The sequence below is a fragment of the Portunus trituberculatus genome, unplaced genomic scaffold, assembly GCF_017591435.1.
Source record: "Portunus trituberculatus isolate SZX2019 unplaced genomic scaffold, ASM1759143v1 PGA_scaffold_523__9_contigs__length_663829, whole genome shotgun sequence".
NCBI classification, from domain to species: domain Eukaryota; kingdom Metazoa; phylum Arthropoda; class Malacostraca; order Decapoda; family Portunidae; genus Portunus; species Portunus trituberculatus.
The window spans coordinates 338,068-410,156 of NW_025541692.1; the positions used below are offsets into that span (position 1 = coordinate 338,068).

General features: G+C 40.8%; 3 protein-coding genes and 3 long non-coding RNA genes across 9 annotated transcripts; 5 read left to right on the plus strand and 1 right to left on the minus strand.

Moving 5' to 3' along the window:
- Positions 1 to 10,476: 10,476 nt before the first annotated feature.
- On the plus strand, positions 10,477 to 11,650 carry LOC123500978. Its single transcript, XR_006673525.1, has 3 exons — positions 10,477 to 10,925; positions 11,213 to 11,300; positions 11,633 to 11,650. It is a non-coding gene; the product is annotated as an uncharacterized LOC123500978 (long non-coding RNA).
- A 216-nt stretch (positions 11,651 to 11,866) lies between these two features.
- LOC123500973 (putative nuclease HARBI1) lies at positions 11,867 to 14,791 on the minus strand. 3 transcript variants are annotated; one of them, XM_045249526.1, is made up of 4 exons: positions 14,523 to 14,791; positions 13,672 to 13,817; positions 13,277 to 13,405; positions 11,867 to 13,077 (listed from the first exon to the last, which is right to left on the minus strand). In XM_045249526.1, exons 2-4 carry the CDS (start codon positions 13,778 to 13,780, stop codon positions 12,233 to 12,235), a joined length of 1,083 nt encoding a protein of 360 aa, XP_045105461.1. In that variant the 5' UTR covers positions 13,781 to 13,817; positions 14,523 to 14,791; the 3' UTR covers positions 11,867 to 12,232. The 3 variants fall into 3 exon arrangements, with proteins under 3 accessions (XP_045105461.1, XP_045105460.1, XP_045105462.1); XM_045249525.1 differs by having other exon boundaries at positions 13,672 to 13,792; positions 14,523 to 14,790; XM_045249527.1 differs by lacking the exon at positions 14,523 to 14,791 and having other exon boundaries at positions 13,277 to 13,401; positions 13,672 to 13,792.
- A 1,448-nt stretch (positions 14,792 to 16,239) lies between these two features.
- LOC123500972 lies at positions 16,240 to 17,711 on the plus strand. Its single transcript, XM_045249524.1, has 3 exons — positions 16,240 to 16,626; positions 17,314 to 17,522; positions 17,641 to 17,711. The coding sequence occupies exons 1-3, from the start codon at positions 16,355 to 16,357 to the stop codon at positions 17,709 to 17,711; spliced, it is 552 nt and encodes a 183-aa protein (XP_045105459.1). The 5' UTR covers positions 16,240 to 16,354.
- Positions 17,712 to 17,898: 187 nt separating this feature from the next.
- Positions 17,899 to 19,111, plus strand: LOC123500976. The gene is made up of 2 exons (XR_006673524.1): positions 17,899 to 17,991; positions 18,715 to 19,111. It is a non-coding gene; the product is annotated as an uncharacterized LOC123500976 (long non-coding RNA).
- Positions 19,112 to 47,690: 28,579 nt separating this feature from the next.
- Positions 47,691 to 51,549, plus strand: LOC123500977. 2 transcript variants are annotated; one of them, XM_045249531.1, is made up of 3 exons: positions 47,691 to 48,252; positions 49,676 to 49,854; positions 51,238 to 51,549. In XM_045249531.1, coding segments are annotated over exons 1-3 (411 nt in total). In that variant the 5' UTR covers positions 47,691 to 48,250; the 3' UTR covers positions 51,468 to 51,549. The 2 variants fall into 2 exon arrangements, with proteins under 2 accessions (XP_045105466.1, XP_045105465.1); XM_045249530.1 differs by lacking the exon at positions 47,691 to 48,252 and adding an exon at positions 48,291 to 49,335.
- A 2,825-nt stretch (positions 51,550 to 54,374) lies between these two features.
- LOC123500975 lies at positions 54,375 to 55,960 on the plus strand. The gene is made up of 3 exons (XR_006673523.1): positions 54,375 to 55,020; positions 55,365 to 55,457; positions 55,825 to 55,960. It is a non-coding gene; the product is annotated as an uncharacterized LOC123500975 (long non-coding RNA).
- The last annotated feature ends 16,129 nt before the right edge of the window (positions 55,961 to 72,089 follow it).

A 72,089-nucleotide genomic window follows, 5' to 3' on the forward strand; every position in this document is an offset into this window, starting at 1 on the left:
AAAAAAACACTGCAGGTTCAACTGGTGAGGAAATGCAAAAGGGGTCACTTTAAAAAGCTACTTTAATAACCCATAGTGAAATTGACACATATATAACAAGAAACATGAAACACAGATATATAACATGAAACATAGGAAAATGACATACACATATACATATAACACAGTAATAAATACAACAATAAAGAACCCAACTTAATACCTAACAATAATCCTAATCCTATATAGAGGCAATGTGGAAAACACGGACGAGGGGAAGTGATACTTATGCGGTGTCGCAGTGGTGAAATGCTGAGTGATGGTTGATCCCACGGCAGAACCAAGAGGCGTTGTGTTCACTGGTTGAGGCTTGGATCTCAACTCCCAATCCAGAAAACCAAGAGCTGGCTCAACACTTTCGGTTGAGTCGAAAGGGCCGCGTGAATCCAACTTCGGGACAGTAGCCGGGCTTCATGAAACGGTGACGTGGAAGGTTCACGAGACGGTGGCGTGGAAGGTTCACGAGACGGTGACGTGGAAGGGGAGGCGGAGAGGTGGCGAACGAGGTAACAAGCGGAGGAGGTGATGGTAGTAATGCATGTTACGGGCGGGCCGTAACATTTCCTCCCCCCTAAGACCTCCGTAATGGGCTCATGAAGGAGGTGAGACGGAGATCTTGATAAGGCGTCGGCGATGATGTTGTCCACCCCCTACCACCAGACACAGCACCTCGCAAAGGAAGAACCTGCAGAAGCTTGAAGCGCACATCGGAGGAGACGATGACGAGGAGGCGATACACGAGCCAGACAGCGGTGATGGTGGTGAGAGAGACCAGCCAGAACCAGATGAAAATGTAGATCTTCTCGTTGATGTTAACCGCCAGCACACACATGGTGTCGTGGGTCTCGATGGTTCCCGAAGGGCCGAACTTCCTGAAGGTGCACTTGGTGACTCTGGGGAAGATGCTTGTCATGGGATCGATGCGCTTCTCGGGGTCCATGTCAGGGAAGTTGATGACCTCCGTGCCGTAGGTGAGGAAGGTGCCGCCCAGGAACAGGTCGGTGAAGTAGATGTTGCCCTCCAAGTCCTGAGTTATGTAATTTATAGGCCTCTGGAAGGTGGCGGGAGCATTAGACACGCAAAAGGGCATCACATGGTATTGGTATAGTCCGAAGGGAGTGATGAAGGCGGATATTATTTGGGCCTCGTCCGAGAGGGAATCTGGTAGTAACCTTTAAGCAAGTCTATAGTGGTTACAAATTTGGCTACTCCTATACTATCTATAAGGTCCTCTATCAAGGGCAATGGGTAGGAGTCTGGCAATAACTTTTTAAGATCAGACTGTTGTGAAGGTGTTAAGGAAGGAAACACCTCATCAAGGTTGGACATGATTTGGCTGTTTGAGGGGCGTCCTTTAGGTGACAAGAAGAGGAATTCGATGTCGGACTCTTCCTCGGGGGGCACAGGACCAGACTCCTTTCCTATCAGACATACAGGTACAGCGCGAGACAAGTCGTCCTCTGGTTCTCTGGAGTGGTAAGGTTTCATTAGATTAATATGAACAAGTTGGGAATCCTTACGACGGTCAGGAGTGTGGACCACATAATTTAATGGACTTAGTTTTTGAGCCACAACATAAGGTCCCATGAACTTACTGTGAAGAGCATTGCCTGGAGTGGGAGAAAAAGTAAAACCTTGTCTCCTGGTTTGAAACTTCTCATGACAGATTTGGGAAGAGAATTCTGTTGCATTTTAGTTTGAGATTTGAGGAAGTTTGATTTAGCAAAAGATCTGACTTCACTGATTTTATTCTTAAGGTTACTGATGTAGTCAGACACACTGGGGCTTGAAGGAGTATTTTGAGTAAACCATTGATCCTTTAATATTTTGAGAGGCCCCTGATCTGTCTACCATAGAGTAATTCAAAAGGGAGTAACCTAAAGAATCTTGAGGAGATTCTCTTAAAGCGAAGAGAAGGAAAGAAATACTTTCATCCCAGTCTCCTTGATGCTCCAAGCAATACTTCTTCATCATGGATTTTAATGTTTGGTGAAACCGCTCCAGACAGCCTTGGGATTGGGGTGGTAAGCCGAGGAGGTAACATGGTCGATGTTTAGCTCATTCACTATCTGTTGGAAAAAATGGCTAGTGAAATTGCTACCCTTGTCAGACTGAATTTGTTTTGGAATTCCTACCGAGGTGAAAAAATGTATTAGATGTTTTACAATGGTCTTTGATGTGATGTTCTTAAGAGGGAATGCTTCAGGGTACCTGGTAGTGGGATCCATGAGGGTTAACAAATACTGATTCCCTCGTTTGGTTTTGGGTAAGGGCCCTACGCAGTCTAGTATGATCTTTTCGAAGGGCTCCGTCTGAACTGGAATAGGCGTCAGAGGAGCTGGCACAAGGCGTTCGTTAGGCTTACCCACAACTTGACATATATGACATGTTTTTACATAGTGTGACACATCCTTTTTCATTCCTGGCCAAAAAAATGTTGAAGAGCCTTCTTGTAGGTTTTTGGATGCCTAGATGACCTGACAATCCATCATGAGCTAGTTCTATAATGGCTGGTCTTACAGACAAGGGATGACAACTTGATGTGTTTCTGACCAGGTGTCTAGTTGTTTCAGTTCAGGAGGTCTGTAGGCACGCATCAGGACTCCTTCCTGATAATAAAAACAAGGCAATTTAGACATATCCTTTGTCTCACTGGCCACATGTCTGATCTTAGCCAAAGTGAGATCCTGTTCCTGAGCATTAATCAAATTCTCCTTTGAAATGATGTTATTATACAAGTTGTCAGTAGAGGCAATCATTGGTGGAGGAGGTGATGAAAGGGCAGGGGACTTGGACTGAGACCTGGTGACTGCACACACTGGGAAGAAGTGAGGGATGTTTCGTCCAGGGTCTTAGTGGGACTTTCTGTTAAGGGAGAATCAAGAACAATTAAGTTTGGAACAGCCAAGTTACCCGCAAGATCATTACCCAGTACAAGATGTACCCCGGTACTGGCAGTTCACCAGGTTTAATGGCTACCTCAACCTCTCCTGAAATGAACGGGCACTGTAAGCTAATATTAGCCAAAGGATAGGAGAGCTGTGATTCGAGACCTGTAAGGATCACCTTCTCCCCAGTGAAAGCCTGTTTGATGTTAGGGATGACATCTTCCCTTAAGATGGATTGGGCAGCACCTGTATCACGCAGAACCTTGATATTTATTGCCTTGTCTTTACCATCAGTCAGGACACTTTACCTTGATACATGTACGAGTCATAAAGTTCTAGAGGAGAGTTGACAGGGTTAGCTAGGGCCACTGGTTTCTTGTTCTCAAATGTGTTAGGTCTAGGGGCCACAAAAGAAAATTGACGTTGAGAACCCTTGCAATTTGGGTGTCTACATTTCTGGATCGTGTGACCTGGCTTCTTACAGTATGTACACCAGGGGGAATTATATGCATTTGGCGAGAATCCGGTTGGCTTACCACCCGCGCCCCAAAACCTTCCCCAAAGGAGGACCTAACATTAGACAGTGAACCACGACCTCTACTACCCAGGGATCCCATCAACAAAGCAAACGCATCAGCCACTTTAGCGGCAGACATAAGCTCACTCTCTCCCCGTTCTTCCACATGCCTCAGAATATTAAATGGTAACTTGTTCTTCCATTCTTCCAGGACCATTAGATTGAGCAACTCCGAAAAGGTGGTAATGTTAAGAGCGGCTAACCATTTCTTAAATTGTCTTAGTTTCTCACTAGCGAATTCAACATAGGTGTGAGACTCTGGTTTCACATACTTTCGAAACTGTTGTCTGTATCCATCAGAAGTGATAGAGTAGGCGTCTAGAATGTTACCTTTGATCTCTTCATATTCTACCTCATCACTAAGGCCGTTGTATACCCTATAAGCTTTTCCTACTAGCTTAGGGACAAGGAGAGACACCCACTGATCCTTGGGCCATTTATTCCTATGAGCAATGCTCTCAAAAGCGCGAAATGACCCGTCAACATCAGATTCATCAAAAGGGGAACTAGCGGAGCAGCTGTAGCAGGATTAGGGCTAACTCCTGAATTTCTTTATATCTCTTTCTCCTGCCTTCTAAGTTGTAACTGAAATTTCTCTCTTTTCTTCTGCCTGTAGTTGCATTTCTTTTCTTCTTTTTCTGCCTGTAGTTGCATTTGTCTTTCCCGTAATTCTCTCTCTTTATCTTTATCTTCTTTTCCTGCCTGTAGTTGCATTTGTTTTTCCTGTAGTTGCATTTGTCTTTCATGCATCCGGTATTCTAGTTTAAGCTTCTCAATTTCCCATTGACTTATCCTACTCTTATCCTGTTCTTCCTGGGGACTGTGTATTATAGTCCTCGTAGAGGCTGACATGGGAGTTAACTCTTCTATGGCATTTCCTAGCAACTGACCTTCTTGCACTAGATGTTCAACAACTACATTCTTAATGACCTCTTTAGTCATCTGAGACGTGATGGGAACATCAAAATGTTTAGCGATGGCTTTCCATTGGTCCTTCTTTATATTAGCATATTTAAGTTGTTCCAGAGAAGGGTCGGCACAAAAATCTTCAACGTTAAACTGAGCGGAAGCCATATTAAATAGATGTTAAACCACAACAAAAAAATGATAAGCGAATTACTTAAGTGAGGAACTTGGCAGAGTGATAATAAAGGCAACCTTGGAAATTACCTAGATTATACTTAAGTAAACACTTATGAGTACAATCACTAATGAGGGGTAAACTAGAGAGTTACGGCATTAAGAGGGATCCGGATTACTCTAGTTACGAGACTTGAGAGTGAGGAGCGAATTGTACTGAGACTTGTTATTGATAAGGAGGCGGATTAGTCTGAGAGACTAGTTAAAATGGCCGATTCTAACTAGCGAGAAAAATGATCCGCGAAGTGAGGGCATTGAGGGTTCGCATGAACATATGATGATCCCAACACTTGGATAACACTTATTACACACCTGCCTATGTGCAAAAATAGAGATAAGTGCTATCGGTGAACACGCCTTTCTACCTGGTTTCCTGCTCTACCACTGCTATGCGATACCAATGAAAGTCACGAAGCACGTTTAACCCAAAAGGAGCCACTTGATCGCACAAAGGTAAATTTAAACCACACGCAGAGTAAGTCACAGAAAAAAACACATCAGAGTCACAACACCACAGAAACACAAGCAATCACAGAAAAAAGTCACTGGAAAAATGGAACACTGAACATGGGTTATAATGGTCCTGTCACGGTCGCCAATTGTTACGTTCACCGGTTAAACTGGTAAGATTGGCATCGGAGAGCCGGTGAACAATAACAATAAAAAAAACACTGCAGGTTCAACTGGTGAGGAAATGCAAAGGGGTCACTTTAAAAGCTACTTTAATAACCCATAATGAAATTGACACATATATAACAAGAAACATGAAACACAGATATATAACATGAAACACAGGAAAATGACATACACATATACATATAACACAGTAATAAATACAACAATAAAGAACCCAACTTAATACCTAACAATAATCCTAATCCTATATAGAGGCAATGTGGAAAACACGGACGAGGGAAGTGATACTTATGCGGTGTCGCAGTGGTGAAATGCTGGGTGATGGTTGATCCCACGGCAGAACCAAGAGGCGTTGTGTTCACTGGTTGAGGCTTGGATCTCAACTCCCAATCCAGAAAACCAAGAGCTGGCTCAACACTTTCGGTTGAGTCGAAAGGGGCCGCGTGAATCCAACTTCGGGACAGTAGCCGGGCTTCATGAAACGGTGACGTGGAAGGTTCACGAGACGGTGGCGTGGAAGGTTCACGAGACGGTGACGTGGAAGGGAGGCGGAGAGGTGGCGAACGAGGTAACAAGCGGAGGAGGTGATGGTAGTAATGCATGTTACGGGCGGGCCGTAACACTCCAAATCAAAGAATCTTTATTAAAAAAAATGAAGAGTAAAACCGTATCATAAACGGATCACTTTTCTAAGGAAGCTTCAGTTGAATTGAGTTGTATTGACGAAAATGCAGTGAGTTAGACCAGTTTGTGGGTTGCAAATGCAACAAGGGAAGAATAATTGAGACGGAAGGAGGTAGAGAAGGAATTATGAGGCAAACATGTGGTGCCTGAAACGAGAGGTGAGGGTATTCAAAGTGTGATTGATGATTAGATAGCTAACCCTTTCAGTACCGTGACACATTACCATATCTATGTTCTACGCTTACTACTCGGTGATTTTATACAGCTTCACAAACTTACGTGGGGATTAAGATGGTGAAAACTGTGGCCATTAACGAGAGGGGTAATAGAGTTGGTGCAATTGTTAGCCAGTCAGGCAGTTAGGCAGGAGCGAGGAGGCATTAAGCTACCTCTCTTAATGAACACCTTCAGTACTGGGACACATTTCTACCTTGAGATTTTTTTTTTATACCATGTGAGCTTTTCACGGGAATTTATGGGCTAAAGGGGATACGTATTAAGGGTATCTCCTATTTCAAAGCCCACCCGCTAGGAAACCGTTGCCCGGAGTGAGGAAGCCCAACCTACACTCAGACCGTAGACAGGATTCGAACCCGTGCGCTTGGAGACCCATCAGATCCCAAAGCACGCACGGATCCACTGTACCACGGCGGCCCCCCATTTGTGCACAGTTAGACCATTTTGTTGACATTACCAATCGTCTTTGAAGGTCACCAGGTTAATGACCTGCAGGGCTGGAGTTGGTGAACTCTGCTTCTTTGAATTATTACACCGCCAATAATGGTGATTGTAATGATGATGATAATGATATGATGATGGTGATGATGATGGTGGTAATATAGTAGTAGTAGTAGTAGTAGTAGTAGTAGTAGTAGTAGTAATAGTAGTAGTACTAAAATAATAATATTAAATAAGTAAATAAATAAATGAATAAAATATGATAGTAGCAGCAATAGTAATAGTAGCAGTATACTAAAACCTACCTACCCACAAGATGTGGCTCCTCTTGGGTGCGACGTTGCCACTGCTATACCAGTACCTTCTTCAAAGAAAACGGAGTGATGATCGTTCTCTACTTCACTAAAAGAAGTCAGAAGAGACCCAAATACCTATGCAGCTATATAGTACATTAAATGCAATAAAGATTCTGGTTATATACATGAAAATGAGACAAGTTATTTACATGTTTGTCAAATAAGTGCACATACGAGTAGAAACACAGTAATATATTGAGTGGTTCCTTGCTTGAGTTAAAGGTAAGTGTTGCCCGATTTGCTTTCTCTTGCAAGAAATATCTATTAAGGTGGAATATGAATTCCTTGGTCTGGCTGCGCAAGACAGTGTATGACGGGGAAGCGTCAGGGGGTCCTTCCATGGTAGTGACCAGAGGAGAAGTGAAGCGACACGTGCGTGGCGACCTGACTCACCCCCCAACCTCCCCGGGAAATTCCACCTGGGTCGTAAGTGGCAACGTCGCCTGACCTAATATGACACATTACCGTCCATGTATATGAACTAGCTTAATTTATTTTCGTATATGACAATTATTTATATCATCTACCACTTAAATAAGGTTTCTGAATGTTCTGAGGACGTATTTTTGTTTATATAATGCTATGACAACAGGACAGTGAGTAGTTTGTTTTTATTGGAGATTTGGCATAGTCTCACGGCAGACATGGCCAATGCCCTATGGGTAGGTACGGATGGGTTTTAGTATAGTAGTAGTAGTAGTAGTAGTAGTAGTAGTAGTAGTAGTAGTAGTAGTAGTAGTAGTAATAGTAGTAGTAGTAGTACAACAAAATAATAATAATAATAATAATAATAATAATAATAATAATTATTATAATAATAACAACAATAACTAATGACATAACAATCAGGCGATGAGCATAAAGGTGAGGGCAGTCAGTTGGAAAAGAGAAATTGGTAAAAGGAACAGCCAGCTTATCAAAGACAATACTATATGTATGTGAAGCTTGCCTATACTGCTCACTTAGAGGGAGTTACCAGCAGAGGGTGGGAGAGAAATAAACTAGCGGAGAATACTGAAAACGCCTCATTTCATAGGGACTGTTTCAATGTAATGATGTGTGAAGATTCCCAGTTTAGATTAGTAGAAGTAAATGTTCAGTGTAGCGTCTATAGAAGCGAAGGAACAGTTGAGTGCCACTGAAGAAGACGAGATAATTGGTGGTAAGGGTGTGTGTGTGTGTGTGTGAATGAATGAGTGTCCGTGTGTGTGTGTGTGTGTGTGTGTGTGTGTGTGTGTGTGTGTGTGTGTGTGTGTGTGTGTGTGTGTGCGTGTGTGTAATTCACCTCGGTCCTGCTGGTCACCCAGCCAGTCTTCCCCATTACGGACCGAGCTCAGAGCTCATAGAGTAGACCGATCTTCGTGTAGGACTAAGACCACAACACACTCCACACACCGGGAAAGCGAGGACACAACCCCTTGAGTTACATCCCGTACCTATTTACTGTTATGTGAACAGGGGCCACGCATTAAGAGGCTTGCTCATTTGCCTCGCCGCTTTCCGGGACTCGAACCCAGGCCTCTCGATTGTTAGTCAAGCGTGCTAACCCCTTCACTACGCGGTGTGTGTATGTGTGTGTGTGTGTGTGTGTGTGTGTGTGTGTGTGTGTGTGTGTGTGTGTGTGTGTGTGATGTGTGAGTGAATGAGTGTACGTGCGTCATGACCACCGTGCGTGCAGCGAGCGTCTAGCCCTACATTATACTACCCATTACAGTGTACACCACCACCACCACCACCACAACAGTGTCAGGAGCGAGTCGTCAACAGGCGGGGCACCTCCACAAATTTTAAACAAGCTTTTTCCTTAAAACGTGCAAAGGACGAGTGAAGAAGCAAGTGAATTGTGCTTTGTGCGTATATGGACGAGTTCCTGTGCGTGTCATCACGTAACTCACGCCTCGGAAAGTAGTAGTAGTAGTAGTAGTAGTAGTAGTAGTAGTAATATGCAGCGACTGAAATTCTAATAATGATAATAACAATAGGTAATTCAAGCACTGTTCTTACCTTGAGATCTGATCGGAAGCACGACGGCCAAGCCACCATATCCTTTTTAGTCAGGAAACCAACTGGCCGCAGGGCTGCCAGGTGGTCCTAACATTTCTTGGCATTAATTTGTGTGAATTATAACACCTATGCCCAATTTGGCAATATATATACATATATATATATATATATATATATATATATATATATATATATATATATATATATATATATATATATATATATATAGAGAGAGAGAGAGAGAGAGAGAGAGAGAGAGAGAGAGAGAGAGAGAGAGAGAGAGAGAGAGAGAGAGAGAGAGAGTGGAGTAGTTACTTGAAAAATGGAAGAATATTCTTCTACTTCATCTCTGAAAAAAAAAAAAAATTCTCAATGTATCACCAATAAATTTGAAATAAGTAACTACATACAAGTAATTAAAAATAAGGGATAAAGTCTAGACATGTGTTGTGACACATTTCTTGAAAATGGTTAAGTTTTAGGCAGGAGGAAATACAGAGGTACAAAACTAAACATTTTTTTTTTATTCCAGGAATTAGACAATTTCACCATCAATATGAAACCTCTTACCATCTTCATCCACATCAAAACTAGCTGAATCATACATATACTAACATCAAGAAATCTGTATAAATAAAGTTTGATTCCTTCCATTATCCAGCAAAATTGATCAAAGACATTTTATTTCATAAGACATTGGAACAAAAACTGACCCATACTATTTGGTATTATAAGTAAAATATATTATAGAAAATAAGTTTGATTCTTTCTATTATCCAGCAAAATTTATTAAAACATTTTATTGCATAAGACACTGGAACGAAAATTGACTCATATTATTTGGTATTTAAAAAAAAAAAAATATTATATAAAATAAATAAAGTTTGATTCCTTCCATTATCCAGCAAAATTTATCAAGACATTTCATAAGACACTGAACTAAAATGTATTATAGGAATAGCATCTTTGTCTGATTTACATACTCAGTCACCTTTAGAGCATAAAATTATCACCATCTATATCAAGTATTCCTCTACCTGTTCTTGTTGTATGAGTTGGTCAACCCCACTAGGTAACTCAATCTAAATAGGGTAAGTGTTTATGTTATTAAAATAATGATTTGTAACTCATTAAACCTAGCAAACCTAACTTATTAACCTCAATTAATATATAACCCAAAACTACGCTCTTGATAATTTATGCTACTACATTTATTCATATGTGATTCATTAAACTTAGCAAACAGATAAATGTAGAAGTGTTTATGTTAGTTGTCCAAGTGAAATAGAGGAAAAACTTCCACATGTGGCAGGAAAATTAGGAGGTAAAGAGAGAGAGAAGGCCAATGTTAGTTGGAGATTTGTCCCTGTCTTTTAAGGGAACTGGCAGCCCGGTGGGCCCCCCTTTTTTTTTCCGATATTTTGTTGCCCTTGGCTAGTTATGCCTCCTTCTTTGAAAAAAAAATAATAAACTAAAATATTAATGAAAAGATAATGCACAGTGAGGTAGCCTCCCCTCCTCCTGCAGCTTCACTGCATAAGGCTTTCTTCATCCTTTCATCCCTCCTGTCCAACCCTCTAATATAAGTGTTAACCGGTATTTTTAATGTTAATTATTCCATATTTCTTTTTTCAGATTTTCCTCTGAAAATGGAAAAAAAATCAATTTACAAGAGCAAACCCCATCTCAATCTCTGAGAGAGACTTATTAATACAGCTCATCAGGGATGAGAAAACTCTTGAAAACAAAAAAACGGATGGGAAGACCATCCTACAGAAAAGGGAGGCCTGGGCTAGAATTACCAGGACTTTCAACTCACACAACCTTGGTTGTGTACGCTCGGAGCATCAGCTTAAGAAATCCTTGGCTCTGATATAGAGGATATAGGAAACCCCTATGACCTAGATGCCATGCCATCTACTGGTAAGATACCAAACTAATAGATTTCCCTTTCAGTTTTGTACTGAATTTAATTCACTGGAAGCATATATAACAAATAATAACATTATATTGCATGTGTAATATCATTATGTACAGTATTGGATTTTGAATCCACAACTTTATTTAAGTACAGTGAAATAGCAAAAAAGTTATTATGTTTACAATTAAGCTATACTGTACAGTACAGTGAAAACAGTAAAATGAAATAGTTTACTGTTCAGCTGCACTTACCAGTACTTGAATACACACTAAAATGTATTTATTCTCAGCCAAGTCACACCGACATGGTCGGCTCATCCGAATTACCAAGTTTCTCTTTGGGATTGGTAAGAAAAATGCTTTTATAGGAATAAGCTAGTAAGCTCATTATGCACTATTATTAAATTAACTTGCAAGATAATATTGTACCCTTTGGAATGATTTAAAGTACTGATATTGATAAGAATAAAAATCAATGGTAATAATATTAAACTTTGGAATGTTATAGTACTATTACTACTACTACTATTACGCACAATAATAATCATAAAAAAAATATAATAATAACAATAATAATAATTATAATAAAAATGTCACAAATTGTTGTTTTAATTCATGTATTTGCATACTTAACTGATACATTTGCAGACTAAGCAAAATGTATATGCGTGTTTATTTTTTCACTCAACTAACTACTTATCCAATGACAGGAGACTCCAGCACCATGGACTGTGAGGTGGTGGCCTTGGATACACCACAGGAGGTCATGGTCACACCACAGGTAGCAATGGTAGAGGAGACAGTTGTGTTAGAGAAGACACCAGGACCCACCACTTCAACACCAAGAGGGAAGTCGAAAAGAAAATTCAATGACACCGATTTTTATTTAGATGCCACAGAGGCAAGAAATGTAACAAAAGAAAGGGTTGAAACACAAAAAAGAATGATGAGGAAAAAAGAATATTTATTAGATTTGCAAATACAGGATATGGAGATACGGAAGAAGGAGGCTGAGGTACTCTTACAGATAGCCTTGAAAAAACTTGAAAATGAGAACAAAAATTGCTAGTACAATAAATAATGTAACACTGCTTTTTTTTTTTTTGTTTCCTCTCTTGGAGATTTTTTGTTTTATCATGATGTTATTTAATAATAAAATGCAAAGAATCAATGCTTTATTTTTTTCTTACCATAAAGGAACAACTATGTTACACATTATTAAGGGTGTGGGAAATCCTACACCTGTCTACAGAGAATGATGTGGTAGGAAAAGGTAACTAATGCTGCTCTACAGCACTGAGGCAACAAGCTTAAAAATGATCTCTGATTATCTGCTGCCTTTTGCGTGTTGCCTGTTCATTTTCTTGGACATTTTCAGCCATTCTGTTAGGAACATTAATTTGGTTGTCATCTTCTAGATCATCAGGTAAAACCAATTTACTTTTTACCCCAATATTATGCATCACAAAACATGCAACAATAATGGCTTTAGTGGTGTCTAAATCAGTCCTCATTTTCATTCCAAGATAACCAAACCTTCTTTTCAAGACACCGAATGCTCTTTCAATAACTTTTCTTGTCTGGGAATGACTGATGTTATATGCTCTCTCATGGGCATCCCTTGGAGCCGATACTGGGGTGAGAACAAATCTTTTTAATGCATAAGCAGCAGCTCCAAGTAGATGGTATCTAGGATTTAGATTGTATTCTAAATCTGCATACAGCCGACTATTTTCAAAAATTCTGCTATCATTCACACTTCCAGGCCATCGAGCAACAATATTATGGAATAGCAAGTCTGGCCCACACACACCTTGAACATTGATGGAAAAGAAACCTTTTCGGCAACGAAATAATTCAGAATTTTGTACTGATGGTTTTAAAATGGCAATGTGCGTACAATCAATGGCCCCTACAACACCTGGCATACCCCAAATATCATAGAATGCCTGTATACACTGGTGCTGATCATTGCCAGAGGGAGGACAGATGTAATTCCTACTCCTACTGGCAACTGCTCTTGAAACAGTCTTCAGGCATTCACTGACTGTTGTCTGCGACACATCGTGGCAATCAGCTACAGTTCTTTGGTGATCGCCGGTAGCCATGCACCGCATTGCAATGAGAAACTGCAGGTATGGTGGGACGGGGCAGCCTGTCAAGGACAAGGTATATATATATAATAGTTTTGGCAATCCACTGATGTTAAAGCGCGGTCATATGACGCAGTTTGTCAAGGATTTTGTGACGATATTCAGAAAGACAGTGTACTTGAGGGCTAAATTCAATGTAATTTCTAACACATTTTTCAAATTAAAAGCAAAGTGAATTTTACTGCAAATATTGAGACCTACCACTGGAATCTGTTGTTGCTACAAGATCATCCTTGATTTCTTCAATGAGATCATGAGTGGAATCCTTTCGGAGCCTAAACCGGTCGATGAATTCCTCGTCACTCATTGAAGTGAAGGGGTTCATCCTATCTGAAAAAAAAAAAAAAAACAATTAATAAATAAAAAACAAAGGCTTAATTTGGGGATATCATGTGACATTTCCAATGCAAAAAGAGGGAAGAGACAAACACAATGTTAGCCATATATATTTCTTCCCCAAGTACAAGAGGTTTTCAGCATACTATAAATAATGATGTAGGATCTTACTGACAGTATCAGACACAGAGGATTATAAAAGTATATACATAAGTACACTACAAAGTATGAACTAGTATTATGAGTAAAGACATGATTACCTTTAACAATCCTGCGACGTCTACGAGCAACAATTTCTTGGGCTGCCTCAAATTCCTCATCCTCCTCCCAAAACTCCCAGTCATCCCATATGCGAAGATAATTGGCCATGGTCACAAATACCTGTAATTCCAATAACAATGTTTATCTGAAACCAATGATAACTTCAAATTAATACCATATGTAAGACATAACATTGGTCAGAATTTCAGTCCTACATATAGTAACATAATGCACATAGAGGGAGAAAGTTAAGTTAGCTAGGTTAAGTAAGGTTAGTACAGTTAGGCTTAATAAGCCACAAAGAATACATGTAATCATTTACATCAAAAAGTCATTTGCACAGTATTTCATCCTTGCTTTCATAATTGTGTAGATTTAAAGATAAGTAACTTGATTTACTCAAATTGTTTTCTTTTGGAACTCATTTCACTGGATATTTTCCCTACTAAGTTAAAATTTGTCATTGTTCACCTTACAAGTGGCAACAAACTCAGAATAAAAGGCGATCTTGGTACTAAAGTGGCCTAAATAGGCATGGTAAGATATTCCCCACACAGGTATTATGGCACTATGATATAAAGCAAAAGGAATGCAGACTGTTCTTTATATTCCTCCTGTCGGTTACTTCTGATATAAAACTGCTAACGAATAACAAAAATCTTAAGGAATATACTCGTTTCATCACATAATTGAGTTAAAATCTGCTTGGCAAGGCAATGTGCAAGCATCTATTTTGCCATGCTCTTATTTAGGGAAACTGGCCGGTAAGGCAGTCTTTTTATGACATATATAGGTTTGCTACCTAATAAAACTAATAAAAAGTAACTACAAAGTACAAAAATAGGCTTACCTGATATAAAAATGAGTTGATAATCGTGGAGGAGCTACCAGCATCTGCGAAGGGAGAGGCGAAGAGGCGGGTATGTTTACACCTTCTTGCGGTCCTGTCCGAGCGGACCCATGGAGGCTCAAAACATTTCAACGGTACCGTTTTTATGATCAAGGAGTCTCTCGTCCGAAGGGGACGTTTAACAATACGGCTCTGCGGCGTATGTGTCGCCTGAGGCGGCCGAGCGAAAACTGAGGGGAAGACGTGACGTCACCTCAAGCCAGCCAAACTGATTCTATACATAGAATGTTTTACAGAAAACGGGCAGTACATAAAGGACATACTAACATAATATATGGCTCGGGCACGCACAACAGTGCGACCCCGCACTGAAAGTAATGATCATGAGAGAGAGAAAAAAAAAAAAAATAAATAAACACTATAAAATAAGAGTTCATCTAAAAAAAAAAAAAAAAAAAAATGTGAGGTCAACACTGGAATGTTCATTTTTCACAAAAAAAACATGAGGTCATATCAGTAATTGTCAACTGATCACTTTCAAAAATATTAATTCTTTCACTAATTTTCATTACATCACTCATAAGAATATTGATTCTTTTCATTAATTTTCAAAATTTCATATCAATCACAAAAATATTAATTATTTTCACTAATTTTCAAGTTTTCACTTCATTAATTTTCATTACATGACTCACAAAAATATGAGTTCTTTTTATAAGGTTTGTAATCACTGATCACTAAATAAAATTTGTAAGAACATACAACATGGCACATAGTAAGTTCTTGTAGTAAGTTCTCGTAATAAGTTCCTGGGGCGTCCCCCGGAAACATTACACAGTGGAAAGAAGTATATATATATATATATATATATATATATATATATATATATATATATATATATATATATATATATATTGTTACGTTTCCGGCTGTGGGTTCCCGATATACAATGAAACTGATAAACTGATCTGACTGCGTAAAATAAATGGTAAGGAAAAATTGGATAAATGAATCTGACTGCGTTATTAAATATTAAGATAAAGCAGGAGGAACACCACGTTTAGAAAAGCAACACTCCAGATTCGAATGATATTGTAAGAATTGAATGACCTTGGGAATAACCAAACACCACGTAAAATATAGAGAACTGATTATTGATGGGATTTTAGGATACACTTTACAAATTACATATGACGAAGAATAATATGAATTAACGAAAGAAATATGATAACCTGAGACCTTCGGTGGGAAAACACAATAATCTGGCCAAAAGAATATAAATGCACGCGATAATAAATGAAATATGGAAATTACTTAGAAACACTCGTGGTGATGAAGCTAACCTCACGAGAGCCTAACTTACGTTGTTAATAATACGGGATTGATGTTTGCTGGAGATGACTTTTACAATAATAATATATATATAAATATACGAAGATACAAAATACTTAGCCCGACAGTGCCACTTTCACAAAGATAAAATTATATAATATACGAATATAGAGAATGCCAGGCCAGCTCCCCTCGGACCACACGTCCTGCCTAAGTCCCGTCTGATAAGCGTCTAAACACAATCGGCCGCTTTCTTAAACATCTAGAAATTCGTTTTGTAGGTTAGCACACCACTGTGGTGTGGTAGCACCCGAAACCTAAGTTTTGATTTCTTAAACGCTGGCGCACCGACCCGTGTGTTGTTAGGTAGACAACTATACTCGTACTCTAGCATCCCATAGAAATGCGGACGATTCGCAAGTGTTGGTACCCCTCCTCGTAGAAGATTGGCAGGCCTGTGTATCAGCTGATGTAAACAAAGCGCCATTTTCAAACAGTTCATGCTGGAGTGTACACGCTTCTCGCAGCTCAACACCACCATGGCTACCAGGGACCTAAAAGGCACACCACTCTCTTACGCCCAGAAGTTGTATCTCGTGAGACAAATTAGAGATCACCCTGTGGTACACACGAAACCTTCAAACTACACTAGTATACTGGAGAGAAAAGCCGCGTGGGAGACAATAACTAAGAACTTCAATGTATGTTTCTCCACGGCGGAGCCCAAGAATACTCATCAGCTGAAGAAGACTTGGGAGTACTTAAAGAATAAGTAAGTATAAAAATGAGGAAAAGCATGCACCATTTGGTAAATTAAGGTTGAAAACATGAGAAGCTTTGATGTAATTGTTATGATTTAGGAATTAGTTTACTACTGTATTTCTACTACTATTGGTAAAGGTGGCTAGTATTACCCCCTCCTCCCATGAAAACTAGGTAGATTTGCAACGAAATCTGTTAGGATAAATCAGTCAAAAACATGTAAATCTACCAGAAAAAATATTGAGAGGTGACCAAATATAACTTAACAAACTTACCTAACCTCAATCTAACCAAATCATGGCCTAACCTAAAGAAACCCAAACCAGACCAAAGCAAACAGTATTATTTTACAAAACAGGAAAACTGTGTGAGAAGAAAACTAGTTAGATATTAGGAAGTGCACATTTTGTTAGACATTTTTCTCAGATGCATTTTCTTCCTCAAACTATTAATAGGTTAGGTTAGGATAACTTTGTGTCATATCACTAAATTCACTAATTCATTACATCATTGTTCAATATGTTCAACCCTAAGAAACTTAGCTTAACATAACACAAACTTAAATGATATAACCTAACATAATGTAAGATTATTCATGTAGCTTTGAATGTAGTAGTGTCTGCAAAACAAAACTAAGTAAATAAATACATAAATAAATAAAGTAAAAAATAATTAATTAATGGGTGTGTTTTTACAGAGTGAAGAAGGATCACAGCAGGTACATCCGGGAAACCCATCAGACTGGTGGTGGGCCACCACCAGCCCCACCAAAACCAGCTGATGAGGTAACGCTGATTGTACAGCTGATCCTTAATAATAGGCTGCCAGTACCTGACGACATCTTTGATAGTGAATTTGTAGAAGCATGCGTACTGGCCCGACTCAATTCCACAGCACTGGAATGTGGTGAGTTGAAAACCTATTTTTATGAACTTTTTAACATGTTTAAAATAAAAACTAAAAAAAAACAGGAGTGCATGCATGGCTTTCAAGTCATTATGGTCCCACACCCTTGTCACACCAGCCCCACAACCGACACTCCTGCCCCAATACCACGACGATGAACAATTACACATTTTTGTTAACCTTACCTAACCTAACCAGATGTGTAGTTTCAATGTTTTTCAAGTAAATATAATTGCTAGCAAGAACGTGCAATTGTTCATCACAGAGGTACATTGAGCCGCAGAACTGGCTTCCCATGCATGTGGAATATGTAAAACAAAATTTTTACTTAATATATCATAATATAATATAAATATATAATTTTGTGTTTACAGCTCTGACACACCTGAAGCTGCAGGACAGCAGCCAGCACAAGATCTGGTCTTGGACAACCCTGGCAGTCCACTTATCATCAGGAGTGAGGACTGTGGTATGTCAGTTATTCATATTTTAAGTAATAGCAATTAACAATACTTTCTTCTCATTGGTTATTGAAAGTACAATTTATTGGTTGCTTTCTCAGTTATAACACCCATCAGGCTAAATAAGTGGATACTAAAATGTAGGATTTTATGGAAGAAGTGTTATGATGGCTTGAATGCCTTCAGTACTAACTGCCTTCGAGGAAATTTATCAATTTGTTATGTTCTCAAGGCATTCAAGCCATCATAACACTTCTTCCATAAAATCCTACATTTTAGTATCCACTTATTTAGCCCGATGGGTGTTATAACTGAAAAAGCTTAACCAATAAATTGTACTTTCAATAACCAATGAGAAGAAAGTATTGTTAATTGCTATTACTTAAAATATGAATAACTGACTGTATGCCCATTATCACAGCTAATCAACATTCCATACAGTCCTGCTTTTAAAAGATTGTTCTATATGAATGTCAAGCCTGGACACTTCATACAAGAGATAGGCAAAATATACAAGTAATTAAAATTTTTGCCTGAGACTGGTCAGTTAGATAAGGTAATGTGAGAGAGTTCAAGATGGCAAGAGTGAGAGGATGTATGTATGAATGTATATGAATGTATGAATGTATGTATACCCCACAAGATGTATGTATGAATAGAGCATGGGGTGAAGTGGGGATTAGTGAAAATATTTCAAGATGTGTAACTTATATGTTTTATCTATTTTGCAGAACTTATAGATGCGGAAGATGATGTGGACCTCCCAGGTGCTAGAACCTCCGCTCATCCTGTACTAAAAAAAGGCACCTGCTCTGCTCGCAGCAGTAGTGCCACAGCTGCCACCCAAAACCAGTCCTTCACAGGACGAAAGAGGAAGGCAGCAGAAAGCAAATCTGCTGCTTATGGCAGGTGTGCCAAGCAGCAGAAACACTTTCGTGATGAACTGGCCTCAACATTTGAGGCCCTTGCTGCAAAAGTGGCGACAACGCTGGACAGCGTAGCTTCTGCTGCCGATAAAATTGGGTCGGCGGCAGACAGAATGGCATCTGCTGCAGAGAGAATTGCTGCAGCCCTTGAAAGGGTAGCTGGTATACACCAACCACTACCATAAGGTACCACTGAAGAAAATAAAATAAAGAATAACTTGAAGTGTAGTATTGTTATTTTATTTTATACTTGTACATTTTAATTGTATCTCCACAACACAACCAAACATAAAAACATTACATTGCCCATTGAGGTGTACATTTCTCTGTATATGTCATCTTCCACTTAGAAATTATACACACAAATATACATTGAAAGAACAGAGATGGAAAGTTTATCAATAAAAGATCATAAACTATTGTGAAATAGCACAAACTGGTAGAGTTCTCCCTATAAGTATTAGGTAAGAATATGGGTAGGAAGGGTAAGACTGTGTATGATACATATATGTTGCAACAGGTTCCATTGCTGCTCTATCTTGAAAACCCGTCAAAATCTGAGGCGAGGTATTGTACCTGTTCAGTATAGCGACCACTGTTAAACTGATCACATTGTTTACCTTCATTTTCCAGTTCTGATATCATATTTCTGAAATTTCTCAGTGCACGTTGCTGTAGCTGTGAAGACACTAGTTTTAGTTTCTGCTTGATGTCACATCACTAATCCTTTGATAGTCGATACCTGTTGAAATTTTTAATCTTTCAGAAATGTTCCACAAAAAAAGATGCCAATATATAATTATAAATAGATAGAAAAATATAACTACCACGATTGGGATAATTACCTTTGGATGAATTCCTCTTCCGTGAGGTATACCATTGGGTCACTGCGATCCCGTAGTACTGTACGTGGTAATCTCAAGCGCCGAATTTCTTCTATTTTCTCATAGTCAAGTTCTTGTAGGAGATTAACAATGCCACAGAAAAGTTCTAAGGCCTGAAATAGGTAATACATGATTACATATACACTTAACTGTATTTAAAACAAAGTAATGCATTAAGTATGTGCTTCATGTACAGGCAATTATACTAATGATGATAATAATAATAATAATAATAATAATAATAATAATAATAATAATAATATGTAATAAATGACAATTACCTTAACCTAACAACAAATGATTATAATAATAGTAAATTAGACTATCATGTGGTAATGGTAAATCTATAAACCTCATCTTGACGTAAGCTAACCTAACTTACCTTGCTTTGACCTAACCTGACCTAATCGTGCCTACTTCAAGACAAAATATGTTTCAGAATATTATATTGGTAATAGAAAAGCGCAACTCCACCTAATATTATCCACGTCCCTCCCATTCACCTTGTTTCCCGGTCCTTCTTCACAGCTCTTTCACTTTTAACAGCGTTTACATCGCTCCTCTCTCTCATGTATATATGTTTATCTGTTATGCTTTTCCACTGTTATATTAAACAAAAATAACCTAATTTTAACCGGGGATGAATCCCTCTCCTCCCTCCACGGCATATCAAGCTAACCTACTAATCAGCGGGGTTGTGGTGTTTACAATCAACCTGTCATACCTACTGCTGATAGTAGAGGGACGTGTGAGCTTAAAACCTTTTGTAAAAGAGCCGAAAGTGCAAAATAAATAACTGGAATTAATTGTAGTACTATGATGAGGCGTCGTAGTAACTTTTGTTTCTTGAGAGTGGCAGGTGGGTTTGATAGTTTCACTTCTAACCATGCTGCAACATTCGGACACTCCTTGCATGATGCTCCTTATTTTGACTATTTTACATATATTTATATATTATACGTACCATTATTACGAAGTAATTCCCAGCTTGGTGCAGCTCAGCAGATGAAGTTTGTTTTGCTTGTGTCGCGCCGCAATCCCAGGGCGACCATGCATGTTGTCTTAAAACATTTTACTAGTGATTATACGGTTACTGCTTTGAAAGAATAGAGAAATACTAACAAAATTAGAAAAATAACATATATATTGTTTATTCTGAAGCGATTTTATACATCATGAATACATTTCTTACATTTCGTCTTTCTCTTTCGGGTGGGTATCCTTGCCCGACGTTGTGTGCTGGGTCAACACCCGAATGTTCCAATATTGTGGGATCCTAGCCAGGCACAGAACCGCGTCAGATGCTTTTAAGAAATCGGATTCTGTGTGTCCACCTAACTTTCTACATGGTATCCCAGGATTACACTGTTTAAGAAATCGGCCGAATGAGGGCCTCACGGAGCCTGGAGACTCGTGGCGGGAAACTAGCCAATCAGCGGCTGCAACGAGTGAGGCAGGGTGGGTTGGACCCCACCTCCCCCTCTCACACAGGCAGAGGCACGTAGATTTTTCTCGAAGGTATACGAGGACAAAGCACCCCAAACCGTGGGAACACCACACGCGACCTTGGCATAGTGAACACATGAGAAAATATGAACCTATTACAATTAATAATAACCTATACATAACACGCCCCCACCAAGGAAAGAGTTTTATGCAATAAAACTCGTTCTTGGGTGAAGCTATAATTTCAAAAGAAAATAAATATTACCACTACAAAATTGGAAAATAAATAAAAATGATAAGTTCAGGAGGGAAAAACAAACAAAATTACAGTAGCGCGACTGCTAAGGCCCGACAAGGCAAAAATAGATTACTGTACTGTACATGACTCAAGCACGGGACAAGCAGTCGGCGATGACATTGTCCACGCCCCTCACATGGACTATTTCAAGATTGTAGGATTGGAGGAACAAGCTCCAGCGAGTTAGCCTCTGATTCTTGGTCCCCAAGCCATTCAAGTACTTCAGAGGGTGATGGTCAGTATACACTTTCACAGGGGGACCAAAAGTAGGCACATAAACGGAAAAGTTCTACAGGGCGATGATCAGGGCCAGGAGCTCCTTCTCAATTACGGAGTAGTTCCGTTGGGCTACGTTAAACTTTTTACTGCAATAAGAGACAGGATGCTCCACTCCCTGGTCATCCTCCTGCAAGAGGACACCCCCAGCTCCCACATTACTGGCGTCTACGGCCAACACAAACGGCTTGTCAAAGTTCGGAGCAAGCATAATGGGGTAATTACTCAAAATGTCCTTTGATTTCACAAAACTTTCCTCGCACTCAATACTCCACTCGAACTTTTTCTCCTTCCTCAAAACGTCAGTCAATGGGCACACCACCGTTGCGAAGTTTTTCAGGAAGCGGCGATAATAGCCTAGACATCCCAGGAATCGCCTAAGTTCGCGTCGGTTACCGGGTCTCGGGAAATCCCGGATGGCGGCCACTTTACAGTCCGGTGGGCGCACCACACCGCGCCCCACCACATACCCCAAATACTGTACTTGGGCGGACACAAACTCACATTTCTTGAGGTTGGCGACTAGATGGGCTTCTGCTAGCCGACCCAACAGTTTGTCCAGTTCTAGCAAGTGGTTTTCCCAAGTGTCGGTAAAGATTACCACGTCGTCGATGTACACCACGGTATGGTCCAAACCACTCACGACCCCATTCATCAACCTCTGGAAGGTACTAGGAGCGTTCTTCATACCGTACGGCATCACATGGCACTTGTAAGTCTGACCGGCAACATCAAAACAGGACATGTCCTTGGCACGGTCAGTCAGCGGAACTTGCCAGAATCCCTGCTTCAGGTCTATCTTCGTTATATAATGAGCCGCTCCCACTCGGTCAATACAGTCCTCCAAACGAGGCAAAGGGTAGGAGTCGACCTTGGTCACAGTGTTCAGCTTCCGGTAGTCAATACAGAACCGGATGGAACCGTCGGATTTGGGTTGGAGTGTAACTGGCGAACTCCAATCGCTCTGGCACGGCTCGATCAGTCCCAGATCCAACATATATTTCAGCTCCTTACGCAGCACGTCAAGGTTTCGAGGGTTGACCCGGTACGGAGACTGTTTGATGGGTACCGCGTCGCCCACATCCACATCGTGATAGGCCCAGGTAGTCCTCCCTGGCGTATTGGCAAACACTGACGGGTGGCGCTTCAGCAGATGCAACAGCTGAGCCAACTGGGCAGGAGGAACATGGGACAACTTCTCCTGCAGACAAGAGCGTCGTCATTACTCAGCCAGCTGTATTCCTCCATGTCGAACACACCATCAGGGACAACAACGGGGTCTTCCTCGGTTACTGTACCAGCAGCAGATACCTGGAGAGCAGTAGCTGGAGCGTCAGAGGACCGGTAGTAGGGCTTCAACATATTCACGTGGCACAGTTGATGGGCCTTCTTTCGGTCGGGGGTCCTCACCAGGTAGTCCGTCTCGCCAACTCGCTTGTCAATGAGGTAAGGACCCTGGAACTTGGCTGAGAACGGGTGTCCTTGGAAGGGCAGCAACACAAGGACCTCATCTCCAACACTGAATTCCCGCCACTCAGCCTTGCGGTCATACCACTCATCCTCCCTTGCGCCGCTCTGAGGTTCTCCCTGGCCAAGTCGAGGGTGTCGTGGAGTCGAGTCTTCGTGTCCACGACGTACTGGAGGAGGTTCCGGTCGGTGTCAGGTTCAGACGTCCACACGTCCCTAACCAAGCTGAGGGGACCCCTAACTCGGTGTGCGAACACCAGCTGGTTTGGAGAGAAACCCAAACTCTCCTGGGGCACCTCCCTGGTGGCGAAGAGCACGAAGGGCACACCTTTGTCCCAGTCCCGGCTGTGGTCTAGGCAGTACTTCCTCAGCATCGACTTCAGCGTCTGATGATACCGCTCCAAGGCGCCCTGGGACTCTGGGTGATAGGCGCTGCTCCGTATGTGACGTACTCTCAACTCACTAAGTGCTTGCTGAAAGGTTTTGGACATAAAATTACTACCCTGATCACTTTGCACCTCCTTAGGCAACCCAAATTTGGTAAAGAACATAAGTAGTGAGGACACAACACTCTTGGCATTCATGCTCCTCAAAGGGATAGCCTCAGGGTATCTAGTGGCAACGTCCATTATTGTGAGAAGGTAATTATATCCCGTAGAAGTAGGGGGAAGGGGCCCCACAATATCTACAATCAACCTAGAGAAGGGGGAACTTATTGCAGGAATGGGTATCAAGGGTGACTTAGAGGGTTTACGATTCGGCTGACCAACAACCTGACAAATATGACACACCTTGACGTAATGAGCAACATCCGCCACCATAGTAGGCCAATAGAATTCTGATCTAAGCCTGGCGATAGTTTTCCTCACACCCATATGACCGGCAAGTGGGGAGTCATGAGCCACCTTCATCAAATCCTGCCTACAAGCTACAGGTACTACCAGTTGATGACAGTCCCAGGCTCACCCATCCGCACCAACATGCGATGGTCTCCACCTCCTGTACAGTAACCCATCCCTCTCGTAGATGCACGTCCCTTTCTCCTCCTCAAGGTCAAGGACAGCACGGCTTCTCAGCTGCTCGAGGTCGGGATCACTACTCTGCAAAATTCGGAATTGGTTTACATCTACCTCCTCCAAGGGTATGGAACTCGTCGGAGTTTCCTGCTGCTCCTCGAACAGCCTATCTAAGTGAAGATCGACAACAGTGTCAACGCTTCCAGAATCCTTCCTAGGAATTGCAGACTGACAAGGCGGGGGGCCACTGGCTACTCTATCTGGCTCACGAGACTCCCCTTTCGTCTTAGACATAGACCTAGTCACTGCACAAACTGGGAAGATGTCCTCATCCTCCACAACAAGATTCTCCAGGGGTACGGGTACAGTAGTTACAACGGGGTTTTCTACCACTTCCCCTTTCACCAAATCATTGCCTAGCAGGAGATCCACTCCAGGTTCAGGCAGGGAATCTACCATTCCTACCCGTGCTTCCCCAGTAAACAAGTCACCCCTCACACAACAATTCACCACAGGAACAGTCATCGAACCAGTAACCCCCTTAATCAACAGGAATTCAGACGGATGCACGGTAGCATTCCGGGGCCTAACCCACAAAGAAATACTAGCACCGGTGTCCCTCAAAATACGAACAGGGTATTCAAGTCCATCCAAAACAACAAGTCCCTCGGACCGATATGGTGCGTAGACATCCCCCGACGTGTCACCTCTAGTCATCATCGGGTCGCTAACATCACCAACAAAATTGGAAGTAGCTACAACAAATTCCTCCGCCTCACCTGGAGTACTATCTGACCCACTCAAGGACTAAATCTGGACGATCCCGATCCTTTCGGGCACCAGAAGCTACCACCGGAAGTTCAAAACTCTGAACAAAACTGGACGACTTAACCTTCCTTTGTTTCTGGAAACACCGATCCTCCGTGTGTCCTACTTTCCCACAATAAGTACAAGAAAAAGGTTTTCGATGGGGTTTAGGTGACTCTTTTGTGTGTGTGTGAGTGTGTATTCTGTGAGACCTTATCAGGACTGGGAGTAGATTTACTAGAGTCTACCTTGGGGCTGGCTGGCCTATTATTACAAGTGGCATTATCGGTAGGAGTTGGTTTCGGGTTTTCTCTCCCCTTAAATTTATTTTTAAGTTGACCCCTAAGCAGGTAATAGTCATCGGCACAAATTGCAGCTTCCTCGACTGACTTCAACTTTTTATCACTGAGGTACAACTTTAAGTCGGGCTCAAGCTTGCCCAGAAAATGCTCCATCAAAACCAACTCCACCAAACTATCAAAGTCATCTCTAACATTTTCTGATCTCAACCAGGCATAAAATAAATCTCTATTATATTTATGGAACTCGAGGTATGATTCATGAGGGCGTTTACGACTGTTTCTGAATTTTAGACGGTAGGCTTCAGGCCTCAGTTCATACATTCTCAGTACTGTATCCTTAAGTACCTGGTAATCCTGGGAATCCTCTACACTTAAGAGTATCAAATGCCTTAAGGGCCTTTCCCACAAACACTGACTGGGCGAGCATGGACCACCTATTCTCAGGCCAATTATACCCCTGAGCGAGCTTCTCAAACCTCTGGAAGAATTCTGTTACTTGGTCCTCATCAAACTTCGGGACCAATCTCAGAGCGTCTGAAACACTAAAACGCGACTCAAGGTTATCTGACAGAGAAGAACGAAATTTGCCCTCACTTTCTGCCTTACGTACTTCCAACTCCATTAGTCGAATTTGTGTTTCTCTCTCACGCTCTCTCTCCTCCCTTTGGGTATCATAGTACTGTCTCTGTCGCTCTCGCTCCTCTCTCTCTCTCTCTCCTCAACTGCGCCATCCTAAACTCGTGGTCCATTCTCGCTTGTTCAAAGTTTACATAATTTACAGGTGGTAGAACAGTCTGTTGCCGCAAATTTTGATTGATTTCAGGTGAACCTTCGGCACCTCCCTCGCGAATCACAACCCCATTGGTTTCACGTTCATCCAAATTACATGTGTCCCCAAATGTCATCCCTCAATTCCCCTACACTGACCCCCTCAGTTGTTAACTCAAGGCTACGAGCTATCAAGATCAGCTCATCCCTCTGTTTCCCCTCGAGCAACTCCCTACTGGGCCTAGAATTAATGAAATCCCAAACATCTTGTTGGCTCATTAAGTGGAGAGGTACCGCCAGCTCGGTGTTGAGTGACATAGGGTTAGACATGATTAATCACAAAAATTAGAAATGCAGAAAAATGTACACACTTGGCACACAAATAAATTTCCACCAAAATTCTCAGATTATCCTGGCAGGGTCGCCACTTATATATGTTACGTTTCCGGCTGTGGGTTCCCGATATACAATGAAACTGATAAACTGATCTGACTGCGTAAAATAAATGGTAAGGAAAAATTGGATAAATGAATCTGACTGCGTTATTAAATATTAAGATAAATCAGGAGGAACACCACGTTTAGAAAAGCAACACTCCAGATTCGAATGATATTGTAAGAATTGAATGACCTTGGGAGTAACCAAACACCACGTAAAATATAGAGAACTGATTATTGATGGGATTTTAGGATACACTATTACAAATTACATATGACGAAGAATAATATGAATTAACGAAAGAAATATGATAACCTGAGACCTTCGGTGGGAAAACACAATAATCTGGCCAAAAGAATATAAATGCACGCGATAATAAATGAAATATGGAAATTACTTAGAAACACTATCACTCGTGGGTGATGAAGCTAACCTCACGAGAGCCTAACTTACGTTGTTAATAATACGGGATTGATGTTTGCTGGAGATGACTTTTACAATAATAATATATATATAAATATACGAAGATACAAAATACTTAGCCCGACAGTGCCACTTTCACAAAGATGAAATTATACAATATACGAATATAGAGAATGCCAGGCCAGCTCCCCTCGGACCACACGTCCTGCCTAAGTCCCGTCTGATAAGCGTCTAAACACAATGAGGGCCTCACGGAGCCTGGAGACTCGTGGCGGGAAACTAGCCAATCACCGGCTGCAACGAGTGAGGCAGGGTGGGTTGGACCCCACCTCCCCCCCTCACACAGGCAGAGGCACGTAGATTTTTCTCGAAGGTATACGAGGACAAAGCACCCCAAACCGTGGGAACACCACACGCGACCTTGGCATAGTGAACACATGAGAAAATATGAACCTATTACAATTAATAATAACCTATACATAACAATATATATATATATATATATATATATATATATATATATATATATATATATATATATATATATATATATATATATATATATATCAGCTGCTGATAAATATGTAGGCATGCACTTTATCAAAAATAAATTTTACATGTAATCATGTGCTTCATGAAAAATATTTTGACATATAATCATCATCATGTAACAAAAAAAAAATCATCATGGGACATAAAGAAAATCATCATGGTACATAAAAGAAATCATCATGGTACATAAAAGAAATCACACAAAAATTATCTATAAGGAGTTCGCTCTGGAACGCAGGTTGTACGAGGACGAAGAAGGTAAGGAAGTAGATAAAGACACAGAGCTAGACGAGACAGGTGGAAGAGTTAAGGGTGAAGGCATAGCAACACAAACATCACTCTTTTTAAGTCTGTCTGCATGGACAACTTCTGACGTCTGAGCAGAAAGATAAAAAAAATTAAATGTATTTCCTGTTAATTTTTCTTGGATTAAAAAGGGACCTGAAAATTTAGTGTTTAATTTTGACTGTCGTTCAGGTGCAGATTTAAATACATCATTAATGTCAAAGGGGACAGGAGTAGCTTTTGCATGTTGACGTTGAGTCATCTGAGTACGTGACAACTGGAGTGTACTACGCACTTTATCATGAATAATTTGCATAGCTCGTGCTTGGTTTTGAACATAATCATCAATAGAATACACTGGAATACGCGGTTGCTCTAACATGTCAAAGGGGAAACGTTTATCATGTCCAAATACAATAGAATGTGGTGTTTTACCAGTAGATGAATTGATAGTGTCATTTATACAAGCATTCACATGATGGAGCCAATCTTGCCAAGATTCATGAAATTTACCCACTAAATGTCTCAAAATGGTAAGAATTTTACGATTAGTTCTCTCTACCAATCCATTGGAAGTAGGATGGTAGGCAGTGATGAAAGTTTGAGTAATGTGAAATTGTTGACAAATTTTCTGAAGCACTTCATTTTTAAATTCTGCACCATTATCACTAAGCAATACAGAAGGAGTAGTGTAAGGGCAAATAAAATGAGAAACAAAAGTATGTGCAACGCTAGATACAGATTTGTTAGGCAAAGGAATGAGTACTGTGTATCGGTTGAAATGATCTACGCATACTAGAACATACACAGAGCCTTGTGTGCTACGAGGGAGCTGTAACAAATCAATCGCTACTGTCTCAAACGGACATGCGGGAGTAGGATACTCTTTAATTGGAGCAGTCTTGGTGTTTCCTTTGTTGAGAGCACAATCAACACACTGAGAAACATGATTAGTGATGTCTCGTGACATATTAAGCCAAAAAATACTTAGTACGTGCCATTGCAATGGACTTGTCACGACCAGGATGACCTGCGTGAGGGAGATCATGAATAAGAGACAGTACAGTAGGAATCAAACTATCTGGAATGACAAGTTGAGTCACTAGTTGATCATCAATCATTACTTTACGTAGCAAGATGTCATCTTGTAAGCTAAATTCAAACAAGGGCACAGGCAATTTTGGCAAAACAGAGTGATCATCAAACTGTAAACACTGGATGACTTTAGACAAGGTAGGATCACTTTTCTGAGCACTGACTAATTCAGCAAGGGAAAAATTTGACACTTGAGTAATTGAAGTAACTGTAACATTGCGGGACAACGCGTCCGCTACTAAACTTAAGAACAGTGAAGCTGTAGTCATGAGTTGCATCCCAATGAAAGGGGACATCTTTCTTCAGAAGACGCGTTAGTGGAGACGCAATAGTGGCAAAATTCTTAATGAACGCACGATAATATCCTGCTAATCCCAAGAAAGATCGGACATTGTTAGTCGTGGTTGGGGTAGTAAAGTCTTGAACAGCTTTGACTCTAGCGTTCGTAGTGTGAATACATACCATAGCGATCCACCACATGGCCAAGAAATTCAATGCGAGAACGCAAGAATTGACATTTTGTGATGTTAAGCTTAAGACCAGCTTCTATGAATTTCTGTAACACTAGGGCTAGTTTGTGAACGTGACTGTCTAAATCTTTAGAGACTAGAATTAAATCTAGATAGACAAACAACCCATCGCCAATAAGACCTTGGAAGAGTGAATTTACTAGTCTTTGGCAGGTTAGTGGAGAGTTACGAAGACCCATGGGGCAACGAAGCCACTCAAAATGACCTTTTGGCGTAGAAAATGAAGTAATGGGTCTGCTACTAGGAGACAATGTAATTTGCCAAAATCCACTTTTCAAATCAAGTGTTGTGAATACTGTATTGTCCTTACCGATGGACTGTAAAATGTCGCTAAGTACTGGCAAGGGATAATGGTCAGGAACTGTGACTTGGTTAACTTTCCTAAAGTCAATGACTGCACGGTAAGAACCACCTTTCTCTGGCACAAGGAAGAAAAGGCGAGTTCCATGGAGAGTACGACTCTTGAATAATACCTTCGTCAAGCATGCTTTGCACTAAATTTTGAACTACTTGTCGCTGAGAATGAGGCAAGCAATAAGACGGAACATGGATAGGGCGCGTGTTAGCTGAAGGTCAATATGATGCTGTACACGGTCAGTAACACCTAAAGGTTCACCTGGTAAGGCAAATGCTTGTCTGTGAGTTACAAGAATGTCATAGAGACGCTGTGCTTCTGCAGGAAAATCTGCAACTTTGACATGCGCCTCCAACTGAGTGATCAGATCAGCTGAAGAGCAGGAACTAGCAGACTGTGAATCTACAGCTCCTATCAATGGTGGAGAATCCTGAAAAGAAACTTCATCTATCACACTAAAGGAACCAAGGTGCACGCCCTCTTTAAGCGTAATGGACGAACCTGTGAGATTAGTGACTAATGGCCGATTTCTTAAACAGTGTAATCCTGGGATACCATGTAGTAAGTTAGGTGGACACACAGAATCCGATTTCTTAAAAGCATCTGACGCGGTTCTGTGCCTGGCTAGGATCCCACAATATTGGAACATTCGAGTGTTGACCCAGCACACAACGTCGGGCACCACCCGAAAGAGAAAGACGAAATGTAAGAAATGTATTCATGATGTATAAAATCGCTTCAGAATAATCAATCTCACATTACCTTATCTAACTGACCAGTCTCAGGCAAAAATTTTAATTACTTGTATATTTTGCCTATCTCTTGTATGAAGTGTCCAGGCTTGACATTCATATAGAACAATCTTTTAAAAGCAGGACTATATGGAATGTTGATTAGCTGTGATAATGGACATACAGCAAAAAAAGGTTAATTGAGAACATAACAAATTGATAAATTTCCTCTAAGGCAGTTAGTACTGAAGGCATTCAAGCCATCATAACACTTCTTCCATAAAATCCTATATTTTAGTATCCACTTATTTAGCCCGATGGGTGTTATAACCGAGAAAGCTTAACCAATAAATTGTACTTTCAATAACCAATGAGAAGAAAGTATTGTTAATTGCTATTACTTAAAATATGAATAACTGACATACCAGTCTTCACTCCTGATGATAAGTGGACTGCCAGGGTTGTTCAAGACCAGATCTTGTGTTGGCTGCTGTCCTGCAGCTTCAGGTGTGTCAGCTGTAAACACAAAATTATATATTTATATCATATTATGATATATTAAGTAAAAAAATTTTTTTTACATATTCCACATGCATGGGAAGCCAGTTCTGCGGCTTAATGTACCTCTGTGATGAACAATTGCACGTTCTTGCTAGCAATTATATTTACTTGAAAAAAACATTGAAACTACACATCTGGTTAGGTTAGGTAAGGTTAATATAAATGTGTAATTGTTCATCGTCGTGGTATTGGGGCAGGAGTGTCGGTTGTCGGGCCGCTGTGACAAGGGTGTGGGACCATAATGACTTGAAAGCCATGCATGCACTCCTGTTTTTTTTTAGTTTTTATTTTAAACATGTTAAAAAGTTCATAAAAAATAAATTTTTCAACTCACCACATTCCAGTGCCGTAGAATTGAGTCGGGCCAGCACGCGTGCTTCCACAAATTCACTATCAAAGATGTCGTCAGGTACTGGCAGCCTATTATTAAGGATCAGCTGTACAATCAGCGTTACCTCATCAGCTGGTTTAGGTGGGGCTGGTGGTGGCCCACCACCAGTCTGATGGGTTTCCCGGATGTACCTGCTGTGATCCTTCTTCACTCTGTAAAAACACACCCATTAATTAATTATTTTTTACTTTATTTATTTTTGTATTTATTTACTTAGTTTTGTTTTGCAGACACTACTACATTCAAAGCTACATGAATAGTCTTACATTATGTTAGGTTATATAATTTAAGTTTGTGTTATGTTAAGCTAAGTTTCTTAGGGTTGAACATATTGAACAATGATGGAGTGAATTAGTGAATTTAGTGATATGACACAAAGTTATCCTAACCTAACCTATTAATAGTTTGAGGAAGAAATGAGAAAAATGTCTAACAGAATGTGCACTTCCTAATATCTAACTAGTTTTCTTCTCACACAGTTTTCCTGTTTTGTAAAATAATACTGTTTGCTTTGGTTTGGTTTGAGTTTCTTTAGGTTAGGCCATGATTTGGTTAGATTGAGGTTAGGTAAGTTTGTTAAGTTATATTTGGTCACCTGTCAATATTTTTTCTGGTAGATTTACATGTTTTTGTCTGATTTATCCTAACAGATTTCGTTGCAAATCTACCTAGTTTTCATGGGGGGAGGGGGTAATACTAGCCACCTTTACCAATAGTAGTAGAAATACAGTAGTAAACTAATTCCTAAATCATAACAATTACATCAAAACATCTCATGTTTACAACCTTAATTTACCAAATGGTGCATGCTTTTCCCTCATTTTTATACTTATTTATTCTTTAAGTACTCCCAAGTCCTGTTCAGCTGATGAGTATTCTTGGGCTCCGCCGTGGAGAAACATACATTGAAGTTCTTAGTTATTGTCTCTCACGCGGCTTTTCTCTCCAGTATACTAGTGTAGTTTGAAGGTTTCATGTGTACCACAGGGTGATCTCTAATTTGTCTCACGAGATACAACTTCTGGGCGTAAGAGTGGTGTGCCTTTTAGGTCCCTGGTAGCCATGGTGTTGTTGAGCTGCGAGAAGCGTGTACACTCCAGCATGAACAGGTTGAAAATGGCGCTTTGTTTACATCAGCTGATAAACAGGCCTGCCAATCTTCTACGAGGAGGGGTACCAACACTTGCGAATCGTCCGCATTTCTATGGGATGCTAGAGTACGAGTATCGTTGTCTACCTAACAACACACGGGTCGGTGCACCAGCGTTTAAGAAATCAAAACTTAGGTTTCGGGTGCTACCACACCACAGTGGTGTGCTGACCTACGAAACAAATTTTTAGAAGTTTAAGAAAGCGGCCGTAAGGCATCAGTTATGTGACCACATCGCATGGTAGAGAGTGTACCTTCTAAAGCTAAACGCTGGATCCTGGCACTATCAGGATGTGAGATCACGCATGCGCCAACTGGGGCACGAAGAACATGCACTGGAACTTTAGTTGCCAAAGTAGTACCTATAAACTGGTCACCAACAATGACAGCCGCACAACAATCCGAGGAGACAGAACGTTTCGACTCCGGGAACGAAGGTACTACGTATGTTTGACTGCGGGGACGAAGGATTCTGAGTACGCTGCGGTAACAGTGCTTCGTCAAAAGCACATGACTGTTCCAAATGTACGCGTGGTGAGGCAACTGTAAGAATAGAAACAGGCGAGTCTGAAGCATAATACATGAATCCATTATGGCTGACAGCATGATAGCGAGGAAATATTGAAATATCATGTTTAACTAACTCATCATAGCCAAAGAGAGCATCACAGTTCAACACAAAATTTGTTACTACAAAAAAATTTACATCAAAGGTATAATCATGATTATGAAAGGGCACAGGCAAAGTCACTGAACCAATAATATTGAGAGGAGAGCCTTGAGCTGCATGAAAAATCTGGTTCTCTTTTGATAGAGGAACATCATACAATTTATTAAGGTGCTGGTAAGCACGTTCTGTTAATAAGCTACAGTCAGCTCCTGTATCAATGCAAACTGTGAAGGAAGAGCCATATGTGTACATTTGCAAATGAAGACGTCGCGCCGTCGCAGCAAAACTGTAGGAATCGACGGGACTGGCTTGTCTGAAAGAATGTCTACGTTGTGGGAGGATAATGATGGATGGATGGATGGATTTTGTTTAAGGCGCCGCAACGGCTGAGGTCATTTGGCGCCGCTTCAATAATTTAAAAAGACAGAGCAGTTAAAAAAAAAAAAAACTATATAAAGGCAGTTAAAAACAGTAGAGTATCTAAAAACTAAAAAAGACAATAAAACTAAATAAAATATTAAAATGCATATAATGAAATAAGTATAAAATTCAAAGCTTTGGGAGAAGCCAGCTTCTCCCAGAAAGCTAAAAACGTCATGGCCCTGGGCCAGACACTCTGGTCCAAGGACCTTTGAGATATAATAGACACCGCTATCTCTACCGCGACAGCGGTAGAGGTAGCGGTGTCTTAAGTCAGTCAAACTGGGGCACTCCACTAGTAAGTGCCGCACCGTAAGCGGCACCAAGCAGTCATCACAGTAAGGTTGAGGGTCCCTGGTCAGGAGGTACCTTTGTGTAAGGTACGTGTGACCTATACGAAGTCGCGCCAATAAAGTCTGTGCACGGCGATCCCGGACATGGGTGTAAGTCCACTGAGGGAGTGTGGAAGTAGTAACCTCTCCCATTTTCAAGGTTGCGACCCCCGTTAGCCATCTCCTCTGCCAAAGTGCTGCAATCGCCACACGAATTGCATGAAATATATCTCGAAACGGAACAGGGAAGGAGACGGAGCGCGACTTGCTGCCTCTTTAGCGAGGCGGTCTGCGTGTTCATTCCCTGGAACACCAACATGACCAGGGACCCAACAGAACCCAACACGATATCCTCGTTGGGTAAGAAGATATAGCCACTCCAGGGCTGATAAAATCAAAGGGTTAAGGGAGACAGTGCAAGAGAGAGCAGTAAGAGCACTGCGACAGTCACTAAAAATTGTAAAAGACGAAACCGGGAGAGTAAAAATAATCCGTAAAGCTAAAACTATGGCAGACAGCTCCGCAGTAAAGACGGAGGCTACCGAAGGAAGGCTGCCACACCGATAAAAAGAGAAAACCACACTAAATCCAACGCCTGCATCAGATTTGGAACCATCAGTAAAAACGGGGATATAATCAGAATGGATAAAAAAGTGTTCTAAAAACCGTGTGTGGGACAGAGCTGGCAAAAAAATCCTTCTTGCCATCTATGGCAGGAGGGCATAATGAAACAACCGGAAGCTGCCAATAACCAACTCGTGGGAGCCGGAAAGAGTAGACAGGAGTGGGGTCGATGGACAAATCCATCATCAGGTTTGCCACTCGAAGGCCAAAAGGTTTAGGTAGACTCGGTCGAGTGTCATACGCCTGCGAACGCGAGTCCCGCAACATTGACATACAAGGGACAGAATCGGGAAGACGGTGGGTGCGAAACCAACACCGGAGCATCGAAGACTGGCGCCGGAGGTCGAGCGGCCAGAAACCAGCATCCACTAGAAGGCTAGGTATTGGAGATGTCCGAAATGCACCCGTAGCCAAGCGGACCCCAGCATGGTGTACGGGGTCAAGCGTGCGTAGGCGTGCATCCGTTGCGGATGAATAGATCTCACAGCCGTACTCCAGCTTTGGAAGTATAAGTGTACGGTGAAGAAGCAGCAAAGTGTCCCTGTCCGCACCCCAAGAGGTGTGACTTAAAACGCGAAGAAGGGATAGTGCCGTCCTGCAAGACGCTTTGAGAGAACGGAAATGTGGAACCCAAGTAAGACGGCTGTCAAACAATAGGCCAAGATATCGAGTGGCCTCCACACACGAGATGCGTCTATTGGCTAAATATAAATCGAGATCTGGATGGACACCACGATTTCGACAAAAAATGCATAGACACGGTCTTTAAGGTGGAGAATCGAAAACCGTTTATGTTGGCCCACCTGGACACCCGATTTATTGCCAGTTGGAGCTTTCGCTCAATCAGTGACATCCTAGCAGCAGCAAAAGAGATGCACAAGTCGTCCACATATAAAGAGCTGTGAACGCCATCCGGTAGAGTATCTATAACATCATTTATTGCAACTGCGAATAGCGTAACGCTAAGAATACTTCCCTGTGGGACACCGTCATTTAAAGCTGTAGCATCGGAGAGAACACTCCCCACACGAACCCGTAAAAGACGTCTGGATAAAAACTGCTGGATAAAAATAGGAAAGTGGCCACGGAGACAAACAAGGAACGTAAAATCTCATGACACCAAGTTGTGTCTTAGGCCTTCTCCAGGTACAAAAAATACAGTAACCTGGTGGTGGTGATAAGCGAAGGCCTCACAAATAGATGACTCTAGGGATAAAAGAGCATCTATAGTAGAGCTCATTTTTCGGAAGCCGTACTGTACCGATGACAAGTACTTCCTCTCTCCAAGTACCACATGAGTCTTACATTTACCATTTTTTCTAACACTTTACAAATACAAGACGTCAAAGATATAGGACGGTAATTCGTAGCCTGGAGATGATCCTTCCCAGGCTTCGGAAATGGGAGAACCACTGCCACAGCCCAAGAAGTAGGAAAGTCACCGGTATGCCAAATCATATTATAAAGATTTAATAAAAAGTTAAAAGCACTGTCAGACATGTGGCGCAAGAAGGCATATGGAATATCATCTGGGCCAGGAGAAGAGTCATGACACTGGGACAAAGCAGTCCGCAACTCGGAGGCAGAGAAGGGACATTATAAGACTCCTCCTGTGGAAGAAAAATTTATGCCGAGAGATTCCATTCTCTGGCGGTGACGTGCGCCCTTGAGCTCCAGGATGCCTCCGGGAAACATTGGCAAAGTGCTCCGCGAAGAGGTCGGCGACATTCCTAGGGTCTGCCACCGTTCGCCCAGCAGACAACAAAACTGGTGGGGGAGGAGCAGAATACTTCCCAGCAATTCCACGGACTTTGTTAAAGACATCCGTAAGAGAAGTGTGGGCATTAATGGAAGACACAAAAGCTTTCGAAGAGCTTTCGAGTTCGGCAGCGCCGAAAAGCTTCCATACACTGCGGGTCCCCACGATGTCGCCGGAGACGAGAGAAAGCTGCCCGTTTCTCTTTCACCGCTGCAGTGCATGCTGCGTTCCACCAAGGAACAGGGCGCTTACTAAAGCGACCTGACGTCCTAGGGATTGTCTGAAGCGCTACTGAAATAAAAAATAGGTAAAATAATCAACGGCCTCAGCACAAGTAGAAAAGTCAGCCAGCGGACGGATAAAAGAGCTAAGGTCTGTGAATCGAGGCCAATCTGCCTTGTCTAAAACCCAGCGTGAGGGGCCGGGACTGTGGCTCAGATTTCACAGATTCTAATAAAATCGGAAAGTGGTCACTACCGTGTAAATCTGGTAGGACCCGCCAATTAAAATCGAGTAAAGAATTAGATGTACAAATAGAAAGATCGATAGCCGTAAAAGTCCCAGTAGGACTATGGAAATGTGTAACATCCCCAGAATTTAAAACCTCCAATCCCTCATCCTCAATAAAAGAACCGATTAAAACCCCACGAGGATTACTAGCACCTTCATCCCACAATGGGTGACGGCCGTTAAAATCTCCCAACAAGAGGAATGGCGAAGGTAGCTGACGCACCAGGCCGTCAAGCTCACCCCTGGAGACAGGAAGCCGAGGAGGGAGATATAAACTGCAGATGGTGTACAGTCGTCCCATAAAGACCTTAACAGCAACCACCTGAAGGGGAGAGTTAAGTTGTACCGGGATAACAGGTATATCCTGACGGACTAGAATAGCTGTGCCACCGTGGTGACCCTGGTCAGGGAAAGGAGTGTTAAAAAAGGCACGATAGCCAGGAGGACTAGAATAAGTACTATCACCTATCATAGTCTCTTGTAGAGCTACACAGGCTGGAGAGAACTCCGACAGCAAAGCTCGGAGTTCCCCCCACGAGGCGCGAAGGCCTCTACAGTTCCACTGTAGAAGCTTGAAGACGACTATTTGGGTGCAGTGGACGAGCGAGCCTTTTGAGGCTGCCCGTGACTGACCTGACTAGAAATAATCAAACGACGAGAAGACACCGGGGTTGAGATGTGCCGGGTCGTTGGACCGCAGCCTTTCGGCTTATCGGTGGGTGATGCGAACTATCATCACTTTTACCGGTCCTCGGAGGACGAGGATCAGGCAGGACTGCACTTTCCGATACAGTGGGTCCACGAGGGACGGCTGTGACAATATCATCGGACGTCTCCATGCTCAGACCGTCCTCATCACAAGAAGCCCGATCTGAGACGGAGGGCGTCACAGGAGGCTGGACAGAAACTACTGGAGCTACCATTGCAGAACGGTCCCTCGAGGACTCACGATCACGTACACCGGGAGAAACTTTAGACTGTTTAGGCTGAGCTAAATCTATCGACTCCGCGGAGCCGCGGTGCCGTTTGGTCAGGTCCTTCAAAGGCTTAGGCGATACAGGTGGCAAATGGACATCTACTACATGGGTGACTTTGGTCAAGTCCGTATTTGTCTTGTCACTTCTAAGAGTTGACTCAACCGAGTCATCGGACAATAGGACAAACCTATTGGCCAAATGAACTGGACCACCCACCCCAATAGAGCGAGAGGTAGCAGGAGTTGTCGTCTTTGGACCGGAAAACTCAGCAGAAGAGCGAGCGGCCAATGCAGCATAGGATGTTGCACCAGTACCGTCCTTATGGCGGTACAGGAGTTCACGGCGGGCGCTAACTAGGCTTATAAACTGAGTGTTAGCAAGTTGTAGAATGTCCTGCTCCAGGCGATACCTGGGGCATTGCCTGGAACGTACCTGGTGAGCATCACGACAATGGAAACAATAAGCTGCACCATTGCAATGCTCCTCTGAATGTGAGTCGAGTGCAGAGCAATTACCACATCAGGAAGCTTCCTTACACGAGCTTTTGCCGTGACCGTACCCATAGCATGAGAAGCACTGAAGAGGGCGAGAAACAAAGCGCCTCACCCTAAGGTTGATAGGACCGATATGAACACGGTCAGGAAGGGTGGAACCAAAAAAGGTGAGAAGGACCATGTTGGAAGAGTTCCTCATCTTAGTCACCTTTTGTACTGAGCTAGGGCACATTGCTAGTATTTCCTCTTCTGGGAATTCATAGAGATCTTGACTATAAACACAACCTTTGCTATAGTTAAAGGTGGGATGAGCCTTAACAGTCTCAAACATGCTGTCAGAAGGGCATGGGAGATGTTGCAACATCCTCGCTTGCGTAAGATCTTTTGCTAGCACAAGCACCCCTTTCCGTATTTCTTCAGATTCCCCTCAGGAATCGTGCCTATTTCTTTGGACAGGTACCGGGAGGCATGGATGAAATTCCACGCCCATTTCTATAGTACGCCACAAACCAACGTGGAGGCGGGATCTGGCGGACTGCTGGAACTGAATTCTCTAAATAGTTTTCAAAAACATTTGGGATGTAATCCATGTCACTGTCTGAAATATTACGTGACTGGAGAAATTCAGTTTTAAAGCCATGGCCGGCAAGGGCAGAGATGCTACATGTTCATAAGCCAGACGGGCTTCATCACATGACAGAAAAGTTACATAGCAGCGGTTAGATGGAAAGTCCTTTTCATAAACCAGTCGAATGCGTAGAACCGTGCCATACACCTTGAGAAGTGAGTGCAAGGCGTGGTAAGAAAATTATGGATTAACATTTACCATCAAAAGAGAGTTATATGCAGCAGAAACGCGACCCTCAGAAGAACTCCCAGAACAGGAGACTGCTGGGAGGCCCTTGTGGAGGGAAATCCTCCTTCCCACTCAGACCTGAAGATGACGTCTCATGGGTCAGGTCAGCCACCTCACGAGAACCTGACTGTTTTTGTGTGTTTCACCATATATATAAAGTTACACAAAAAATTGGCTCCAGGGGCAAGGGAAACCACCTACTGGGACTACACTGGGAGGGAGCGCTGGCTGCCGTGGACGGGGTACCTCGTCCCCATGCGGACCAGTCGTTTTAAAAAGGTCCCACATGATACGAAAGTTTGTCCACGGCAGAGCTGAGACCTCCCTACCAAAGCATCCCAGCCTGGACATCCAACCATCCAGCACAGGACGGCCCCTATTGGGCGATCCCTCCAGCGGGTGGCTCCGCTGGTCCACTGGCAGCCTACATAGGAACCATTTAGTCTGGCCACTCACTGGCGACCTTACTAGCATGGGTAGCCCTATCCCCCTCAAAAGGGCAGAGCAGGGGCCTAAGCCCCCTCTAGCCTCGCTCGCCAGGTCACAGTGGCACGCAAGCCCCCCAACCACGACAAGGCGGTTCCCATCTGGGGGGAGAGAATGATGGCGCTGGTAAAAATTTGACTGTGGTGAAGACACAGTACATGTTGCTGACGCTGAAGTATTCTTCAGAAGAATGATTACCTGGACCATGAATAAGGCAAGTCTTAGGTGGCCGTTCAAGAAATTCACGCGACGCAGGACGTCCCTGCCGAGAAGACGATCTCGGGCGACTGGGCCCAGAGCGTGTGACATGTCAGGAGTCTTGAAGAGCCTCATAGCGAGAAAGACGCTGAGCTGAGGGAGAACGCGCTGCATTTCTTTCATGACGCTGTCGTAAAAAAAACTACGTTTAATGGTATGTCCCTGTTTGTGACAATAAGTGCAAGCATACACAGCATGCTGCTTATCAGAAACTGCTGCACTGGGTTGTGAAGTCTAGTTAGCAAAATTTAAAGGTGAAGTAGCAGTAGTGGAAGCTACAACGTGCACTTGAACTGGATGTTCATTTAATTTACAAGCAATTTTGGATGAGAAATCAAGTAGATTATCTGTCTGAGTGTATGTAAGCGTAGACGCAATTCTGCGCTCACTAGGGTTCAAAAAGTTAATGCAATAGAGAAATTCAATTATATCATGAAATCGCTGCTCAGACATTGTACCATTTGTAATCCAATTTGAAGCTTTAAGTGAATCAACAGCAGCAGAAGCTAATTCAGCAGAGCGAGGAAGAGCTCTCAAGCAATTGAGGACACCAAAATTGTTAGTCATCGTGTCTGCTCCGTCAAAGATCCACTGGAATGAATCTGGCTGTTGGGGCATACCAAATGCTTGTAAGAAATTTGCTCTGAAAGCGTTATAATCATAGTTCAGGGTTTTGGGATTGAAAGCAGAAGTCGACATTAAATCAGCAGCAATAGATCCTGGCTGTAACTGAGAACGCACAAAAGAAATTTTATCAACACCTGAAGTGATGTTAGAGTTGCGAATACTGTCTTCACATTGTTGCAAGAATTGTAAAGGAGAATTCTGAGAGATGTCATCACCACCAAACTTCTGGATTGATGGGTCATGGTGTAAGAGTTTAAAAGTTGGAGCAAGCACAGGGCTTTGAAACAATGTAGAAGGAACAGGAGGGGCAGTAGCAGTAGTAGTAGTAGTTGTAGTAAAGCTAGAAGTAGTAGTAGTAGTTGTAGTAAGAGTAGTAGTCATAGTAGTGACAGTAGCAACTGTGGTAGTAGTAGTGTTATCATCATGAGAAGACATGGTGCAAGAATAAAGCTTACCACAGCGTAGCAACATAAACAAAATAAAATAGGTAAAAACAGCAATAAAGTAAGGCGTTATAGTTACACTCTGATGCAAAATTGAAGTGACTACGTCCAGGGCTCACTCAAAAAAACACACACTTGGGCAGTACATCTCATACATAGCACAAGTGGAGTAACAAGGCACAACACAGTCAAGCTAGGACGGGAAAAAAATAATAGATTTTCATACTACACCAGGCATTGCAATTGTTATCAAAAGTACATGGAAGTACTGCTGAGAAAACTTCAGGCAGTGACTTCAATACTGAATAAAAAAAAAAAAAAATAGAGATAGTACAATTATAAAAATAAATATAACACTTAGGACAAAATGCAAATCAAGCATGAGATACTAAAAAAAAAAAAAATTAACTGGAGTGGTTACAGTGGAACCATGCGTGCTTTGGGATCCTAGAGGTCTCCAAGCGCACGGGTTCGAATCCTGTCCACGGTCTGAGTGTAGGTTGGGCTTCCTGACTCGGGGCAACGGTTTCCTAGCGGGTGGGCTTTAAGATAGGAGGGACCCTAAAAAGTATCCCCTTTAGCCCATAAATTCCCGTGAAAAGCCCACATGGTATAAAAAAAAAGTATTTAATGAAACACAATGACATACATTACCATACACCATACACTGGCTGGGGTATCAGCAGCAATGAAAACACATCACAGATACACATTTCATAATCAGATGCAGTAGTAGTCTCAGTCTGCGATGAAAATTCAGGCATGAACATACAAAAATATAATGAAAATCACACATATACATGAAAAAAAAAAATCCACGGAAAAAAAAATTACACAGGAAAATAATCGTAGGTAGTGTAAGAAAAATAATACACTGAAAATAATATAACTAGCCAATAGCATGGGCAGACAGAAAATGCAGAGAGAAAACAATGAAGTATAAGCAGAAAGCAATAGAAGAAAGGAAGAAACAAACAAGCAACAAAGAAAAAAATTCAAGGTCACTGAAGGAGAGAGAGACAGTAAATCAAATAAACAATGCACAAAAAAAAAAAAACTGTAGCACTTGTAAATAACACTGTAGCACTGGCAAATTAAAGAAAATGCATCAAATAATTGAGTTTATGAGGCTGCAAGGGTAATATAATAAAAAAACAGGCCTGCACACAGGAAAAACATATGATACTAGGCTACAAACAGACATTTAAAGCATCCGCGGTTGTGACAGCCAATCAGAGACAAGGGCAAGGTGCCGAAACCAATCACCAAAGAGCGCGGGAAAATATCAAGATGGCGGCCAGATGGGAACCAATCAAATTACCGAATACAAGTAGTAGCGTCCCACAGCCAATGGGAGAAGCTGAAACACTCAAACATTAAAAGAACACAGGGGACGCCGGAATTATGGCCCCCAAGGCGAGAAAAAACACAATAAACATAATAAACACCACAAGATAAACTCACTGACTCACACTGAACGAACTAACCCAGCGTATCTGTATAGAAGGGTGTAGAAGGGGCGTCAGTTGAGGTGTGGAGCAGCTGAGAAGCATATAATGGCGAGCTAGGACGGACCTTGGCGGGAAAATACACTGTAATCGCCTAAAAACTCACAGCAAAACACAAAAGTATATGTTATACTTATACAAAAGACGGCAAAAGCTGGAGGGGTGGCGGTGGGGGTGACAGGTGGCGACTTGAAGCACACCTCACGAGAGAGCAAAGGAATGTGTGGCGACTCGCTGCGTAACAGTTAAGGTGCACGTGGCTTCACAAGACTACGTAAAAGCACTGCAGTCTATCAAGCAGACAGCAGGGAGGAGCTGCAGGCAGAAACTTGCAAACCGAACTGTAGGAAGATCCAATCGTTGATAAGCCAACAAAGACAGCAGGCAGTGGCAGCAGTCATTAGCACCACGAACACACCATAGCGTCACCCGGCACACTCGTGTCCTCCTGAGTCACTCGCATATCACTGGTCCTTCACCGCTGTTACCAATTATGTGGTAGTTGTCCTTAAGCAGGGGTAGCATGGATACACCTGAGTCCATTATGAACGTGTATTTAATAGTATCACAAGACACAACAGGTATAGCCGAGCAAACGAGAGGCTGAGGCATACGTGTCGCCTGAGGCGGCCGAGCGAGAACTGAGGGGAAGACGTGACGTCACCTCAAGCCAGCCAAACTGATTGTATACATAAAATGTTTTACAGAAAACAGAATACGGGCAGTACATAAAGGTCATACTAACATACCCTTGGGCATGATGACCAACTTTATAAGCCATGGAATAGCTGTACCGCCAAAGCCTGCTGGTAGCCAGTGTGTCGTGTTTACACTTGTAATGTAAAGTTGTAAACATACAGTACATTTTCTCTTAATTATCACAATAGAAAACGACATTTTTTTTTAACACAGGCTATTCATTTACCATCTAGGATAAGGTGGATAAATAAAATCACCAATGCCCTGAGGAAAGGGTGGTAAAAAAAAAAAAAAAGCTATGCAGATTTGATAGGAAATTATATAAATTTTTCAAAATTTGGCATTTTTATGGCAAAACTACAAGAGTGCCATAAGAATTTGGCAGCTTTTTAAGAGCGCCATTTTATGGCACATTTTGCCAAATTTGGCACCACCTGTCAACCCTGACTGGCCGGTGAAGTTTTCGTATCCCTGACTTGTCTAATACCAGAACGCATTGTCGACTGGACGATGTACGCGCCAACAAGTGATGGACTCTTTATGGAGCGCTCAGATATAACAGGTGGGAGTATATGATGCATGTCCGAGCGCTCCATAAAGACGAGAATCCATCCCTTCATCCCGCGTACATCTTCTAGTCTGACACTGACATGTGGCATGCAAGTATTTGATTGGACGCAGATTGTGGTCCCCTGCAAGATCGTGTCACCCCCTTCTGCGCATGCGCAGAACAGAAATCGGTGTCAGACGCACGATCGATTTGCAGCCTCGCTCAGTGAATACACAGTGATCAATTGCTATCCTGAGTTGAAGGTTGGATGTTGCACTCTCGAGAGCTCGCTATTAAAACTAAATATGCAGACTGTACTGTCCTTTATTTTCCCCCAAAGAAATGTTATGGAAGATTTCAATTCGTGAGCACTTATTTCATTCTTGATTTTCTTTAATTGAAAGTAGTGACGGGCGGGTACCCGGGTAAGTAACCGGGTAGTTGAGTATTGACTCTCCACACGGGTACCCGGGACAAAGTATGTTTTGTCGGGTAACTAACCGGGTAATTTCTATAATATTCTAAGGCAAGTATTCAGAGTCTAAAGTTCGAATATGAGTACTGGTGTGAAACCATTAATGCAATATGGAAATAATGGTGGAAAAGGAAAAACAGTTGAGTCTACAGAGAGTATACGGACATGCATACTGTATGTGTGCGATCATTAATGATATAAGGTGAGGATGATATAAATATTTCGTTCACCCTTGCAGCCAGCCAGTGGCCACTGGCCAATAAAAGATCGTCAGAGATGTCACGTGATATGACGCAACTTAGAGGAGTGCCCAATTGGCTGATGAATAGTGACGTCACAGCCAAGGCTATAAATAACGCGCTCACAGCCCCGCCTACTCAGTTGCAGAGAGACTTACTTACAGACGGGGTACCCGTGACACTCTTCATTATGCGATAAAGCTTATTAAACTAACATCACTAATGACTAAATCTATTTTCAGAATACACTATAAACATTCCTCTACAAAATTTGACCATTTTCATATATATTGACCCGATCACTTTTATTGAGAACGTAGAACAAGTGCTCCTGTAACCCCTACTTTCCACTCACTGTCATAATGTCATCGAAGAGAGGGAGAAAAGCACCAGTGTGGAATTTGATGGAACAGACATCACCCGTCTCTGTAACATGTCTGGTCTGTAAGGATGTTTTGAAGTACAGTGGTGGTAGCACTTCAAATCTGCTTAAACATATTCGCGCTAGACACCCTATCGATTATGCAGATTTAAAGGAGGATAATGAAAATGAAGTAATTGCAAAGGCGTCGAAGCCATCCACATCTCAGCCTACACTGATACAAACTATCACTAGAACTCAGCCATACAAAAAAGACTCAAAAGCAAAGAAAGAAATTGATGAACTGATAATTGAATGGATAGTGAAGGACATGATGCCGCTATCAGCAGTAGAGAGCAAAACTTTTAAAAAATTACTCCACAGACTTGACCCAAAATATGAACTACCCAGCCGTAGGGAAGTTGGAAGGACTCTCTTGCCTGCTCTGTATAATATAGAAGTAGAGAGAGTTCGAAAAGAGCTTCAGGAGGCAAATCATGTTGCATTAACAACAGATTTATGGACATCACGCCAAACAAAAGGCTATATCACAGTAACAGCTCACTTCATATCACCAGAGTGGGTTCTGAAATCTGCTATACTTGATACAATTTGCATTGCAGGGTCTCACACAGCCGAAAACATTGCACAACATCTAACATTGATCTGCAACAACTGGAATATTTTTGACAAAGTACGTTCTATTGTGACAGATAATGCTGCAAACATCTGCGCAGCTATAAAATCATTAAGCAAACGCCAAATTCCATGCTTTGCACACACTTTGAATCTAGTCGTGCAAGAAGCCATAAAGAATACTAGTGATGTCCTTGAAGTAAGAGATAAAATAAAGCAGATTGTAACTTTCTTCCATCACAGTGTAAAGGCTACAGACAGGCTTACTCAGTTGCAAGAGCAGCACAATCAACCAACAAAAAAGCTCATTCAAGATGTGGAGACCAGATGGAACTCTACATTTTATATGATAGAAAGATTTTGGAACAAAATGAACTTGTCACCACAACCTTGTGCCTGCTCGGTAAAACAATCTCTGCCTCAACGATGAAGAGCTTGCACTTCTCCGAAGTTCCATCAATGTTTTGGAGATTTTTGAGGAAGCTACGAGAGAAATGTCATCTGAAAAGACAACTTCACTTTCAAAGGTAATACCAATGATCAGAGGAATCCAAACATGCATGAAGTCAATCAATGAGAAGGATGGTTTATGTGAACTTGGCCAGCATTTACAAACACAAATGCAGCAAAGGTTTGCAATTGTGGAAGGATCATTCAGCCTCGCAGCTGCAACGCTGCTAGATCCTAGATTTAAAAAAGCACCATTCTCAGACAGTTTTAACGTTACAGTAGCGGAGAATCGATTGGTAAAGCAAATGCGATCATATGATACGGCAAGAACTACTATCACATCAAATGATGCGCCACATACAGCAACCACATCAGCTGCCAGTGAAAGCAGAACCTCTCTAGTAAAAAAATCCTCGATTTGGAGTACTCTTGATGAAACTATTGAGAAAATCAACGAGCAAAAGTCCTCACAGTCATTGACTGGCCCTCATATTGAGCTGAAGAGATACTTCACGGAGGAAAATCATGTTTCAAGAGAAGCAGATCCACTCATGTGGTGGAAGGAACACGCCGCTCAGTATCCAAGGCTAAATGAGCTGGCTAAAAAATACTTGTGCTCACCTGCATCATCCGTTCCATCGGAACGATTATTTAGTAAAGCAGGTGAGCTCATATCTCTGAGAAGAAGTAATCTGTCAGAAGGCAAAGTGAATATGATCCTTTTCCTGAATAAGAACTTGTAAGCGAAACTGCTACCTATAGGCCTACAGTTTATTTACTTCCAGAATGCTTTAATTTTCCTTAAAGTACGTTTATTTTTTTTATTCCAATATAACAATCTTAATGGATTACACCCTATGGATATATTCTTTTCACTTTTGTATAACTTGTGTCATCATTGTGCATATACATGGCTGTGATAATGTAATAATGTGCAATTATATATTTTCTTGTATAACTTTTCTTTTCTTATTTTACAGAAATGGACATTAGTTTCATACAATGTATTATCAATTATGGTAATAATAAATAGTAATAGTAATAATAATAATAATAATAATATTATTATTATTATTATTTTTATTACTATTATTACTATTATTATTTTATCTACCAGTTTTATCCCTCCGCTCAGGGTGCCACGCGGTGTCCAGCATGTCCTGCCTCTACCCCGCTTACCATTAAACCGTTTCTATATTTGAACTGCCTTTCAGAGTTTAATAGTTAATCTTATGTTCCCGCTTCCATACATTACTACATTCAGACTATATCAACTTCGTTAATTAAACAAGACTCACTATAAGGGTACTAGCATCCCCTTGGGGTGCTGGGAACTGATGCACACACTTCACTGTCTTCTATCTTTTTAATAACAGGACATTAGTAATGGGTGGTGGAGTGCTTAGACATAATAACTGTGGGTGATATGGGTGGAATAGGTCAGGAAACGCAAATCTATCCAGTAAGGGTGATCAGTGTAGATTGCTAAGAGCATGGGACACTTAACTTTAAAAACAAAATTGCTAAAATTCCTTAGTTTAAAAAGTGTATTCTGAATCTTAAAAACGCTAAACCTATTAGCACGAAAAAAAGTTATTATAATAAGAATTTGTAAAAGAGCTGAAAATGCAATAACAAAATGGTTAGTCATATCTGCAGGTTGAATAGCCCACTTATCATCACTAGACAGTGGTCCTAACAGCACGTCTCTCAACCTTCTTGCTACCAAGATAAAAATCCAACACCTGCTATTGAAATTTTATATTCATTTAGATATTTTAAACTAATCTCAACTGTTTTCTTGTTTTATTTTTCTTAACTAACCTAACTGGGCCTAACCTAACCAAATTTATCATGGGGGCTGTGGCCCCCTGAATCCACTATGGATACTTACTTAATATAACAATACTAGGGGCACCAGATGAGGCTCATGTTGTTTATGTAGAGATTGATCGTCTTATCAAGAGTAAAAGTTTTGCAACTCACAAAGTTTCAGTAAGAAATGTAGTGTGGTTGGTGTTAGTCTGGTAGGTCCAAAATAATCACACTGACAGTCTTTGGCCCATGAGAACTGTTGAAGATGATGCAGTAGGATGCAGTAGGATGGCCCACCATTGGAAATTGAAAAAGATATTCCTTGATTAGGAATTGGTAACTCTCTGCTTCTCTGGGTGAAGAAAGTCTTCCTGTCAATGTGAGCAGTGGTGTCCCCAAAGCTGTGTCCTACTTTTTTCCTTATTTACATAAATTTCTGTCTTCTCTTGCAAGTACAAACTTTTTGCTGATGATGGAAAAATATACCTACAGACTAATATTATTACTTCCTACTGCACACAGAACTTGCCTTCCATGTGCAGAGAGACATATATATACCTTCTTGTATCCAAAGCTGAATCATGAGGACTTAAGTTATATACTGACAAAACTTTAAATACTGACAAAACTGTTGCTATTAGGTTCTTTATGGCACCGCACCCCATGAAGGACCTGCTTATTACAAGAATGGCCATCTAATTCAGTTCATAGCCTTGGCAACAGATTTAGGATTGTTGGTTGATACCACTGAAATTCCATCAGCATATCTGCAATATTGCCAATAAGGCATCTTGCATCGCCTCAAACCTCCTTAAGACTTCAGTAAACCGGGACTCCTCATTTATGCTTTCTCTTTACATTACAAATATTAATCCTATAATAGAGTTCTGTTCCGTAGTTTGGCACAGGTTATGAGGGAGACCTTTCATTGTTGGAAGGGATCCAGTGCTGTTGGTCGAAATAAATTATTGGTTACCACAACATTGATTATAGCGGTTGTCTTTCTGCTCTGGATCTGTATTCAGTGCTGGGTAGGCTGCTCCAAGCTGACCTGATAATAGTGTGGAAAATATTTAATTGATGAACACTTATTGCATATACTTATTTCTTATTCTTACGCCTGATGCCAGGACTTGTTTCCACCCTCTCAAAATATTCTATCCTCATGTACAGACTGACTTACACGAAAGATTGTTCTCAATTAGAATTATTAATCTCTGGAATTCTCTGCCCTCCGAGGTTGTCCTAGCTCCTGCCTTATCCCAGTTTGAAAGAGTTCTTGCAATTCATCTGGGGGACAGTCTGTTTGAATATTTATTATTCTTTGAAAAATTCTCATAATTGCTTACAACACACATTCCACAGTATTTTGCAGCCGCTTGCATTACTGTTATTGAAAAAATCTAACTCTACTGTGGCATGTTGGCATGTTTGGAGCTCCTTCCCAGAGGAGCTCATTCTGGTAAGATTCCTGGTAACAATAAATATTATTACAAATAGGAAATAATTACGGTTACCTTTGGTTATGCTGCATAGGTCCTGTTTGTGTTAGGTTTGTTAAGTTCATGTCCCTTGAGGGGGACCACAGACGGCACCCTAGCTAGTTAGGTTAGTCAAGTTAATGTGGGATTTGATGAGTTATTGTTAAATCCAGCACCTTCATTAACTTTTGTTTTTGTATGACACTGAAACTTTATGGTATTAACTTATGCTTTTAACTTTGAATTGATTTCTTGCTATTTCTGTAATTATTTGTTAATACTTATAAACAATGTTTCTCAATATCAATAATTCTCCTACAGGTCCAACATCTCTGTGGAGAATTATGAAACCAGCTGCAGGAGGAAATTTGAGGCTGACAATGTCATCTACGAGAGACTAATCTCTTTCTTCAACAGTGGAAGTTTTGTCAACAGCGAGGACAAGTCGGAACGAAGATTCATCCGGAGAAAGGCAGCCACATTCCAGTGGGATGCAGCACGTGAGTCTTGTACATTCTTCTTTTACAGTTTGCGTCTCTACACGACTTTAATGTCATTCCGGCTTGCAGTTGCTCTCACCATGGTCACTGGTCCCTCCTTGTTTTACATGAAACTGTGATAAACCATGCTTAAACAACATTGATGGAAAGTAACATTTTTCTTTACTGTAATAGTGTTAATTTATTCCATTTGTAGCTGTTGCCAACACTCGTTCATCCTCTCGTTAGTTTTTTTTTTTTTTTTTTTTTTTCCTCCAAATGCTGACTTTTACTACTACTGATGTATTCTAAGTATTGATCATGCTACCAATTCATTACTTTTGTAAAGATTATGCTCCTCTTGCACTCATCAACCACTAACACCTACCAGTGGCTCCCAAACTGTAAGCAATGGCTTCTTGGGGGCAGTGTAACAAAATCCAGGGGATCATAATCTGAGGATATCGTGTGTATAAAAACAATGGAGTTTACGGGGTAGGCAGCCAGTGGGGGTCATTTACATGCATGGAATCAATAAAATTACAGTATTTGCCATAGTGGTTTATATATGGACCTAATGAGTGTAGGACTAGTCATTGTAGTCATGAGTCATGCTTTGCAGTGGGTGGTGGGCCATGGAGAAGTATTTTGTATGAATAGTGGGTAACAACTAGAAAAAGTTTGGAAGCCACTGAGCTAAGCCATTCAACAAAACACTAATGAAATTTTTGAAACACAGATTAAACATACTAACTAAAAATTCAAGTGTCTCAGAGGTGAGTAATGGTGGACATCAGCTGTAACATATGATTAAATGTTCAAAATTTACGTCTGTCATGAAATAATAGCCAATTGTTATAATACCTTATTAGAAACCCAACAAAGGTATGCACTTTAAACTGCTGAAATATGAATGCAAACATTTAAATCATAGATGCAGAACATACAAAATATGGCCACAACAAACTGGAAAGTATATACTATTCTGTACCAGTGATTTATGATTGCAGAATTGTTCCACCTCTTCAAGTTCCCCACCATCCACAACCACATTTTCTTTCTAGTTTCTAGTTTTCTTGCTGTTGCTCTCCTCTACTTCTACAAGTTGGGCATATAAAATTGTGTACTCATCTCCAATTCCTCAATCCTGATCACCTCTGATGACATCGTCATTAACGCGTAGTGTTTATGTATGCTCGAATGAAATTACCACACTGAAAGCATACATATTTATGCTAATTTACTGACATGATTCAATATGCAGTGACTGATATCTATTCAAATTGTTTTGTAAAACAGAGTGACAGCTAACCAGAGCAATTAGTTGATGAAGTTCTGCTCTACCTCTACATACAAATGCAAATTCTGGTTAGGTTTTATTTCATGATGCATTTCTATTTGCAGAGAAGATCTTGTACTATACTGGAGTGGGTGACAGCAAGCGGCGGGAAGTGATACGCACCATGGAGAAGCTTGCAGACGTGCTGTGGTTTCACCACAGTAGCCCGACTTCAGGTCATAGTGGTGTGCTGGCAACATACAACAGGGTTGCTGCAGTGTACTACTGGAGAAGTATGAGAGAAGATGTCAAACACTACATAAGTATTATCCATAAAACTATCAGGTTTCTGTAAGCATATACAGCGTATCACTATTTGTAATACAAAATTATGCAGTTTGTTCTGGTCAGGATAATAAAATTGCATTTACAGTTTGGGAGAGGTGTGTTTTTTCAATTGCATGGAGCCTCTTATCCATCATTGCTCCCTGGTACACTGGCCTGGAGTTATAGTGCTTCAGAGGTTACAAGAGTGAACACTGATACATAAACACCTGCTGTTTTGCAAGTTATAGACATGTACTAGGCTCACCATGTATAACTGTGGTTGTCTTCAGCAAGGGTATTTGACCATGAAAAGTATTTTTTCTTTTCTTTTTCTTCAATGAAGTGAAGGTGAAGTAAATCAATAACTATTACATTTTTTTTTCTCTCTCTCTAAAAAGAAAATGGGGCAAAGGCACTACCTAGGGTTTGTGGAGCTGATATATAATGATATATATTTTTTGAGATATTTCATTTTTGACATCCTTCTAGTTTGTTGTGCGAGTTAGCCATAAAGTTCACCCAGTAGAAGAGTTGAAACTGATGTCATCTAAAATTTTATAGAGTTGTACTATCAATGTCGGTAATATTGTTATGGTCTGCCTTATAGTTGTGGTGATACAACCTTTTGAATAGCATTGTGGTTACTTCAAAGTTGAACTCTATCCATATAAAAAAATTTGCTTGCCTCGTAAGTAAATAGCAAAAGTAATAATTCATTATTCTCTTAATTTTCACATTTCCTTCCCCCATCCCTTTAGTGCTGTTGGTTGTTGCGTTTTAAATTTCAGATCGAGACCTGCAATGAATGCCAGCGTTTCAGTTCAATCATAACGCAAGCCCCTACCATGAAGCCCATAAAGGTGGAGAAATTCTTGGAACTGGTAGGACTTGATCTGATTGGTAAGAATGACCTTTATTCAACTTTTACTGCATTGTCGTTTGGTATTTAAACTGGGCAGTCCTATTTTTTATACCATGTGGGCTTTTCACGGGAATTTATGGACTGAAGGGGGTACTTTTTGTGGTACCTCCTATCTCAAAGCCCACCCGCTAGGAAACCGTTGCCCTGAGTGAGGAAGCCAAACCTACACTCAGACCGTGGACAGGATTCGAACCCGTGTGCTTGGAGACCCCGCGGACCCCAAAGCACGCATGGTTCCACTGTACCACGGCGGCCCCTAACTTAACTTACATTTCCTATAATTGAAGCTTATAAAAATCATAAGGACTGCTTATACTGCTTGATGATTCAATTTGACCTGATGCAACTGTTGCAGTGTGGTGCTTGGTAAAGTGTTTGTATTATGGTTTTTGGGCAAATGCGTTTCCATATAATAGCAATAAGAAAAATGGGCTTAGAAAGTGGTGCTTGGGTAAATGTGTTTGCTTGGCAGTGCTTCGGCCAGTGAGTTTCCATTCTTGTGCTTGGGGAAATGTGTTTGCATTATGGTGCTTGGGCTAATGAGTATGCATTTTGGAGAAATGTTTGAATCTAAGTGATTTGGGAAATTAATTTGGATTGCATGATTACTTGATGTGAGGGTTGTATACATATATTTCACAAAAAAAACTTTTTTTGTGAGTCTTTTCCTCATATACCCAATTGAAAGCTTTCTCTCTCTCTCTCTCTCTCTCTCTCTCTCTCTCTCTCTCTCTCTCTCTCTCTCTCTCTCTCTCTCTCTTTCTCTGCTTGCTTGTGTATGTATATTTTCAAAATTTGCATTAATAGTTGCTGTGTTTTTTCTTTTCTATGTGCATGAATTTTTGTTTAAAAGCTTAATCCCGCTATAATATTTAGGTCCACTGCCTCTTAGTTCAGAGGGCTACAGGTATGTTTGCACGTTCGTCGATTACTACTCCAAGTTTGCAGAATTTTTTTTTTTTTTCCAATTAAGGATAAGAGTGGCAAAGGAGTCTCAGGATGCATTAGGTAAAATTATCTACTGGTAAATTACTGCAAATTTTACTCATACTCATTTAGCAGCCTCATTTAGCAGTTTTAATCCAAGTAATAAATGAAATACAAATATTCATCACATATGTTGTTTTTATAATTCACTTTATAAGGTAAAAGGATACACTTCTTGTGCTTCACCATCTTTTCTTTTGTAGGCATGGCAAACATGTGCGGATACTGACAGACCAAGGACGCGAGTTTTGTTGTACGGTAAGTCTTTATGTAATTATGCTTTAAATTAATCTTTCTTTGATGCTCTCCATTTTCCTGGTAAATTACAATTGGTACTCTCTTGTGTGTTTACATAATTATTACATATTGTCACCAAATTTCTCCCATAAAAGTTCCTATCCTGTGTTACATCTTGGTTATACCTTGTTCAATCCACTCTCATTTCTTTAATATCTGGTGTACTTCACTTAAATCCCCATAAACGTCATCATCACCATCACCTTCCTCTGTCAAAACATAGTCCAGCATAGTTCCAGTATTTGAATTAAAGTCACCACAAAGCAATTGTTAATAATCTTCACTTGTATTATCCAACAAAAAAAAATGTTAATTTCTTCAAAATGTTCCACACTTGCATACGTATCTGGAATTTACAGGCAGAATATATACTACACTAACAATTAGATTTTTATCGAGTTTTAAATATCTTTTATCTATCAGTATAGAAAACAAATCCTTATGTTCAGTGTTAATAGTCTTCCATTTCAGTTTTATAGCCTTTTAAAAGAGACAGCAATCATTAACCAACCTGATTTGTATCTGCTATACTGGAGGCAGTATTTACCATATCAGCCTCATGACACTGTTTCAATTGTACATAAAAAATCATACATAATACATAAATCAATAAATTCTCTTGAAGTTAGTTTTCCCTTCATTCCATAAACATTAATATTGACTATACGTATATTAGATTGACTATAATTGGCATTATTAGGGTGAGATGGCTGTAAATAGGTGAGGAAAAGTATTTGATAAACGATTATTAAAGAGGGATGGAGTGTCATGTGAGAGGTACAGGAAAAGCATATTAAAAACAAAAAGAATTGTACATCATGATGCTGAGTTGATGATTAATTTGGCAAAAAATGTTCAGTAGGATGAAAAAAGAGTTTTCTGGAAAGAAATAAAGTACGGTAGCACCATTTGGTTGTGAAGAACACATTGAAACAAAAGATATTGAAATTTTGTGTTTTCACAATTTTTATTATTTATTTAGTAGCCTCCTCTGTATAACTACCGCAGAAACAGACTGAACACACCACAGAGGGACAAACTCCGCTAAAGTTCTGGGGCTATGCTTCAGTACATATACATACCAAATTAAATGTTAATTTTCTTTCATGAATTGTTTATTAACATTATGTCGAAAAAGATGGTGTAGTAAGAGGTAGTATAGGAACCTTATGGTAAGCAACTGTGGAAGGTGTGTCATTGGTTTCATTCCCACAGAATGAGACTAAATCTATAATTGCTATTGAATAGAAAGACATTTTCATATATTTTTCTTTTTCTTTTTCATACTATTTTGGTTTGACTTCTAATTGTGATTTTTTCAAATTTTCAGGATGATTCTTAATACAACTATGATCAGCTAGATGATGAAAGTTGTGTAAGTAAAACATACATTGTTGAAGTAAGATGAAATTAGAATTCAATGATATAGCCTAAGATGTAGCAAGCTTATATGTGCACTCTGATCACCTCCCTCTCTGTGATGTGTAAATTGCTTTGCAGCTGGTTTGAACAAACTAATTGAAAATGTACTGGTGTTATTGAAAGCCATGTAAGCACATTGCGTAGCTTAGTTTCCGGTGTGCACCAGCTAAAGGAGTGTGCTCCACACTACAAAACTACATTTCCTTCACAGGATGGAGTTTAATGTTTTACCCCTAGATATTTTACCTTTGATTTCATTTTCATTTTCAGCATTCTGATTGTCATTTGATATTACAGCCTTATGAAAATCTTGTCACCCTGCCCACTCCTGAGGACATTTCAAGGGATGTCCAAGAGCAAGAAATAAAGCGTGAAGAATTGCACAAACAGGTAATGTTGACAATAATGAGCAAATATAATATATAGCTCTCAAAATTAGTATATTTTGCAAGGGTGAATATCCGAAACAGGTTGTTTTCTAGGAAACTGTATTTTCAGCAGGAAACTAATCACAAAGGCAGCTATGAGCAACATCTTTAATAAGCCAAACGTTTCAACACTTTTCTCATGTCATCTTCAGTGGTCTAGAAAACGATAAAATTATAAGTATAAAAGAACAAAGTTAAAATACTAAGAAAAATACAAAGGTAAACATTTACACAATATTAAGTGGGTATGCTGAGAGAGTATTATTGAGGGATGGCTTTAGTTGGGAAAATATAAGGACTCCAATATTCTTAAATTGTTTCTATTACAGGTGGCAAGGATACAAAAATGATTGAGATTGGGTTGAACCTTACAAGAGAGGCAGTGGTCCCGTATCGCGGAAAACGGGGCGTTGTGTAGCGGGCGCCCTGTTCTGGCAGACTGACCTAAAAGCTCACTGACTCGGTATATAATAGTAGTGAAGGCATTAATCGACCTTATCGGCATCACTCTAAAGTGACTAAGCAGTGAATTTTACACCAACGTATCTGCACCCGGGCCACTCAGTGACCACTGGGAAGGCAGGGATGCGATGACGTGACTGACAACAGCCAATGAGAGCCCACCATTGTCGCTCCCCCCACGCGCGCACTCTCTCTCTCTCTCTCTCTCTCTCTCTCTCTCTCTCTCTCTCTCACAACAGCAAGAGCTTTACACAGTAACTTATATTTTTTTTATTATATTTTAAGGGTTGGGGTTGTTTATTATTATTATTAATGTTGTTATATATTTTTCATTACAAAAGTACAGGTGGCCTCTGGAAAAATGCAGTTAATGAGTAACTTCAGAAAATAGTTACATTGTGCTTATGATGATTGCAAAGCCCTGCCATAGAGCTTCATTTTGCAAAAAAACTAGAGCTTTCTACTTCATCTCAGTAAAAAGTTATTGCGTTCTAAATGTTGCAAAACTTTACCTGCGTTTTTTCTCTATCTTATTTTTGGCTCTTACATCACTACTATTTTGAATGCCTCATATTTTCCGCTGTTGGATGAAATTAATTAAGGTATTATTTTTGGTTTCATGATATTATACCTTCCTCAGTCTCAAGTCAACCTTCCTAGCGGTCAGACATGTCTCCAATAGTGGCGACGAGTCTCCCGTTAGTGGTGTGTGATCTGTTGGCTTCTTTACGTAGAGATGGCTTTCCCTGCTTTCCCTACGGTTTTGGCTGGGTGTGTAAGTTCTCCTATTCTCGAGGCCTTCATTACGAAGGTCTCAGAGGTGGAGGCTGAGTCTGAGTTTCATCGAAGGATCTCGGAGGTGCGGGAGGAGTTTCGAGGGCGAAACTCTGACCTGTAGGCTGAGTTCTGTCGAGTGAACTCGGCTCCTGAGAGCGGTTCCTACAGTCTCTTTACCAAGTAATGAGACGCACGGCCAGGAGGAGTGGCAAGTGGCGTCTCGGCAAGTGGAAACGGCAAATTCATTCGCTGTGTTGGAGGGAGTGGAGGAGAAGAGAGAGAAGGCAGGAGGCAACGAGGTGAGGATGGCAGATGACTCCTGTCCACAGGTAAGATTCTGGCAGTTGGTGACAACCAGGTGAGATATTTGGACTCGGCGTTTTGTGCTAAGGACAGGAAGTAGGAAACAAAAGTATGCTTATCTGGTGCTGGAATCGAGAAGGTATGTGCTCAGCTAGACTCGTGTTTAGCGGATGGGACCAAACCCATTGTTTTCCTCAGCGCAGGGGGAAATGACATTTGCAAGGAATGAAGAGCTGTTTAGGAGGTTTGAGGGGGCTTTGGCTAAAATTAGGAATAACGATGCAACCCGTGTGGTATGCGGTGTGTTGCCAAGGAGGGGACTGAAAGGTGAATGGCTGTCCAGGGCTTTTGCAATAAATTGCAGACCTGTAGATCACTGCAGGAGCAGTGGATGGACGTTCATCGATAACGTGGCACTAGAAGTTTCAAGTATGAGGAAGATTTAGGAGTCATAGTTATCTCAAATATCGGTATAAGGAAGCAATGTATTGAGGTCAGGAATGAGGCGAATAGAGTACGTATTGGGTTTCATTTTTAGAAGTATTAAAAGCAGGAGATCTGAAGTATTACTAAAATTGTACTTGACGCTGGTCAGGCCACATCTTGACTATGCAGTACAATTCTGGTCCCCACATTTTAGGAAGGATATAGCTCTGTTGCAGTTAGTGCAAAGGAGGATGACTAACAATATAGAGAGAATGAGGGATATTTCCTATGAAGAAAGACTGAAAAAACTCAACCTTCATTCCTTAGAGAGACATAGGCTAGGACACCTGACAGATGTAGTATTTAAGTGGTATAAGGGTTTTAACAAAGGGGACATGAATGTCAGTAGCAGGGACAGAACCAGAAATAATGGGTTTAAACTTGAAAAATTCAGGTTTAGGAAATATATGCAAAGAAACTGGTGTTCAAACAGAGTGGTTGATGAATGTTGGAACGGTCCCATTGGTCATGTAGTCAGGGCTGAGTCAATAGGGAGCTTTGAAAGAAGGTTGGATAAGTTCATGGATGGGGAAGATAGATGGAATTAGGTAGCTTCAGCACACAGGGACTACCTTGTATAGGCCTGACAGCCTCTTGCAGCTTCCCTCTTTTCTTATGTTCTTATGTTGTTATTAATCCTGGTTTTCTTTTATGCAGCGTAAAGAGAAAGTAACAGCTGCTCAAGAAAGGCAGAAGAAGGAATATGACAACAGAATGAAGAAGGGAGTCCGTGCTTTCAACATCGAAACTGGGATGTCAGTGCTGAAAAGGAACATTAAAAATTAAATCCCTGGCATGCCACAGCCTGGTGGGACATAGCGTGATGCAGCAGTGGAAGAACACACAAGGATGTAAATAATTACGTCTACGGGAGAATTGTAAAGGGACCCTGCTGCGAACACGAGAGTGGGAGGCCAAACATTAACAAGAGAGAGGAAGCCAGGCATCAGATGGTACGCAGACCCAAACAAACACCCAAAACAAAATACTCTGGTTACGATGTTGGAGAGTAGTATAGTCAACACGTGTTTCCCACGTGTAGTTAAACAGGATTGGTGGTTTTAAATGGCCAATGAACAAGCAGTATTTCATGTTTAGACCAATGGTGAACGTGCTATGAGACTAGGGAAAAGTTGAGCCTATGAAACACCAGTAAGGCAATGTTGTGTATACTACGTTTAAGGTTGTTTCTACATTACCTTCGTATGTGTTCTCGTCCTTACATTGTCACACGTGGACCTCCACATGTCTGATCTCTGAATGGTAGATGGTAAAATGGGCGTGGAGAAAAGGTACGAAACCTTGAGTATTTAAAATAAGCAGAAACCAGCAAGAAGATCTCTAGAATCTTGGCAGAAACGAGAGGAGAAAGCAGAAGGCAGTGGCCGAGAGGAGGAGAAGAAACATTTGAGTCATGGACAGACTCTTTCTTGTATTAGTGAGTAAAGCTCTATAGTTGTTAATGCAGTCTAAGACAATGTTTATGTCATTTAAGTGAAAGGAGGAAACAAATATAGGATGTGTATTTATTAGGATGTTATATTAAGATTTTATGTATGTGTAGTGCAATTCCACAGTTGATGCATTAAGATATATCATATTGAGGAGATAATTACATATGATATATTGTGGTGTATACATTATATGGGCATTTATAGAAGTCAAGCATTGAGTTGATATTGAGATGCATCAGCTGTGAAATTGGCACCTAATGTTTGTGGTTTTATTGTATGTGATTAACATTGATGAAGGATTTACGGAGATAAGGATTTACGGAGATGAGCTTAACATTTCTAAGGGCATTGATTGAATTTGTGTGACATTATGAGCAATCTTGAGAAGTGGTGTAATTAATCTTAGATGAATTAAAATTAGAAAATACAATACCGTATAATATATTACCTGCAGTAAGAATAAGTCTTCACTTAGAATAGCACGATTGCAACCTGCAACGAACTTCCGAAACTGGTGGCAGCGGTGGGATATTATTGCAATTGCAATCGTTGCAGGCGTATAGTTGAGAGTGAAGACAATTAAAATTTCGATCAAGTGCATTGGATGTCACGGATGTAGCGGATGTTAACGAGTAAATATTGAGAATATTTTAATGTTGCTTAATTGTAGATGAAACATATAGTTCATAAATTACGTCAGCGCTCGGCATCGCTTAACGGTAAAGCGAATCAGCAGCCAGCCGTCACAACCTCTAGAATGGCGCAGTCACCCCCTACATCTCCGTTTTCCCCCACTAACCCGACTTGTATTAGTACTGGGGAAATTGCGGAAGCGATCACTGACAACGCAAGGGATAATTTTTCCAAGGTAATTGGGTTACCATACTTTTGTGGAGGTGAAGAAAGAAGCCCGTCGGTACCAAATGTAAAATGTATCGCCAGCGCTCACGCATGGATAAAGGATTTAGAAAATAGAACAATGACAAACTGGACAGACGAAGGGAGGATAGAGTTGGCCAAGCAATATGCATTAGACAGTGCATATACTCATATGACACACTGTGCAACGCAACATAAAAATGATTGGGATGATGTGAGAAAAGCATTCCTTGATATTTATCCAGAGGATAGATCGCTTCCAAGCCTGATCAGTGAATTGTCATCAGTAACTCGACAGCCCAGAGAAACCATAACAGAGCTCTATATCAGAGTAGAAGGGATTGTGGCAAAATTAGAAAGCATGAAACCCACAGGTAAGGAAGTATATAATGATATATTTGTCTCCATCATTGTGAATGCCTTGCCTAAGGATTTTCTTATATCCTTGCTGATGCAGATATGAAAAGCCTTTATTAGTATACAGAAAAGCTCTCAAATATGTAGCGTCACACCCCAGCCTTCAGCTACACGACGCTGCAGTACGCAAAGAAAATAGGGTTGTCCCAGTAAACGCAGTGACAGTGAATGCTGTTACTACAGATCACACGATGTATCGCCCTCAGAATGTCAGAAATATACATTGTCAGAGGTGTGGGCGAAATAACCACACCATTCAAAATTGTAGAACCATAGAATGCTTTAGATGTCACAAGTGGGGACATTTCGCGAGTCAGTGCACAGTGAAATTACCACCAATACCACCAAGGGCGAGGCCCACGGTAACTTGTTTCACCTGCGGGGTACAGGGGCATGCGAGTAAGGACTGCATGAACAACTCACGTAGATACACCACATATCAAACACAAAAAAAACGCCAATTTACCACCAACGCAACCACATGAATCGGTGGTAATCACAGCGGTGAATAGTGACACGGGAAATGTTTCTATTGAAGTTCAGATTGAAAATGAGAGTGTATTAGCCTTGATGGACACGGGGCAGGGGTATCTCTTGTATCGCGTGACGTTGTAGACAAACTTAAAAGAAACACATTACTCCAACAAATAAGGTAATTCGCAATGCGAGTGGAGATGAAATGTTGACTTCAGGAAAGACTAAGCTAACTTTGACAATTGGAGGTAAGATATACACACATGATTTTGTGATCAGTGAAGATAGAGCCTTGCCATCACAGATAATAATAGGTTTTGACTTTATGAAAAGATATAATGTGAATCTAAATACCAAACCTCTGAAATTATATATTGAAGGAAGGAGAATTGTTATTGTAGAAATACCCATGATGCATGCCATCATGATAACTGAGAGAAGTGAAAAGGAAGCAGTAACAAATGAATCAAAGGATAATCCCAGTTATAAATGCTCAGTAGCTCAGACATCAATATTACAAGGAGTACGAGTGAGTTATGTGACCTTAGAAACAAAGTTAGTGGATAGTGATATCGCTATATTCGAGCCAGTTAAAGGAGTTATAGGGTCTCAGTTTTTATGTCCAGGTTTAGTGAAATTAGAAAATGACATGGAGAAGAAGAAATCTAGGTTTGTGGTGAGGTATATAAATTTCTCGAGTGAACATGTGCCGTTAGAGCCAGGGAAAACATTAGGCTACTTACAGTCCTGTCAGAGTGAGGTTTTGCCAAGCGGGAGTGATGAATATACAGTGAATGGTGTGACAGAAGAAAATGAAACAGATAAAATGAAGGCCTTTTCAGAAATCATTAATCACATGTATCCTGAGGGAACAAGGAAAAATCAAATATTGAAAGAATTAGTTGTTAAATACTCCTCTGTCTTTGCTAGTGATGACGACATTCCAAGTATATCACCCTTTTCTATCACACCATTCAGTTACAGTCCAGACCTACGTCCAAGAAACCTTATCCCATCCCAGCTTGTTTTTATGATAAGGTAGCTGAACAAATTAAAGTAATGGAGAGCCAGGGTATTATTAGACCATCCAGATCAGCATTTATCTCCCCAGTTGTTCCCATAGTGAAAAAGGATGGAAAAATTAGATTGTGTGTAGATTTCAGGAATTTAAATCAGCATGTGCTGAATGATTCTTACCCCTTACCTAATGTGAATAACATTTTGCATAACTTAGGAAAAGGAAAGATGTTTTCATGCCTTGACTTGAAACAAGGTTACCATCAAATACAGTTAAATGAAGAAAGCAAGCCCTGGACTGCATTTGTAACACCTAATGGATTATATGAACATAATGTGCTACCTATGGGTTTAAAGGATTCTCCTGCGGCATTCTGTAGAATTATTAATCAGGTATTGGCTGGATTGACAGGATCTGATACTTTTGTTTATATTGATGATATCATAGTTCAAGGAACAGATCTAGAAAATCATGTAAAGAATTTGGAGAGGGTTCTTCTACGCTTGCAAGATGCTCAGTTGAAAGTAAACTTGAAAAAATGTAATTTCTTTAAGGATAGTGTAAATTATCTAGGACATATTATATCAGCCGAAGGGTTGAAAACACAGCCTAGCAAAATTGAAGTTATTAAGAACATGCCAGCCCCACAACAGTGAAAGAATTACAGTCCTTCATTGGAATGGCTAACTACTATAGGAAGTTTGTGAGAAACTATGCTGAGATAGCTGCTCCCTTAACTAAACTAACAGCAGGAATGGTGAATGGAAAGAAGAACAATAACCACATAATGTGGAATGAAGAAGCTGATAGGGCTTTTAAGACCTTGAAGCAAGAATTAACACAAAATGTTGTTTTGAAATTTCCAGACTTCTCAAAGCCATTCTTTTAACGACGGATGCTTCGAGCTTTGCCATCGGGGGATTAATACAACAAAGGGATAGCATGAATAACCTAAGACCCTTATCATTTTTTAGCAGGAAACTGAACAAGGCTGAACTTAATTATAGTACTATTGAAAGAGAGGCTCTGGCAATTGTATATGGGCTTAAGGTAAACAGAGATTTGTGCCTGGGTTACCCTATTTATATTCTCACAGATCACAGACCATTAGTATGGTTGTTGACCACCTCAAATGCAAATAGCAGGATAGTTCGGTGGCAATTAGCTGTTGCAGAGTTTGATATTAAGGTGGAATATATTCCTGGAAAAGCTAACAAGGTAGCAGATCATTTATCCAGGTTGAGGGAAGTGGAAATAAATGAAGGAAATGAACATTTGTTAGCAATAACAGAAAACACAGAAGAAAATATGGTGGATTGGAATCTGAAGGAATTAATAAGGTCACAAGATAACCATGAATTTTATGGCTTATTGAAGAAGTTAATGAGAGAGAATTTAACTGAGCAAGAAATAAAAGGAAAATTAAGTAAGCACAATATTGATAAGAGGTATAAGAAGTTAAAGATATCAGAATTGTCTCTAGACAATAATATGCTTTACAGAGTAAGTCACAACACATATGGAGAAATGACGCGTCAGATATTAGTACCCGAACAGTTTGTGCACACTGCTGTACACCTCGGCCACTCTTTGCCAACCGCGGGGCATGGTGGGCCATCCGTTACCTTAAGTAGGTGTCAGAAATTTGCATATTGGCCAAAAATGAAGGAGGACATTGAAAGATATTGCAGGTCTTGTCTCATCTGTCGTAGGCTTAAGAGGTCGGGGGACGCCCCAGCACCACTGAGAAGATACCCGGATGTTGAGAGACCTTTCCAGCGCATACATATGGATATTGTTGGTCCCATGGGTAGATCGGATAATGGATATATGTATTGTCTTGTTGTGATAGATGTGCTTACTAGATATTTGATTACAAAACCACTGAAAACCAAGTCGGCCGCAGAAGTTGCTAGAATATTTTTTGATGAAGTGATTTGTAAACATGGTATACCTGAGATGTTAGTGACAGACCAAGGTAGGGAATTTGTCAATTCTATATTACAGGGATTAACTGAGTTACTGCATTTCCGACATAGCAAAACTACAGCTTACCATCCTCAAGCAAATGGGATAGTTGAAAGATCAAATGCAACCTTGATTAACATACTGCGCACTTTGGTGCAAGATAATATGAATATCTGGGATACAATGCTCCCAATAGCTACATTTGCATATAATAGTGCTTACCACACAAGTATAAAAGAAAGTCCTTTTACCTCATGTATCTCAGAGATCCAACCATCCCATTTGAAATGATGAAAGAGGAACAAGTTTGGTATAATGTTGATGATTTTAAGCAGGAGATGGCAACAAAAGCAAATAGGGTATATGCTAGGTGTCAGCAATATTTAGAAGAAGCTAAGGAATAAATGAAAAGGCTCAATGTAAGAAGGCAAGGATAAAGACTATTCAAGTTGGAGATAGAGTATATGTCCGCCGAGTACCCACTGCAGGAACCCCCGCAAAGTTGCAACCCGCATATACAGGTCCTTATAGAGTGACAGAAAAGGTGAGTGATGTAGTGGTCAAATTAAGAAACATTAGAAATGGTAAGATGACAACATTACACACTGACAGAATAAGAATTATCCATGAAGACAATGCTACCCCTCAGATGAACCCGAATGTCAGACGAGCATATCCGGTACACGAGCCAGGTGAAACAAGGGAAACCAAGTTGACATTGCAGACACTAGATCCTTTTCCAGTGTTCTCAGGGATGTAGAGCACTGTGTAGATTCAGAATCGGATGACAATTCACTATCAGAAGCGAGTCATGGTGTTGATGAGGAAATTCATAATGTAACTGAGAATTTGCAAGAAGAATATCAAGGTGAAGCTACCACGTCAGTCCCATACAGTTTACGGTCGAGGACAAGTGTGCCGAATCTTCCGTTTGTAATGCATAAGCCCTTAGAATATGGTAAAAGAAAATAAATAAAATAAAATGAAATGTTCCTTTGCAGACTGTGGGGCTATGCATGGGATACGTTCAAGCCTGGGATGTACCCCAAAGCTCACCTCCTCAACAAGGGATGAGTTTCTCCCAAGACCATCAACTACTTGTAACTGGACAAGCTTATGTGGTGCCTTTTTTGTTGAAATTGGAGGATATCTATGAGCCAATTAAAAAAGCCAACAATATCACTCAGAATATAATATATAATTTAGATGAAATTGAGGGAGATGATTTTATCTTGTTTACCTCTTTGATTTCTCAGCATATCCTGGCTTTTCAAGAAAGATTTAAAAATTTGCATGCTTCAATGCAGGATTTCCTAATGCATATTGTGGCCAATGACATTCCTCAACCTAGAAGGAAAAAAGGGGGCAATAAATTTTATAGGATCTTTTGCAAACACATTATTTGGGACTGCTACACAAGATCAAGTTGATTTTATTCATAAAAGATTACAATCGTTAGACTCCTTCACAGAAGAGGAAAGAAAACTCCTCAATGTTCATTCCCATGTTATCAATGTCACTCTCAATGAACTAACAAATGTTCATCAAGCATTAGAAAAACTAGAAACTGCTACCCGTGTTACTAAGACCCTTATGACTAAGATGGAAAAACATATAGAAAATAATGAAAAATCCATTCTTTCACTGGAAATTTTACTGCATGTCCAGCTAGCCTTGACATCCATTGCAGCTGATCATATTAATTTTAAGATAGGATTACAAAGTATGATGGAAACCCATATTTCTCCTAATATTGTGACAAATGCATTTTACTACAACTTTTAGATGAGATATCAGTTAAACATGAGTTATTGTTTCCTCCTAAACCAGAATATTTAGGATTACACAGAGCTGCTATTCGTGTAATCCATAAGACTGCATTACATGACTTGAGCTTCTACTTACTCGTTCCTTTGCGAGGAATTCCAGCTGACACCTTTGATGTCTTCAGGATGACCTCCCTTCCCTTTCCTATTTCTAAATCAGATGCTTTTTTAATGCATCAACCTTCAAGGAAATATTTAGTGATTAACAAGGCAAGAAATCAATTTTTTTGACTGATGATTTTGATGATTGTAGGATGTCTGATGATATATTGATATGTCCTCCCAACCAACCTATATATTCCACTAACACTGATTGTTGTGAGGTTGCTATTTTTCTGCACAAGCCTTCTGTCTCTGATATATGTAACACGCTGATTGTGAAGTCTTTCAAGCCTATTTTTGTTGATCAGCCATCTGGGTGGAATTATGCCACAAGCAAACCACTAGATATTACTGTGAATTGTAAAACTCCTCCATTCCTACTACTAGACACATTATTAATGGTACTGGCCTTCTGAAAGTGAGTCAGGGTTGTTCTATACATAGTGATACATTTTCTCTCCCTGCTTCCTCTCATTATATTGCTGAAGCTCCTATGGTTATTCAACCTTATCCCTTACTACTCCCATTGCCTTCTCATCCTGGGAACATTCTGTTATTGTGAATACCACTAATATCAGCATTCCCGACAGTTTTGGTCTTGAGCCCTGGTCTGTCCCAAAATATATTGCACATATGCAGCCGCTGGCGAAACAGTCCCCTCCTACGGCACTCGACTGGCACAACTGGAAGGACTGGCTCTGGATCCTGTTGCCTATTGGGGTCATCGCGGCCGGCCTGGTGGCCTACCGCATCTACCGACCCTGTGCACTCCTTGGCTTGGCACAGGCTGCGCCAGCCCAGGTGACTGTCAGCACACAACGCCAGCTCAAAACAGGGGACACCGCTTATCACGCATGCCCTCACCACTAGCAGTTAGCGCCGGGACGCGCTACTAAGGATGGGGTATGTCATAACCTGGCATGCCACAGCCTGGTGGGACATAGCGTGATGCAGCAGTGGCACAAGGATGTAAATAATTACGTCTACGGGAGAATTGTAAAAGGGACCCTGCTGCGAACACGAGAGTGGGAGGCCAAACATTAACAAGAGAGAGGAAGCCAGGCATCAGATGGTACGCAGACCCAAACAAACACCCAAAACAAAATACTCTGGTTACGATGTTGGAGAGTAGTATAGTCAACACGTGTTTCCCCACGTGTAGTTAAACAGGATTGGTGGTTTTAAATGGCCAATGAACAAGCAGTATTTCATGTTTAGACCAATGGTGAACGTGCTATGAGACTAGGGAAAAGTTGAGCCTATGAAACACCAGTAAGGCAATGTTGTGTATACTACGTTTAAGGTTGTTTCTACATTACCTTCGTATGTGTTCTCGTCCTTACATTGTCACACGTGGACCTCCACATGTCTGATCTCTGAATGGTAGATGGTAAAATGGGCGTGGAGAAAAGGTACGAAACCTTGAGTATTTAAAATAAGCAGAAACCAGCAAGAAGATCTCTAGAATCTTGGCAGAAACGAGAGGAGAAAGCAGAAGGCAGTGGCCGAGAGGAGGAGAAGAAACATTTGAGTCATGGACAGACTCTTTCTTGTATTAGTGAGTAAAGCTCTATAGTTGTTAATGCAGTCTAAGACAATGTTTATGTCATTTAAGTGAAAGGAGGAAACAAATATAGGATGTGTATTTATTAGGATGTTATATTAAGATTTTATGTATGTGTAGTGCAATTCCCACAGTTGATGCATTAAGATATATCATATTGAGGAGATAATTACATATGATATATTGTGGTGTATACATTATATGGGCATTTATAGAAGTCAAGCATTGAGTTGATATTGAGATGCATCAGCTGTGAAATTGGCACCTAATGTTTGTGGATTTATTTGTATGTGATTAACATTGATGAAGGATTTACGGAGATAAGGATTTACGGAGATGAGCTTAACATTTTTAAGGGCATTGATTGAATTTGTGTGACATTATGAGCAATCTTTGAGAAGTGGTGTAATTAATCTTAGATGAATTAAAATTAGAAAATACAATACCGTATAATATATTACCTGCAGTAAGAATAAGTCTTCACTTAGAATAGCACGATTGCAACCTGCAACGAACTTCCGAAAAATGAACTGTTCCACGATGCAGCTGAAAGGGACGTAGGTGCAGATGAAGAAGAGCCAGGTGAAGCCTGGTAGACCAGCTGGCCGTAACGGACATCCATTTCGAGATTATATTGCCAATCTTCATTTCAGGTATGTGCTACTTATCCTTATCAGCTTTTCTGAATGTACTATACTGTATACTGTACAATACAGTATACTGTATATATTACAATATGTTCACTAAATTAATAAATGTTTAAGTACAGTACAGTACGGTACTGTACTTAATTACCCTTGCTCAGAGATGCAGTACTGTACATAAATATTTGTGATTGGTGCCATTCTTATTTTCTAAACTACAAAATTTTTGTACATTAATTTATATCCACCAAAACACACTCGTGACTACGGCCACCACAAGACAAACAGGATGAGACAATGCCGCGTCTCTCTCACGCGTTGCCGCCACAAGACAGAACGGACGCAAAACAGAAGTGCAGCCAAACTAACTACGCTTCTCCTAGAGCAACAAGCCCGTTGCTCTAACAGTCACGCTCTACCAGTAGCATGCTAGCTACTCAAGGAGGGCACAACTCCCAAACCAATGACTACTTGAGTACCTCTAACACAGTCCAGCACACGTATCTCTATCTTGTGCCCAGAGCGTACGTGTTACCTCAGCTGAAGACTGGCCGGTACTATAAACATTATACTACTGATACTACACAACAAATGATGGGGCACACAGTCGCCCAACAAACCCCACTGGTGACCACGGCCACCTACAACAATCAAGACGAGACACTAACGCGTCTCTCCGCGCCGCCACCACGAGTGGACAGACGCACCACACAGGAGAAATGCCGCCAACCAACTACACTTCTCCTAGAACAACAAGCCCGTTGCTCTACCGCCACGGTCTACAAGTAACAAGCCAGCTACTCAAACAGGAGGGCACAACTTCCAGACCGATTACTAGTGAGCACCTAGAGAAGCCCAGCAACACGTAGCTCTACCAAGTGCCAGACCCACGAGCGTCCGTGTCCACCTCAGCTGAAGACTACCTTGGTACTGACTCCCTCTTGCAACAAGAAGCGAGAAGAGGGTGGTGGGTTGTCTGCTCAGCAGAACAACCCGAGGGGCCCGCACTGGGTGGCCGCCATATTATAGGCACATAATTAAATAATAAATTAAAGGAGATTAAGAAGGTGCTCCTCACAATATATATATATATATATATATATATATATATATATATATATATATATATATATATATATATATAATATGCATACATATAATATGCTTTGGTTTATTTCCAGAAACTCAAAATTTGATTCAGGATGAAATGAGAACCCACCTGACAAGTTGTTTTCCTGTATAATTAGTTCCTTTCCAGAGTGAGAGTAGTAGTACTTTTTTTTTTATGAAATTTCCTTGTGTAGACAAGTGTAGACTGCCAAAGCATGATGGTAATAGATTGGTGGAGTACATGATGTGTAGTAGCTCCTATCATTTGCACTGTGAAAAGGAAGCAGATGTGAACCTTTTCATATGTGCAAGATGTAGAGTAGATATGCAGATGATTTTTTTTTTTTTTTTTTTACGGTAAGGCCTATAGCGCCTGTAGGCACACTTGAAGAGTGTATGGGAAGCGCTGTTCAGCTTCCGCCCATTAGTGGCGCAGGCAATTTTATTTATAGTGGTACCCATATTACGTCCCATATCACCGCCCAAGTTCATCTTGAGTGTAACCACCTAGAACCTGGGTATCATGGTGATATGTAGGTAACTTTAAACCACTTGACAAATGGCAAAGTGTTTTAAGGCTGTACGTGGTGGGATTCGAACCTACGCGTGGACGTCTGCCCGATCCCATGATCACCACCTTATCCACTATGCCACCGCCTCCCTACACTAATAACACCACTTTAAACCTTTATACATCTTTTCAGAGACCACCAACCTTTCGGGAAGTCAACAGGTCACGCAGGGATGCTACTGAACGCATGATTTCTGATGTATCTAAGAGTTCTGATTGTGGTAGAGAAAACGTAGTGTCCAATGCCTCAAAAACTCAATTCCTCCTTCTATCAGTTTGACACAATCTTCCAGACAACTATCCCCTCTTCTTCAATGATACTCAAATGTCCCCGCTCTTCCACACTGAGTATTCTCGATTTGTCCTTTACTTCTAATGTAATTTAGAAACTTCACATCTCATCTATTTATGAAATAGCTACAAACACCCACTATACATGGCACTATATTCAGAAACACTTCCCTCTCCCACCGTGACCATTTTCAAAGGACAATTAGCAGAGTTCTAAAGAATTGTTTTCTTGTTGATAATGCAGAAGACTTGTTAACATGTCACTGAAATTACATAAATATCTTTAAAAACCTGTGCCACTTCAACTAGAGCCTTTGAAAAAAAAAAAAAAAAACGTGCAGCACGGAAGTGTTCTAGAATGTGGGTAATAATCTAAACTGCAGACTTTAAATTTCATCTCTTACTTAAACAGCTTCTATGAAGTTAGGCATTCTAAGGTGTTTATTATGCACTTATTTATTATGAATTAATTTATATCCATATAATATTATATCTATTTTTTTTTAATTTTATTTCAGGAGTCATATTTTGCTATATTGAATAGTTTGAAAGGCTTTGATGGATATATGTGACTGTGTGTTAATTATGTATGTATTTGTTGAAAATTTATTTATTGTTAATGTATTTATTGATATTGTGTAAGCACATGTATGCATTTATCCTTTTTTGTGTTGTTTTAGGAATCGTGTTTTGCTATACTGAATAGTGAAGGAGATATTGTAATTCCAGATTTTCCTTGGGGGTGTAGATGTTACATCGTGTAAAGCAGAATAATACAAGGTTTTGTTGTGGCCACGGCATGATTAGTCTGGGGCGTTCTCTCGCGATCGCGGTATCCTTGAAAATTGGAATGGGAGTCGAGCCTGTCCTGCCCTAGACTAAACTGTCGTCTCCTGACCGTCTGTATTTTAAAATTTTCAAGGCCTCAGTAAAGATGATCCTGGATGGATCCCCCTCCTGGTAAAGTTTGGAATGCCACAAGGGATATGTGTGTTAATTATGTATGTATTTGTTGTGAATTTATATATTGTTGATGTATTTAACTGATTTTGTGTGTGCGTTTATTATGTATCTATTTATTTAGATTTGATTTTGTGTAGATTTTGTATATCAATTATTTTATTTTTATTTGAGGAATCATGCTTTACTTTATTTTCAATAGTTTAATTGATATCAAAAGAAAACAATATGATTTCAATTTTATTTTACGGATGTAGTAGATATTACTTTTGTGAAATTTAGTGTAATGCCTCATAATGATTAGTGAAATTTGAACCTGTAGGGTACTCTTGAAAAGTTTGGAAGACAAAAAAAAAAAAAAAAAAAAATATATATATATATATATATATATATATATATATATATATATATATATATATATATATATATATGGTGAGGGCCACCGCATTATTTCCCCTTTATTTAATTATATTATATATGTAGCCTCTGGCCCAAGCGCGGGCTGTCGCTGTTACGCTGTGCGGCCAAACCCCCTTCTCTTTGTCTCTACCATTTTGTGTGCCTGCGAGCTTCACATCAGTAACCAGCTAGTCTTCAGCGGAGGTAGACACGTGCGCTCTTGGTTTCTGGCACAGTGAGAGAGACGCGTGTTGGCTGGGCTGTTCTTGTTACTCGCTAGTCATTGGTCTGGGAGTTGTGCCCTCCTGTTGAGTAGCTGGCTTGTTACTCGGTAGACCGTGGCTGTGTAGGACAACGGGTTTTTTTTTCCTAAGGAGTGTGGCCGGTTGGGTCTACATTTCCTGTCGTGCGTTCGTCCACTCGGGTGTGGCGACGCGGAGAGACAGGCGTTGTCTCGTCCTGTTTGTTTCGTTGGTGGCCGTGGTCACCAGTGTGTTTGGTGGGCGGTTGTGTGCCCCCACCATCTGTTGTGTTAACACGTACGTTCTTGGCACAGGAAGAAACACGTGTGGCTGGAGTGTGCTTTACAAGTACTCATTAGTCATTGGTCTGGGAGTTGTGCCCTCCCTTGAGTAGCTGGCTTGCTACTGGGTAGACCGTGACTGTTGGAGCGACGGGCTTGTTGCTCTGGGAGAGGTGTAGTAAGTTTGGCTGCATTTCTAGTACGTTCGTCCACTCGGGTGTGGCGACGCGGAGAGACACGCTTTGTCTCGTCCTGTTTTTGCTGTTGCGGTGGCCGTGGTCACCAGTGGGGTTTGGTGGGCGGCTGTGTGCCTCCACCATCTTTTGTATAGTTTCAGTAGTATACTGTATTGTAGTGGTAGTAGCC

Coding starts and splice junctions, on each gene's coding strand:
- LOC123500977 (XM_045249530.1), top strand. CDS start 49,301: ATGTTTGGAGCTCCTTCCCAGAGGAGCTCATTCTG. Junction 49,336..49,675: donor TCCCAGAGGAGCTCATTCTG/GTAAGATTCCTG, acceptor ATTCTCCTACAG/GTCCAACATCTCTGTGGAGA. Junction 49,855..51,237: donor ATTCCAGTGGGATGCAGCAC/GTGAGTCTTGTA, acceptor TTCTATTTGCAG/AGAAGATCTTGTACTATACT.
- LOC123500973 (XM_045249526.1), bottom strand. CDS start 13,780: ATGGCCAATTATCTTCGCATATGGGATGACTGGGAGTTTTGGGAGGAG. Junction 13,406..13,671: donor ACGTCGCAGGATTGTTAAAG/GTAATCATGTCT, acceptor TTTTTTTTTCAG/ATAGGATGAACCCCTTCACT. Junction 13,078..13,276: donor AGCAACAACAGATTCCAGTG/GTAGGTCTCAAT, acceptor TGTCCTTGACAG/GCTGCCCCGTCCCACCATAC.
- LOC123500972 (XM_045249524.1), top strand. CDS start 16,355: ATGCTGGAGTGTACACGCTTCTCGCAGCTCAACACCACCATGGCTACC. Junction 16,627..17,313: donor TGGGAGTACTTAAAGAATAA/GTAAGTATAAAA, acceptor GTGTTTTTACAG/AGTGAAGAAGGATCACAGCA. Junction 17,523..17,640: donor TTCCACAGCACTGGAATGTG/GTGAGTTGAAAA, acceptor TTGTCACACCAG/CCCCACAACCGACACTCCTG.